Here is a 72,089-nt window from a genome sequence, read left to right on the forward strand (position 1 = left end):
ACCTGAGAAGAAAAAGATCAATAGAACTCTGGTGAATAAAGAGATCGAATTACTGCTCAGCAAAATCAAAACAAGCTTTTGAAGATATTCCCAATGAGCACAAACTGTTCAGTAAAACTGCAGTGTTGTTCACATCCATGTTCATGCCTAGAATTCAGACTGCTGTAAACGGCAGGTGGTTACAAATCATCTGATGGGAGCTGCTCCAGACAATCAATGCCAACATCAAGGGATTTAATGCGATAAAAGATGAATTGAGGACCATAAGGCTGATGACCCTCCAGAACAGGTGCGCCCTCGACATGATCACAGCTGCAGAAGAAGATGTTTACGCAAAGTTCTGGTATCCAAAGAATCATAAGAAATATGTGGGATGATGGGTCTACTGTGCCCCAAATGGACAATGTAACTACATGACGTGGAGGGTGGACGAAAACATCAAAACAGCAGGCACCCTGAGGGGGCTGACGAAGATATGGACACCGAAGAGACATTGCTTCCAGAGAAAATACAAGGACACCAAGAGAATTGAGGAGGTGGTTGAGGACTCAACCAGAGGGGGGAATGTAGAGGAGCAGCTGTGTGCATCTGCAGGAGCTCCCACCCCCTACCTTCTGTGTATTGGAGACATGAAATTGTGCCATGCCTAATGCCAGCCTTAATACCAATACCACAGTGTTCGAAAGAAGATACCCATTGCAACAACCCTACCGAATGTACCCTCGACGTGATGATAACCTGCAGGAGGAAAAACCTGAAGGAGTGTGAAAAGAAGCTAACAAATGAATTGATGATGTCATAAAGAGGTGTGCATGATGTCTCGAGATACTGGCTAAAGATGATGTATAGATCCTGAAGAGACTAATGACGAAGTAAAGAACTGAGTGAGTTTCCCAATATAAAAGGGGATGATTACACGTGCATGAAGTGCTGCATAGAAACAACAGTTCAATAAATGTACAGTTGCTGAAACGCAAGGTAGATTAAGTCATCATAGAAGCTGGCTACGTGTAGTGAATAGAATGCAGGCAAAGCCACCATTGTATAGAAACTGGACATTGGTATCATGAATTTAGTAAGCCAGTGCCCATGCAGCAAGAGTGGAAAACTGTGTCGCAGCAAGAATAGTAGGCTCGTGGAGCAGCTTGGCAAGGCATTCTGGCCTGAAGTCAAGACGGAAACAACCAAGGTCAGCTATCTATTCTGAAGAAGAACGAGTATGCAGAGGATGAACTTCTCACATTAAGGTGCAAGATAGAATTGAAGGATGCCAAACTTGAATTGATTTAGAGCATTTAAAAGCTGCCGAATGGACCCAATCGTGGTCTCCCGTCATGTGAGCCAAGGATGGAAATAGAGTTTGAACTTGGAGTTCCAGACACAATAGCGAGTGCCCTCACTCCTGTGCATTCTCAAAGACAAGGATGTTCTACAAGGCCAAAAACAAAGACAATTTCATGGCAGAAGGCATGGACGATGAGAGATGCTGGGCGAATTGGGTGGTGAGGTAGCTTCATGTCCCATCTACCTGCACCTGGGTCTAGGCTTACATGCTGCTAAATGAACCAAATGTTCCAGATGTGGCACAAGTGTGCCAACCAATTGTATTAGTTCATATAATGAAGGATCTTATACTTTGGAGACCAATGAGAAACTGTTTATCTAATGTTTCTGAAATGACATGTTTTTAGAGGTGGGCATAAGATTTCCACCTGATAATGGACAACCAATAACAATCCTATCTCCTATAGAAAAGTATGCTTAGATGTCTCCCTTAACCAATCCCAACCCTTGATAGATTTTTTCATTATTGCCACTTATTACGATGTCACTCTGACATACTTTTCATACAAAAACCATATTTTGTGTAGAGATCATTGAGAGACTGAGTGTTCTTCCATTGATGTTCATTGTAACCTCCCTGCTTTAGATCATTGTTAATAAAACAGTACTTTGCCATCTTCCTGAGTTGGTTCCGTTATTTGGACTCAGAATTACTCTGGTGTGATCCCATCCATTGCAATGCACGTTCCTAAAGGGTCATAAGCTCAAGATGTATACATCTGCAGGAAATCCCACTCCCTACCTCCTTTGTATTGGAGACATGAGACCGTGCCTTGTCTGACACAAACTATCGTGCCAATACCGCAGCGAGTATTTGGAAGGAGATATCCATTGAGACAACCCTATTGAATGTACCCTCGAGTTGATGACAGCCTACAGGAGGAACTCCCTGAAGGAATATGAGAAAGAGCTAAGAAAATGAACTGATGGCATCATAAGAAAGTGTGCACGACGTCCCGAGATACTGAATGAAGATAGTGTATGGATCCTAGAGGACAAATGAGGAAGTACAGAATTGAATTAACTATCAAGGTGGGAAAGAAGAAGATTCCACATTAACAAAGTGTTGCAGAAAACTGAAGTTCAATAATTGTACAGACGCTGAAACGCAAGGTAGATCAAGTCATCGTATAGACTAGCTATGAGTAGCGAATGGAATGCAATTGAAGCTGCCATTGTATAGAAACTAGACATTGGTATCATGAAATAGTAAGCCAAGGAAGCATTAAGATTGAACGAGAAGCTGTGTCATAGTAGAATAGCAGGTGCGTGTCCAGGCTCTCTGGCCTGAAGTCAAGATCCTAGAAATCGATGTCAGCTATCTACTCTCAAGAAGAACGAGTGTACAGAGGATGCAGACGATGAATCCTCTCACATTAAGGTGCAAGAAAGAACACAAAGGATGTCAAATTTAATTAGTTTAAAGCATTTAAAAGCTGCAGAATGGACCAAATCGTGGTCTCTAGTCACGTGAGCCAAGGATGGAAATAGAGTTCGAACTTGAGGTTCCAGACACAATATTTATTTATTTTAATTTATAAAGCGCCCAAAGCGGCCCTGGGGCATCGTGGTGCAGCTTCAGCAGTGCTTACTTAGTTACATAGATAGTGAGTGCCCTCACTCCAGTGCATTCCCAGGATAAGAATACTCTGCAAGGCCAAGTACAAAGACAATTTCATGGCAGAAGGCATGGGTGATGAGAGTTGTTGGGCTAATTGGGTGGTGAGGTAGCTTCATGTCCAATCTCCCTGAACCTGGGTATTGGCTTAAGTGCTGCTAAATGAACCAAATGTTCCAGACAGGGCAAATGCATGTCAACCAATTGTATTAGTCCATATAACGAAGGACCTTACAGCTTAGAAGACCAATGAAACAAGTATAACCATTTTTTATTAAATTACATGTTTGAAGAGGTTGGCATAAGTTGTCCACCTGATAAAGGATAGCCAATAACAGTCCTAGCTCCTATATGATCATATATCTAAATGTTTCCCTTAACCAATCCCAACCCTTGACAGGTTTTTCACTATTGCCACATAGTATGATGTTACTCTGATGCATAATGGAGTACGTGAAGTATATTTTTTGTGGAAATCATTGAGAGAATGAGCGTACGTCCATTGATGTTCATTGTAACCTTCCCATTTTAGATAATTGTTAATAAAACAGGAACTTCCCGTCTTCTTTAGTTTGTCCAGTTATTTGGACTCAGAATTATTCTGGAGTAATCCCATCCAACAATAGATGCATGTTTCAAGGGCCATAAAGGAGTACACAATGGCCCTCATTAGGACCCTGGCGTTAAGGGGTTAACGGCGCTGTAAAAGGTGTCAGTGTCGTTAAACCCTTAATGCCTTACTACGAGGTCCCTTTGTGGGACCCGACCTTAACGGCTGGTCTAGACCAGCCGTTAAAGTAGGGACCCGCAAAGGGACTCTCGAGGTAAGTACGGTACCGCAATTTGCGGTACCGTACTTACCGCCTTCCCCATTCCCATTATGCCCTATGGGGCAAAAATGGGAATGGGGAAGGGCCATGGTGGCATGGGGAATTACCACCCTGCCAACCTTGGAATGGGGTGGTAATTCCCCATTCCGCCATGGCAGATTCCGGCATCGACCATGGTGCTAATAGCACCATGGTTTTCCGCCGGAGTCCTAATGAGGGCCAATGTCATCATAGGAAGGGCAGGCCAACTTCCCCTGCCACCTGGTCTGACCAGGTGTTAAGGACGAGACCCGCTAAGGGACTTCAGAGCTAATAACAGTACCGCAAATTGCTGTACCGTTATTAGCTACTTCCCCATTCCCATTGAGTCCTATGGGGACTCGAATGGGGAATGGTTCTCAGAATGGGGATTTACCGGGTCCTCAAGGTTGGAATGACCCAGTAAGTACCCATTCCGAGAACCCGGACCCGGTATGCGGTAAGGGGGTAGCCATGGTGCTAATAGCACCATGGCTACCTCCTTCCTCGTAATGAGGCCCATGGGCCTCATTACGAAGTATGCCGTAAGCCATGCCGCTATTGGTGGCATGGCTGCCGGTAAAACCGCATCCGTGTCCGTGTCCTCAGAATGAGGACTTACCGGACCATTCCGAGTTCGGATGGCCCGGTAATTCCTCACTCGAGGACATGGACACGGTTCATCCCCATTCCCATTTCAGCCCCCATAGGGCTGAATGGGAATGGGAGAGGGAGTAAACAACGGGCCATTACGAGATGGCCCATTGTTTGCTCCCTCTTCCCCTCACGGGACCCGGTATGCACGCCTTGTTTTCCCAGGCATGCTTAACGTGTCCCGCGAGGGGACCTCGTAATGTGGCGGAACGGGTTGAACGGCGCTGCAGCCTTTTACGGCGCCGTTTAACCCGTTCCGCCAGGGTCGTAATGAGGCCCCATGTCTTTCAAAATGGTGCATAAAGATGTTTGGATAGTGTGGGGCAAATATTGGCCCATTGAGGTTCCTTGATCTTGTATAACAACTTAGTTCAGTTCAAATTTGGGGCATATTTTCTGCTCAAACAGCAACATTGCAGCATTCACTTCCCTGTTTGCTGGACATTTAATATAAAAGATCAGAGCCTCAACAGAGGGTGTAGATGGACAGCTGACTGTGCAGCGATATGCTTTTTTGCCAATGACACTATTGTGGCAAGAAGATATTGGGCCTCATTACGACCCAGGCGGTAAGTTACCGCCTGGGTCGTACCTTTACCACCATGGCGTAAACTACGTTTACGCCATGGTGGTTGGCGGACTTACCGCCCCATTCCGAGGTTGGCGGGGCGGTAAGTCCCCAATCCCCATTTACCCTTCCCCATTCCCATTTTTGCCCCATAGGGCATAATGTGAGTGGGGAAGGCGTTAATTACGCCACCGTAAATTACGGTGGCGTAATTAACATCAAGGTCCCTTAGCGCCATGGATTTTAACACCTGCTAAAAGCAGGTGTTAAAACCTCCATGGCGCTAAGGGACCTCGTACTCAGGCGGTAAGGGTCGGCGCTGTTTACGCCGCCGTAAAACCCTTACCGCCTGAGTCGTAATGAGGCCCATTGAAATTTAGGAAGTTATTAACACATTGGGCCTCATTACGAGGCTTGCGCTCCCGTAATGAAGGGTGCCGTTAGGGGACCGGCACTGTTCTTTGCGGGATGCGCAATTACGAGGTTCCCTTGCGGGACCCGGAACAGACGTCTGGTAAAACCAGACGTCCTTTCCGGGTCCTGCGAGGGGACCAAGGAGCTAATAACGGGCCCGTAATTAGCTCATCCCCATTGGGGGTTCAAATAGGAATGGGGATCGGGCCTTCAAGGAGGAATTACTGAGTCCTCCAATGTTGGAATGACCCGGTTATTCCTCATTGAAGGAACCCGGTGCTGGAACCCGGTATGGAGACAGCCATGCCCTTATTAAGGGCATGGCTACCTCCATACTCGTAATGAGGCCCATTGTCGTAATAACTTCAACAAGCTTCATTGAGGACTTTGTCGATTTTATTAAAACGTGCCCTAACACCAGGAGAGTCATTGCCATGTTCCACATACAGGATAGTGCTTGGAGAGCAGATGCTGCAACTTTACCACTACCCAACCCTAACTCAGTGAGGCAGGGCGTGCCAGTTCTCACGGGCCATTCATGTGGGTGACCTTGTGCCCCGCTGTGGGTCTCCACGGGCATCTGGATGGGTGGCTGGACTTCATGGTGCTGCAGAAGTTGCAGCAGGAGCTGATGGTGGTGGGGCACCCTGTGGGTGGCATGGGCAGGGCAGCCCGTGCAAGTTGCTGCGCGGCCGTGGATGCAGGGCGTTAATATAGATATGGCTCTGTACCAAGCCGCCTGAGGTATGTTTACTGAAGAGGGCCGAATAAAAGCTAAATATTACATATCTGCAAAGTGTAAGTTAGGAATCCTATCACGCCAAACACATGTGAAATGTTTCATTAAATTAGCTGCACATGCTTCATTTAGGAGCTGCCAGTATTGAGCTAGGGGTCAGGGGGGTACACATCGTATTACCGACATCGAGGTTTATAGGTCGTAGCAGACCCAGATCAAAATGCTGGAAATAAGCTGCATAGAAATAAATAATATTTATTCTCATATGTCTTTATTTTTTAAAAAAAGAACACAGTTGTGGAGGGGTTAGGTCCACATGCACAAAATATATTTTCCACAGTGCACTTCTTTATTTATAAGGAAATGGTCTTTGTGGATACTTGCATCGAATGCTTATCAAAAGAGTGAAAGGTTGAGTCCCACTAAATAGAAACACATGGCAATGAGGTGAAATTGATGGTGGAGGTCAAGGTGCTGGGCATAAACTGCAGCCAGGTGAAGGGTTTGCAGTAAGTGCAGCTAGAATCTCTTTCACTGCTTCCCAGACCTGAGTGGGTCACGCAGGGATCTCTGGCAGTGTGGCCAGGCGAACAGCTTCAACAAAGCCTTTTCCATTGACGGGAATGCAATCACCGTTACCAAAGAGGTAAAGACCTAGGGTGTATACTGAGACGCCACGTAATCACTAACTAGACAGGTAAACGCTATCGCATCAGCAGCAGCTCGCACTGCAAAACTGATTAATGCCTGCAGGCCATTCCTATATACGAACAGCTGCATCACACTTGCTCGAGACCTCATACTATCAAGGATCGACTATTGCAACTCCCTCTTCGCAGGTACCAATGTCATCAGCATAAAAAAAACTCCTGGTCATTCAAAATAACACTGTAAAAACAGCCCTAAACATCTCTATAAAAGACCACATTTCCACAGCCAGATGAAACATCCATTTGCTCCCAGTCCAAGAACACTTTGGGCCTCATTACGAGTTTGGAGGTAGCCATGCCCTTAATAAGGGCATGGCTACCCCCAAACTCGGGTCCGGGTTCCCTGAATAGGGAAATACCGGGCCATTCTGACCTTGGAGGGCCCGGTATTTCCCCATTCAGGGAACCCGGACCCGGTCCATCCATATTCTCATTTGAGCCCCCATAGGGGGCTTGTTAATGACAGGCCCGTTGTTAGCATGCTGGGCCGCTCGCGGGACCCGCTAAGGACATCTGGTAAAAACCAGGCGTCCTAATCGGGTCCCGCGAGCGGACCTCGTAATGGGGCGGTAAGGGGTTAATGGCTCCGGCACTAACCAAAGTTCCAGAGTTTGACCGCGATCACCGTGAAGCTGCTTCCACCTGCTTTCTGGCGTCTGTATCTAGGAATGTCAAGTAAATGTGAGTAGGCAGCTCGGGCAGGTCTGGTGGATGTTGGATTGTGCCTTGGAGATTTTCCTGGACAGGTAGGTGGGGGCAGTCTTTGAGATACATTTGTGGGTGAATACTAGCGTTTTAAACATGATGGGCCTCATTACGAGGAGAGCGGTAAGGGGTTAACGGCGCCGTTAAAGGTCCCCATTCAGGGAACCCGGACCCGGTCCATCCATATTCTCATTTGAGCCCCCATAGGGCTCAATGGGAATGGGGAGCATGCTAACAACGGGCTTGTTAATGACAGGCCCGTTGTTAGCATGCAGGGCCGCTCGCGGGACCCGCTAAGGACGTCTGGTAAAACCAGGCGTCCTAATCGGGTCCCGCGAGCGGACCTCGTAATGGGGCGGTAAGGGGTTAATGGCTCCGGCACCTTTACCGAGATACGAATGAGACGGCCTGGCTTATCAGCATCTTGGAGGCCTTGTGTTCGCAGACAGCAGAGACAGAGAAGGTGGGGGCCAGGCAGCAAGGTGTGCTTTTGCATAGAGAGGAGAGATGGTCTGTTCTCTGAGGAGAGAGGGATTTCATGGATAGTGAATGGAGAAATATGAATAGATGTTAGGATGCTTCGCAGACAGAAGGCCATGATTTAAGATAGGCTGAAATGTCACATTGACAAAGAACACACAGTGATTTACCAGAACATGGAGTGATTGCAAAGTAAAGTACATGCAACACAAACATTTAGGCACTGGCTCGGATATAGAACACTGACCGAGATAGAGATGCATCTTAGCTTAGAGAGAGACATGTAACCATGGAGAAAGTGTGACGTGAATTGACACTCTAACTGGAAGTCTGAAATTGAAGTAGGGAGTTTGAGTTTGATGAGAGAAAGATGTCTGGTTGGCATGAGATCGAGAGGCATTTGGTGTGGAATTGATGCAGCCTTGGCAGACCAGCTGGGGAGAGATCGATGAGCTTGGCAGAGGCTTGAGGCAGTTCGAGTGACCAGACCTGGCAAAGGGAGCTGGAGAGGGGAGAGATGGGACACATTCAGATGAGACCAAGGGAAGCTTGCACATGTAAATGGGAAGTATGGTTTATGGTCTAAACTGATTGATTAGGACAGACACTCACACAGAGCTTTTGTAAAAGCAAAAGGAAATATCAAGGCTGAGTACCCCAAAAGGAAATACACCAAACATGGGCTTATAAAGATTCACAGATCTTTATTCTATAACTGTACAGTTTACAAAGAAACAAAGTAACAGATAGCTTTCTGGCCCTCAGTACATCACAGTGAATACCAGCCCTTTCGGTGTGAGAAGTGAGAGGTACTGGACGTCTAAACATTTACACTTTTTATACATTTCTGATCATAATGTCCAGCCCCCCTACAGGTTAATGATACTCGGTCTAGGGTTCGTGCCGAGTTCACTTCTAGTTTGTCCAACTATATGCATGTGGATTATCTTCAGTTTGTACAACAACAAGTCACAATGGCAACAGTGTATTCTCAGATTTAACAGTAACTCTTAACACACGTCCTATACAATGTAGTTCAACAAGGGTCCACGTTCAGTATTTTGACAGCATTGTAGTTGATGTATGTCCGCGGATCGGACTTGTTGGCGCAGGTAATCCTCTGTCTACAAGTCAGGCATGGGACAAGGTCTCTTTACTGGACCCCAACATTCGGCCAACTGACAGTTTAAATATTAAATTATGTACAAAGGTCAGGATGGCTCAGTTACAAGCAGGAAAAACTGTCCACCATTTTAGAACGCAGAATTACTTTCAAGTGGAAATCAAAATGGCGGACAGACCTTAAACGGCAGCTAAGTCGATCTAAGATCGGAACTTTGCTACGCGGTTTTCTTCGCAGAGCGACTGGTCTTAGGCCAATATATACAGTAAAGGAGGCACGATATGATATCCTGTTTAACAAACCCTCATTTTGGCCTAAGCCCAGCGCTAAACTACTTCTAGTCACTTTACGTGTAACTCCACGTCTCAATGTCCATACATCCTGAATCACTATCAGAGATATCAATTGCCATGAGGTCAGATACTGAGATTTCATTCAGCACAAATTCATTGGATATTTTCTCTGGGGCGTATACCTTGTGTCCTAATGTACCCATCGCTTGTGCACAACATACTCCTAACTTCGAACACATACCAGGAAAACATTGTATACAACATCAAAGAAACAACAAAATACCTAAAATAATCAGCAAGACCGAAAGTAGCTTCCATCCCCAAAATCGCAAGAAGTCCCAGAACCAAGCGCTAAGATCCCAGTTTCCCTCGGGAACATGCACTTCTGAACTAAGGACGTGCAGATATTGTATTGCTCTGAAAATCGTTGGGGAGGAACCTGGCACGAAAACACAGCAAGCGGACCCCACTAATTTACATACCCCAACAAGCTCTGCCAGGGTGACATCTAATGCTATCCGGTTCTGAAGTGCCACTAACCTTATTGCTTTTTGTTCTAAAGTCATATTATAGAGTATGTCAGTGGTCCGGTTGATGGTCCTCTCCAGTACTCTCGCTAGTCTCCTGATATCTTCAGAGTTCAGCATTTGTCCCCAAAATGGCACAACGGATTTAGCTACATCGCCCAAAATGTGTGCTGAAGTATCCCCATTCTCGTCCCGCCGTGGACAAGCCTTTGAAACTTCTATAGTGCTAGCATTGAATACCCCAGGTAACAGAATCCCTAAATAACAGGTTCCCTGCCAATCCCTGGGCAACCTTGGAAATGCTACATTACCGCAAACAAAGTAAACAGGTTCGCCTACATACAAAGGTCTGTCCTCACTAGTCAAATTCGCAACGTTAGCGCAACCTTTGAAATCACCCATTGACTGAGTACCATTCCTCTGTATGCAGAAAGAAAGTGAATCGGGGCTTTGGTTAACAGTGTAAGACAGTGGTGTGGCATCCCTATTGCCTATAGGAGCCATCTTGAAAGAGATCAAAGATTGAAAAGGACGGGACAGTCTGTCAGAAGGCCTAATAGAAGCAGCATTAGGCTTGCTCCTATTCGCAAATAGTAACCATCCCAGGGCGTTAGAACACGTTTTTCAAAATCATTCAAGTTAGTCCCATCAAAGTTCCCTGAGACGCTATCGTTCCATCGGCCAAAGAATAGTGCTCGTAGAGAAGCATAGCAGGCAGTTGTCAAAGGTAAGGGATGAATATACCAACCCAGCCCCTTATCCCCGTGTTGTGGTAAATGCGAACAGACCCAACAATTGGACTTGTTAAAGATGGCATGTATAGCATTCATAATGAGTAATAGAGTGTTGTTGTGGTAACTCTGTCTGTGCTGAGAGTCTCTAGGAGATAGAGTGTGCAGATGAACGAAAGGAGTAGAAAAAGTGGGTACATTTTCAGTGGGTAACACATTTTCAAGCGGATGTACTTCTTCTAGATACCAGAAACCTAAGGCAGCGACTATTGTAAAACCAGTTAACATTATCACGATACAACAATACGTTTTCGGGGCCCACACATTCACTTGTTCATTTACGCGGCTGGTCAAACAGACTCTTATCAGTTCTGTACTAGTGGGAGCAGTTGCAGACATTGTTCTTCAAACGATTTGCACCAAAGTTATTTGCTGGCGATCTCCAGACCGCGCGTCTTCTTAGTCCTTTCACAAACCCTAGCCAACAGATTCCCCTTATGCACAAATGATCAGGCCAAAAAGGCAAGCCCTTTGCTGATTCTTGTTTGATAGCACAGCCGAACCGTGCAGTAAGTCTACTTCCTCGGACACAGATCATACCTTGTGATCCCTGGTACTGAATGATCTGTGAACAATGTGTCGTCACTCCCTGATGAAAGCGACGAGTGCAAAGCGAGATCGGGCACAAGATTCAGAGCAATTTTTGAAAATGGAACTGTTGGAGAGTGGGGAGATGAAGTGGCTGTTTCCCCTGGCCCCACAGGCTCAGGGAGAGTCTCTGACGCACTCTTGATGCTGGTTGCTGCTTTGTGATCGTTGGTTACAGCATTAACGAGGGGTTCTGTATCTTCTGTAGCATGTGGCAATGGGTGAGGAATCCTCTTGATGTGAGACGCGTGGATCCAATGCCGCCTTCCCTCCTCTCTCACGGCGGTCTGTGTGACTAGAAGGACCTGATAGGGGCCCCGCCAATGAGGTGCGAGGCAAGAAGATCGCTCAAACGACTTTGTGAGGACCCAGTCTCCCAGCCTTATTCTGTGACCGGGGCCCACGTACTTAACAGGTAAAGCCTCCCGCACCTGGTGATAAATCAAATACAGATTTTTAGTTAACTGGCCACAGTAATCGGAAAGAAGTACATTTTTGACTTCACGTAAAGAACGGGGCTTTGGTATGTTCCAAATGTTAGCTGGCCTACCCATGACCACCTCAAAGGGAGAGAGCCCAGTCTTAGTTTGAGGGGTCGTCCTCATGGATAATAACATGATCTGTAAGGCGTCCAGCCATTTCAACTTGGTGGGGGCACACGTTTTAGCGAGCTTGTTCTTGATGCCGTTGTGTCTTTCTACTAATCCAGAACTCTGTGCGTGTCTGGCCGAATGGAACCGTTTATCGATCTGTGATACCGCGCATATCTGCAGAATTACAGCAGCGATAAAATGTGGACCATTGTCCGACCAGATGACTCTCGGCAGACCAAATCTATGAAAATATTCCTTCTGCATGGTCTTCACCGTGGTCATAGCGGTGGCATCTTTGACGGGAAAAGCTTCGACCCATTTGCTAAAGGCACAGATAACAACTAGTACATATTTGAAGTTATTACAATGCGCCATTTCAATGAAGTTGAAATGGATTACTTCAAAGGGGACAGAAGGTGGACCAAAACTACCCATAGGAGTCGATGTGCCCTTTCCCACATTATGTTGCAGACAAATCATACACCCTTGAATGAAGCTCTCAGCTACTTTAGGGATTTCATCATTTACCCACACATTTTGCAACATTTAGGTGACTTTACGTGCAAAAAAAAGGGTAGGACCATGAGCCATAACAACCATCATCATAATATACGCGTCAGGCGGTAACCATTTCCCTTCAACTTTGTCCACCCAACACCCGTCATCATCCAATTTCGCCAAACTCTCAGCCCATTTCTTAGATTCCTTTAACGTGGCATCGGCTTGAATATTCCTTACAGATTCAATACCCTCATCCAAAGTACAGGCATTTGTGGCTTCCCTTGAAGTATACATTTCTGAAGGGAGATCAGTGGCAGTATGTTTGGCTATTTGGCTCAGGGAAAGCGTTCCCTTTTCCTACATTATCTACAATCTTCTGATGTGCTGCGCATTTTATAATTGCTAGCTGAATAGGGAGTGCAAGCGCTGAGAGTAACCGTACTATCAAGTAGCCATGCTGGATTTTAGTGGCATGTGAGGTCAAGAACCCTCTCTCTGCCCAAAGTCTGCCGAAATTGTGAACCACCCTAAAGGCATACTGACTGTCAGTATATATGTTTACGGTAAGCCCTTCGGAAAGTTCACAAGCTCGGGTCAATGCTATAATCTCTGCGGCCTGCGCGGAGTTATGCACGATTCTTTTGGTCTCCACGACCGTGCTCAATGTGGTGATTGCATAAGCAGCTGTGGATGTACCATCCGGGAGTTTGAAACAGGAGCCATCGTAAAACAGGTCTCCTTGTGGATTGTTCAAAGGAATGTCTCTTAGATCGATTCTGCCTTTGGGCTCTTGCTCTGTAGTGTGAAGGCAGTCATGTGACTCTTCGTCACTGCAAGCAGTACCTTGCGGGAAAGGTAAAAGTTCAGCCAGATTAAGGACACAACACCTCTTTATTTGGATGTGCAGTGCAAACAAGATCAATTTGTATCTCGTTAATCGTTAATCGTGCAGAGGTGAGGTGTTGCGTTTGTGTTCTGTTTGATAGAACATCTACAGAGTGAGGTACCATCAGGGTTAAAGCATGGCCTAGGACCATTCCTCGCTCTGTTTTACGGACGCAGCAGCAGCAGCGACAGCTCTCAAACATCTTGGCAAAGCGCATGCTACAGGATCAAGGGCGGAAGAAAAGTAGCTGCATAGCCTATTCTTCCCTCCATGTTCCTGCGTTAATACAGCCAAAGCACATCCATCACATTCATGCACATACAACACGAAGGCCTTTTCATAGTTTGGTGTGCACAAAACTGGTGCCGAGCACAATGCAGTCTTGAGTAAATCAAATGCTTGCTGGTGTTCCTAGTTCCACGGCAATGGTGAAGAAATGCCCATTTCGTCAAAGCCAACATTGGTTTAATCACTAAGGAGAAGTTCTGGATCCACTGCCTACAGTAAGAAGCCATTCCTACCAAGGCTCTAACTTCCTTCTGTGTATTTGGGACAGACATGCTAGAAATTATTTTTATCCGTTCAGGCGTCAACCTTCTTCCCTCCTTTGACAGGAGATAGCCTAAATAGGCGACCTTCTGTCGACAATATTGACATTTATTAAGCAAAGCTTTGTGTCCATGCTGTGCAAGGTGGATAAGCAACAACACGGTACCCTGCTTACAAACGCTCTCTGAGTCAGCGGCTAAGAGTAGGTCGTCGACATATTGAAGCAGTGGACAAGTAGTGGGCAACTCAAGTGTGTCAAGCTGCTCTTTCAAAGCCCTACTGTAAATGCTAGGACTCTCTGTGTAACCTTGCCGTGCATGGGTGAAAGTAAACGAGCGTCCCCCTAAGGTGAACGCGAACAAGTATCTACTGTCTTTATGTATAGGGATACTAAAGAAGGCGTTCTTTAGATCCACCACACTAAAGTGAGTAGCTGAAGCCGGAATCACGGTTAATATTGTCACATCAGGCACAATGGGAAATTGTGGAGCAACAATCTTATTGATGGCACGTAGATCAATAATGAAACGGAAGGGATTTGCATTATCGCCTTTTTTGTATATGGGCAAAATCGGACTACTGCACAAACTACCTGCAATTTCCTCAATCACCCCACGGTGCACAAAATTGGAGACGATGCATTTCAAAGCTTGCTCACCATCAACGAGATCTTATACTGGGGAATACGTGGCAACTTCACTCCATGTTTCAAAATAATCTTAACGGGCTCAATTTGCAAAACACCGACATCATTGTCGTCAATTGCCCACAAACACTCCGGAACATCATTGAATTCCGGCGGCAAAGGTCTGGTCAAGAACTGAGAGACAGAAAGTTGCTGTGGTGAAATCGTCAAACGCACTCCATCAGAAGAACAATGAATTACCGCATTTAATTCCTTCAACAGATTCAACCCCAATAAATTCTCTCCGCAATTCGTAGTCAAAAGGAATGGACAGTGGTCCGTAAAGGGACCCAAAGTAATAAGTACCATTGAAGAAACCGGACAGGCAACTGGTGTGCCAGAAAACCCTACAGAAACCTTGGTTTTCCCTGACAGTGGAATGTTTGGAGCCCATGAATGGTCAATGGAACATTTCTGTGCCCCTGTATCTATCAAGAATAGATGCTTCCTATTTCCCACTATCATCTCAACCTAGGGACCTTTCTGATTAACGGGAATAGGTGTTGGATCCAAACCCTGCTTTGGGCAATCCGACTGAGACTTTGCTTGCCAAGTGCTCTCGGAGGACATAATCTGTGACTGGATGTCAGGCAGCAATCCACGCACAAATTTGTCCACGAATAGTTGTTTCCCAGACTCTGTGCTTAAGTCTTTCCCACTGAAATCTGAAAATACTTGTTCGAACCGATTAAAGAACTCAGTAGCACCCTCAGACTTTCCTTGGACACAGGCAGTAAGCTTGTCCCAAATAATCCTTCTTTCAGGAATTATAGCTTTCAATTTTGTGACTATTCTATCAGGCAAAGTTAGTATTACCTGTGGTGGTCTCTCACCAGCTGGCCTTTCTCTATTGAGTCTAACCATGTTATCCCATGGATCTCCTAACCCTGGTACATCATCTACAGTCCTAATCTGTTTCCACAAGTCAATAGGCAGGAGTACGGGAAATAACACATCAATATCCCTTAAGGTAAATACTGATGATTGCAAAACAGACTCTATTTCTTTATAGAACCCTGTCTGATTCTTCCTAATATCGGGAATAGATTGTTTTATGGTGTTCACTTCCCATCTCGAAAACGGGAGGTGAACGTACTGCGACACATAGTGTGCAGGAATGTCTTGAGCAGCTGCACCCGTTGCAAGATTAGCGGGAATCACAACTTTTGGGACAAATGTCGGAGGAACCTCTCTCATAGGCAACTGAGAAATAGGCAACTCCAAACGTTTATTAAGCAACAGAGCTAGATCGAGTGCTAAAGTAGTCGAAGAAGTGTCAAACAAAAAAGCCCTCTTATAAATACTCAATAATTCTGCGGGACAACAAATCTTTCTTTTTACGCATTCATCCTGTAGGTACTCTACCATTACCTGTATCACTTTCCTCTGCATTTCTGGCGTATACTGACTATACGTGTCATATACTTCAACGGGGGTTATCGACGTGTCTGAGATCCACCTAATCGCATCTTTTGTACAAATTTGTGTGTTTCCTCATTTATCGACTTACGACAAGGAAAGAACCATTTCTGTACAAATATAGCGTCCAAACTGTCACCATCTACATCTTCATTCCTTAACCTTTCCAACTCCCTTCTATACCCAAAAACCCTCTCGACATGTTCTTGTACTGTCTCCACAGTATCGCTAGAAAATGTGGGAGATCTATATCATTTAGCCTGTTCCACATTACACATGAATTCCTAATCCTTCAATAAAAACGTTTTTCTCAGGAAAATTGTCTAAGTTCGAAAGTGTGGCAAAAACATCAGCTTGTTCACCCCTCTCCATACAATGTCTGGCACATGCAGTTAATTCATGCTTTCTCTCTGAAGACACAGTATTACGAGTTACAACCCTCGATCCCACTCCCCGATCTACTACAAGCGATGTAGAACCACTTGGAAGAGGGAGAGTAGGCAAATTCTGTACATTCGGAAACAGAGGTGCGATCATTGGTGCAGCAGGCAAACCCACCGGACCCGTAACAGCAGGCACAGGTAGAGGAGCAGGTAGAGGAGTAACGACAAGAGGAGGAACAACAACCGGAGGAAGAGGAGCATTAAGATCAGCAATAGGAGGAGCAGGAGGAGCTACAGGAGGAGGAATAACAGCAGGAAGACGAACATACGGAGGTGGCGCAGTGGCCCCAGGCATTCATTCATGCTTTTTTCTAATCTTAAGCTGCTGCATAGCTTATTTCTTCCAATTCTGTAATACATCGAATGCTGCAGGTCTAGACTTTTTCTTTAATAATATGGATTCTAAGTATTCAATACGAGGAATTTCAAAACTACCATTGATTGGCCACTGAATTTCGGAAGCATGTCTAGTTTGTCTGTGCCAAATATCATTAAAAACTATACTACCAATGCTGTGCTTACAGTACATAGTACACGCCGGCGACCCCTCCATTGGCGTCGGTCGGCCAAATTCCAAAGATTGTCTATTACTGCGGAATAATGCCCTGAAGCAGGCTGACAATTTCCCAGGCATATCAGAATACTGGTGTTACCTGGTCAATAATTGTACTCGCGAGTGCAATGCGCCAAAACAAATTATCAGGATTCTTAAGAATTGGGTCACAACTCACCTGATCAAATCCTAAGGAGGTCCGATTGTATTTCAAAGTTCTAACTAAGGTCCCACGTGGTTGGTGATTTCGGCAAATCTGCCCGCCTCGATATATGGACCCTCGTCAAGATGCCGACTCGGACCGTGGGCTCACTGTCCATGGATCAGGTTGTGCAGTGCTGCTGAGGTGTCGCTTCTCATCCAAGAAAGGGGCCCCCTTTGTCACCGTCCGATCCCGGTCCGATAGCCGCGTCAACCTTCATGATGGCATCAATCTAGGGGGTCCCTATTCGGGTGCCATCTGTAAAAGCAAAAAGCAAATATTGAGGCTGAGTACTCCAAAAGAAAATACACCAAACACGGGCTTATAAATATTCACAGATCATTATTCTATAACTGTACAGTTTACAAAGAAACAAAGTATCAGATAGCTATCTGGCCCTCAGTACATCACAGCGAATACCAGCCCTTTTGGTGTGAGAAGTGAAAGGTACCGGACATCTAAACATTTACACTTTTTATACATTTCTGATCATAATGTCCATCCCCCTACAGGTCAATGATACTCGGTCTAGAGTTCATGTTGAGTTCACTTCTAGTTTGTCCAACTATATGCATGTGGATTATCTTTAGTTTGTACAACAACAAGTCACAATGGCAACAGTGTATTCTCGGATTTAACAGTAAGTCTTAACACACGTCCTATACAATGTAGTTCAACAAGTGTCCACGTTCAGTATTTAGACAGCATAGTAGTTGATGTATGTCCGTGGATCGGACTTGTTGGCGCAGGTAATCCTCTGTCTACAGGTCAGGCATGGGACAAGGTCTCTTTACTTGACCCCAACATTCGGCCAACGGACAGTTTAGATATTAACTTATGTACAAAGGTCAGGACGGCTCAGTTACAAGCGGGAAACAATGTCCACCATTTTAGAACACAGAATTACTTTGGAGTTGAAATCAAAATGGCGGACCGACCTTAAATGGCGGCTAAGTCGATCTAAGATCGGAACTTTGCTACGCGGTTTTCTTCACAGAGCGACTTGGCTTAGGCCAATATATACAATAAAGGAGGCACGATATGATATCCCGTTTAACACTTTGGGTTTGGGGAAAGGGAAATAGACAGGGATTGTCTTGGAGAGAGAGAGTGAGGAATGGTGTGGATTGGAGAGGAATGCTGAATGCTGACACTTGCCATATGTGTATTGCATAAGACATGATAGATCCAGCTAATTACAGGCTTGCATTAGTAGCTTGTAAGGCTTACAGTCATTACACTGCATGGTAGATTTGCACCAAAAGTATAAAAGGTGCAAATTCGAGATTTGCATTTGCATTATAGTATTGTTTGCATCATGCCTTGCTGTGCATAAATAAATGTATTCCATTGTATTATAATTGGTAACTGACTTGTGTGTTTTCATTTGAGTATTTCTTGTGCCATTTCTTAGTGTTTGGTGTGCATGTAATTTTGTTTTGTGTCTATTCTTATGGTTATGGTAATAGGTTATGTTTGTGTGTCAATAGCATAGTAATCTAGGAGTAATACAGTGCACAAAGGCCCTGAGATATAAAAGCAGCGGGGGCATAGTGATCCACACACCCTAGGACTTTGTCTAAGATTGATACATGGTCGCCCACTAGGGGTAGGCCAATGGTACATAGGCAGATTTGCAGCACAGTCTCACAAATGGCGCCTGAATAGGAACTTCATTAATGCTGACTGATAACATGGAACAGAGGGTTTAGTCTGCAGAGTTTTGCAGCTGGCTTTGATCCACTTATCGATTTGCTGAAGTAGAAGTTTGAACATCGTGTGCAGCTGTGTTTTTTGTTAGTTTGTGAGAATAGATATTTTATGTTTCAGGTTTTGTCTGTTTTGGGGATGTTATGAATTAGAGCATGCTTCGTCCACAATGTTGTTCACCGTAGGAAGGGGAATGCAATTGTCTGACTGACTTTGAATCCAGAATTGACTGGCAATTTCTTTGGAGGAATGAATGTACATTTATTTGGCCGAGCTAGAGAAACAGTTTTTTCTTGAAGACGCTTGTGGTATTTTGTTTGTTTGGAACTCCGCGGAGACTGGGAGGCTGAGGAGACTGGGAGATTGACACTTTTTGTGGAAATCTGACGTTTGTTTTTGATTGACATTTTTGGCAAGTCGACGACTGTATCTGCATGTTAAGAGAAGAACTTGTTTTTTGAAACTCACTTGAGTGTCGTGAGGTTTGTTTGGAGAGAAATCCCGAGGGTGAATAATTAAAACTGCAGAATGAGCTCATTTTTTAATGATTTGAAAGCAATGAGAAATTGGCTTAGAAATATGCTTGATGCCTGGGTAGTATCACCGGCACCAACCATATTGAAAGTGAAGAGTGAAGTAGCAAGAACAGATATGACACCATATATTAGTGACTTGCGGGCAATAATATATCGTCTCAAACATATAATTGAAGACTGGGAAGATGTGCAGGCAGCTTTGAATTTGAATTATCCATTGAAATCTTTGCCAACAGCAGTGATGGGTGGGAACAGAGTTCCTAGAGAAATTAATATTGTTCGTGGGGAGAAAGAGTTACCTCAGAATAATGACAGAAATAATGTGACCCAGATGGATAGAGGGTTTGCCTATGAAGATTTGCATTATGAAACTGTATCATTGGAGACACCTTTGCATGGAGGCAGTTATGTGAAGCATTTGCAAACTATGTTTGTGAAAAGGACAGAGATGGTCAAAATCTTTGATTTGAATAGAAATGGCATTTGTAATGGCATTTTTGGCAGGAGTCATAACAACTGTATTTTGCCTATGTTATCGAGTGAAAAAAATATTTTGTCTATTGACATGGAAACCTGGATAGCATTGAAGGAGAACGTGAATAGAGTGAATCATGTGAAAGTTGGATGTTCTGAGATAAAGGATTCCTTGAATTTTTTGAGTTTGAATGAGTGCATGGAGAGAAGGATAGTTGACATTAGACAGAAACATTGCGTGGGACTAGCAGACTGTTTATTTGAAGAATGAGTAAGCAGTGGAAATAAGGAATGTTGTTTGAATCTGAATTGCATTGCACATTTGGGAGGCAGTGTCTATTTTAATGAAATCGATTTGTTTTATCAACATGAAGTGATTCAGCTTTGTAATAAAATCATGTTGTAAGGGGCGTGTGTGGCTAGAAGACATGGAAATGACACAGAAAGCAATGCAGGTCATGGAGTGCAATTGAATGAGAGGAATGCAGTTGCGAAATTTTTGGATGTGCAATTTTTGAAGTTGCAATTTTTGGACTATGTGAAATGGGCTGTCCTGGCCTGTTTTGAAAAAGACAGGAATAGAGAAATGCATCATGAGGCATGGTTAGACAGATGCACTGATAGACAGATGACACTAGAACTGAGACACTGAGAGAAACTAGCATTGATGTCTTTTGAGAGACATGGGGAGTTTAGAACTAGCTATGTGCAGCAGTACATAGAGAGAATGCTGTGTTGTGTTTGGCTTTGAATACATCTGAATCTGATGGAAGACTGATACTTGCACTTTTGTTTTCTTTGCATGACATCTGGAGAGACACCTTGACCAGACCGAGATTTGCAGACCGTGATACACCTTGCAGATCACCTTGATGACTGACCAGATTGCATCGCATGAATTGACCAGACCATGATTGGCAGCAGCATGATGACTGAAAGCAGCATGGCCAGAATGAAAGACTGACCAAACCAGATTGACCAGACCTTGATGGATGAAACTATGTGACTTTGCATGGCTGTTTTGAAGCAGCTCCGAAAAGAGACTGGCTTTTGTCACCTTGTGATGTGACACCATCTGACTTTTGCTATGCTTTACAGCAGCACTTCTGGGGAATGCCGACTGACTGATTTGAGGCCTTAGGGTGTGGCTTTGTCTATGGTTGTGCTCTGAGAAGGTACCCAGAAAACCTGCTTGCTACCTGAATTCCTGGCATGACAACTAAGCCATGAAAAGTGAAGATCGTGACTGACTTGAAACCGACACCTTGCAGCATTCTGTGCCAAGAGAGAGAAAGAGCAGTGAAAGATGTTCAGCAAAAGAAAGAAATTTGTTTGTGAGCTGTTTTGTAACCTGCAGCGAGAAGAGAATCCGTTTGGAATGCCTTACCTTGTGAACCAGAACCAGACACAAGTTTGGGCCTGAGGAGAAAGAAAGAAATGTGAATGAGCAGGAAGACGCGCTCTGAAAGCATTTGAATTCCTGGTGCTAACCATGTTTGAAAAGCAGTGAAGCTTTGTCTCTTGAGTGAAAGAGAGAGAGCATTGATCTGACACCATGGTGCTTTGAAATCTGCACTTGCATCCAACGTTGGCTGGTCCCTTATTTGAAGAGCAGGGGCTGGCATGGCATGAACTGGAATACTGGCATGGCATGGCAACAGCATGACCTGTCAAGGAAGAAGAGAATTTGAAGCTGGAGTTTGGCTTATGTGAATGGCCACTGTGCATGGAATTGCCACTGGAGAATTGCCATCTGCATTGTTTTGCAACACTCTGAATGATTGCCACGTGAATGATACATCTTTTATTAATTTTTTTATTGGTTTAATTAAACCTTTAAAAGATTTTTGATTACATATTATACATTGAATTAAAAGAAAGAAGAAAATAAAAAAAGAGAAATTTGACGCATTTAGCAATGTAGAAAACATCAAACAAGTTAAGAACAGTTTATACATTTTAAGATGATCAGAGGAAAGTTCAGATAAACCTTGAATTCAGCACGACAGTCTCTAATTGCGAGTCCATATTTTAGATCCATAAATCTTACGATTTAGTTAGCTCTTCCTCGATGTTCTTAAGGAGAAATGTGAGAGCATATGTTAGTTTATTGATTGCATCTACAAAGCATTCTTCCCACCATTCCTCCATGGTATGATGAGATGTGTTTACCACGATTGACTCAAACAATGTCATCCTTATCGTGGAGAAGGCTTTACAATTGAGGATCAGATGTTTGATGTTTTCTTCCAAGTAATTACAGAATCTACATTTAGGATTCAGATTCTGATATTTGGTCCATATCATTATGACTTCTTTGATCTTGAATTGATTTAGCCTAAATTTCATTAGCAAGATTCTTTTATGTTTGTCCAGACATTTTTCAAGATACTTGTAGGTTGAATTATAGGTTTTTCCCTCAAATGGAACATTCTTTAAGAGTGAGTATTTCCTTCTGTTTGAGCAAGTACTGATCCAGTCGGTTTCCCACAGCTTCTTCTTTACAGCATCAGGGTTTTCCTTAAGAGTGATTACATCACTATTTAAATCTATTAAGATTTGGTGACATTGGTCTATCCAAGCTGAAAAGACCGAGTTTGATTGTTTATCAGTCAGATCATGTAGAATTTTCAGCTGTGGTGCACCATTTGGCAGAATTATCTTGCGAAAGATTGATAGTGTTCCATGTAACCTTTGCATTTATAGAGATTAACCCTAATTCGTACTTTATTGCTACTGCTGGTATACCTCTCGCAACTTTCAAAATTCTGCCCCAAAAGATGTTTTCTAGGCTATCCCACAGGCTAGCGGTGCAGCCGAAGGCAGTTTCTGCGCCATAAATTAAAGCCGGAACCGCTTTTTGTTTATAGAATTTTAAAGTCGGAACCAATGAAAATTTGCCATATTTTTTGTCTAATGCTGCAGCTTGAGCGCTTAGTTGACGACATTTAGTTTTTGTTTTCTCCATCCAGACATGATCATTTTTGTTGTACTTCAGCCACATACCCAGATATTTAATCTGGATCACTTGTTGCAGTGGTTTACCATCGAGATACCAATTAAATTTCTTGGATGTACTTTTGGTGAGATTCTGTAATGTTAAGGCAACAGACTTACTGACATTTATATATAGTCCGTTGGTTTGAACATATTGTTCCAACATGTGAAGTTTTCGTTGTAATCCAACGGGTGTAAGATCCATCAATACTAGATCATCTGCATATAGAATCCCATTTAATGCAGAGTCTATTATTTTAGGATCAAAGCCTCTTGCTTTCCTAAGTGTCTCACCGATGTCGGAGATGAAGGTGTTAAAAATTATTGCTGCAAGAGGAAACCCTTGTTTAACCCCGCAGTGAGTGTAGATGGGTTCAGACAAAGTACCACTGGCATCTAAACAAATGCAGATTGTCGTATCAGTGTGCAGCTCCTTGATAGCATATAGAAGGCTATCTGGACAATTCCAGGTCTTTAGTTTTGTCCAGAAAATTTCCCTGTCTATGCTATCAAAAGCATGAGACTGGTCGGCAAATGCTAGGTACACTTTAGATTTGTTCATGACCGTATCCATTTTCATTAAATTAAGTAGTATGAGATTTAGACAGCAGCCAACACCCTTTACGAACCCACTTTGCCTAACATCAATAAGTTTGGTTAGAATTAACCATTCCATCAGTTTGTGTTGTAGTTGTGTAGTATAAATCTTACTTATAACATCCAACAGGGCAATAGGCCTATAGTCCATCGGATTAGATCGATTGCCCTTTTTAAAGATAGGAACAACAATGGCTTTTTTCCACGACGGCGGAGTTGCAACTTCGGTGGAAATTTTGTCGAACAAGACTTTACAAAACTCAGCCCATGTTTCAGGATCAGATTTTAACATGGCATTAGTTATGCCGTCTGGACCAGGGGCGCGAGAGTTCGAGAGTTTCTTTGTGTCTGCCAGAATATCATCCTGATCGAACTGTATATCCCATTGTAAAAGGGCCGGCAACGATGGATCTGAGATGTTGCCCTTTTTAGAATACAGGGTCGAAAAATGTTCAATCCATTTCTTTTCAGTGACCATATTTTTGTTAGAAGCCAACTGTGTGCCGGATTAATTGTTTATGATTGACCAAAAATCTGAAGAATTTTTTTTCTTCAAGCAACTCAGTATTTTTTCTGCATCATGTTGTTCGGTTATTGTGCGATGTGCAATCAGCCAGTTCTTATAGTTTTGCTTGATATTTTTTTAATCTTAATGTGATCCACTTTATTATCAGATTTTAATAAGCGCAGGGCGCTACGCATTTCTCTTTTTCTTGTTGCAATTTCCGGATTATAGATATGCGGATGCTTGTACGCCATAATGTCATTTTGATTTTTCGTGATCTTATATTGTTCTAATAAAGGGGTGTAATCTACACCCAAAAAGTCGATGTATTGCTCATATTCATTTTTCAGAATATTAACTTGTTGAGAGTTAAGTTTTACTCTTTTACCACTAACATTAGATATTATAATCCACTTCCATGTTGTTGTATGCAAGCGCTTCGGTAATTCAAAATGTGCTATTACCATATTATGGTCGCTAACTTGTGCTTATTGAACTTCCATTTTTACAATCCCCAATGCTAAATTTTCAGAAACAAAGATGTAGTCCAATATGGATTTTTGTTTGTTCCTTTGCCAGGTCGATTTGGCAGGTATATCACCTTCGATATTTCCATTCAGCCTGAAAATTCTTCTTAACGTTAGTTCTTCAGACCATTTTTGCTTCAAATTTTGTTTCCTTAAAGGTTCGTTCTTACTTTCCTCTATAAGATCTAGGTTCAAATCTCTGCATAAAAACAGATGGGCACTACTGTCTTCAATCAGCAGATCATCGATGATGTCCATTATTTGGTCAACAAAAGACAGAGTACCCGCCTTACTATGGTGCCAATACAAGTTTATGATAAAAAGAAATGCAAAAGCATTATCTTCAGTGTCATTTCTTGTAATGGTAACAACTTGGATATATGGGGAAATATTATGAAACTCCTTTATTATACAACCAGATGTTTTTTTTACAAGAGTGAGAAGACCTGCATTTGGTCGACCTTTAATCCCTTTAATAGCAGGATTAAACGCTATTTCATAGTTCACTGCAATCAGGCAGATGTCAAGCCAAGTTTCTTGCAGACATATCAGGTCTATCTCACTAATCCATTTTTATTTTAGATTAAAGAGATGAGAAAAACCTCTTGTATTCCATGATCCAATAGTTAAGCAGTCATTTTTTAGGTTGGTTAGACATTAGCTTCGGTTATTATTTGCTAAGGTTGCTGCCAGCCAATTCCATTCACTATTAGGAGCCTATCTTTCTTCTTTTCCATTTGTTTGTGAGATTTGGCGAGTGTTCTTTACAGTAATTCTAATTTGATCAGATTGTTTTGTTTTTTGGTAGCCAGATTGTTCCTGTCGAAGTATATTGAGTTGTTTATAGTCTGATTTCCAGGCCTCATTGGCCATCATTTGTGAGTTTGATTGAGTTTCGTTCATACACTCTGTTAATTGGCAGACATTCGAAGAAGCCATATTGTTTGCCTTTTTGGTCGTAATAGCGGTGTCGACTTCAACAATGTCAAAACCACAAGGTAGTAAAGCTGCGGCACCTTGTAATAAGGTTTTGCACACTAATCTGGAATTTACATATAGGAACACTTTATCTAATGCAGTATCATCCTTGAATTCAACAGCTTGAATATCACTGGACTCAATGGTACGTAGCACAGGAACATGATGAAACAAACCTAGCACATTCTTCCTGTTCATTATGAGTCTATCATGGATATTTAGAATTCTTTCAAGACTTAGGCAATATTTTCCCTTTATTTTATTGGCATTACTTTTCTCACCATTTGTGTTGTTACTCTTCTCTTGTATTCTAGAGAGCTCTTTTTTCTCTTTATGGAAGTTATGGTCAGAAGGCATGTTATTGGTCGTGGATGATTTTGTACTTGACAGTTTAGCATCTTCTAATGTTTTTTTTAATACATCAATAGGTTTCCAATTAGAAGCCATATTGCCTATTGTATTTGGTTCGGCTTGGTTTTGTATCATTAGTATTATTTTTTTTCCTTTTTTCATGTAGCGTTTTGAAAGGACTCTCTATTGAATCATGTGAGACAGAGATGGAATTGTTTGGTTCGGTCACGCATTCACAAAGACGTTCAGTTGAATGTTCATCGTTTTTCTTTTTAAGGTCAATGGGCCCGATAATATTCTTACTCTCTGCCAAATTAGATTCCACCTTTCTCGTATCGCCTCCTGTTTGGTTGAGTTCTTGAGGATCTTCATAAGTAGAGAGGTTCATTAATGTCTCAATATCACTAGCATCGGGCTCCGTTACCGAGTCTTGATCAGCCAGCAGGACAGCACGTAAGTGCTTTGTCTTGATTTTCTGAAACCTTTGGTGAAGTTTTAGTTTGTTTTTCTTTGTTTGAACATCCGTTGGAATTATTTTGCAATGTGCCGCAATTATTTGCTGATTCATTCACAGTAACTGATTTCAGATTTCTCAGAAATGGCCGTGCGCCATTTGTTATTTTTCCATTCCGTTGGTTTTTTGGTTTCTTTTTTTGCTGCACTCCTTTAGACACAGGTTTTGAGCTATTTTTTGCGAATATATCAAACAGACCTTTCTGTGCTTCAACAGGTTTTTTCTGCATATCCACAATCTTAGTTGTAATGTCCTTTGCCATTTTATTTGCTCCTTCATTTGACTTTTTTTTTGTACTGGGGGTTTGATTTGGATTTTCATTTGCACTATTTTTGATCTGATCTTCACAGTCTTTTTGAGTATCTTTTAATTCAATTATTTCAATTACTTCCTCATCATGAAGCATCTCCGCACTTTCAGGAACTCTGTTTTCAGTAGTTTTTGGTTTTGCAGAACAGATACCCTCATTAGATAAGTCTATCTTATCATTTTCAGTTATGTCCAAACCTTTCTCTTGTAAGCCATCTAATAGGATCTCACGCTCAGCCCTAGGTGCAGAGAAAGATTCCTCTGAAAGTGGCAGACATCTCTGCCAAGTTGTATTCTTGTCTTTCTGTGTAAGTGCAGTTGCGGTCTCCTTGGTTTTACTCAAGGGCAAATAATCTATCATAATCCGTTCTTTTCCGATAGTTCCATGTCCAATATTTTGATCAATAATCGGCAAAATGTTTTTCCTCAAAGTAGAAGTACTACGACAACAATCTAAGTTGTCGCTGATCTTGGCAACATCTTTTGTAGCAGGCGAAGGAGGTTTGTTAAATAATTTTAGAGCTTCACAAGCAACTTCAACTATTAGTTGTTTATCCTCACGTGAGTTTTGATTGGAGTCTAATATTAGTTTCAAATAGTTAGCATTTTGAGCTTTTTCCTGTCTCAAATTACCATGATTACTTTGCTGCTCCAGTTCCATATTTGAGACTTTAGTGTTTAGTAATGCTATTAGCGTTGTTAGCTCTTTGATATTGCCATCCATTTGTTCATATAATTTGAGGTAGGGAGAGAGAGCTATGTTCAAGGTGGACATGAGTATTGTTTGTAAATCCGGAGTGTCTAGTTTTGATGTTTTAGCTTTTTTTTGTAGATAGGATCTCTTTTTATTCCAGCGCGCACGTCTTATTTTTGGAAACGGTCTTTCCATTAAGGATGAGTCATCACTGTCAGGGGTGGAGGAGGACGATGTTGAGAGTGAGGTATTTTTTTCGTCCTTAGTAGATGTGGAAATTTCACTTCCGTTTTGACTGTGCAGTTGACTTTTGCTTTCACGCACAGTGAATCTTATTGGTTAATGCAGTATATATTGTTACTTAGAATTTCTTATCTGTGAGCAGGCGATTTCGCCAGAAATACTGGATTCACTTCTTTTCCTTTTACGTGCGGGGCTGTTTATTATTTTATTTGTTTGTTGTTTGTCAGAGCTAATATCTGCTGAGACATCTCTCCCATATCCAAAGTTGTTTGTGTATCCATCATCATGAGATAACAGTCGTATCCAGGAGCTCCCTTTATTCAAAATAGAGGAGTTCCTTGATTTGCTATCATTCCGTTTATTGAAGTCGAAATTCATTTTTAGTAGATCTTTTAGCAGTTTATCTGCTACACTAATTGAGTCTCTTCTTTCAATGTTAGGTTGACCTTTGTCACATGTAGGTAATTGCAGATCCGTTATATTAGAGCCACCAGATTGGGGCTGTTTATTGTCACTCGTTTCCATCACAGGTTTCCCAGGTGTGTAATCTAATCTAGGATCTGTTTCAATTTGATTCACACATGTCAACTCGCCAAGATGCATTAAGGTAAGCAATTTTTCTCCTCCATTTATCAGTTGCACAGTTTTTGCTGCAAGGTCGCGTAATTTGGGCAAGGTGGTAGGCGGTACTAGCTGGTCAGCACCTATGTGACCGTCAATTGGAAAATCTGAGCATGAATAGTATTTGTATTTTTGAATTCTTGGAATCAAGCAATTTTGTTCTCAGTCAATAATACCGGCACCTGTTTCAGATGCAGTACTATTAATATTTAGCGATGTGTTTTTTTCAGTTGTGTTAATTTCTAAATTGGTTTCAGCAATGAAGCAATCATTGTCACTTTCATTGGTTATCCTGTTAGGCACATCCTTGCCGAACTCATTTTGGTCACGCTCATGCTCACCATGCTTGCTACATTCATCACGCTCAATGATCTCACAAGGCCCATCATTTTTGCCGCACTCCTGCAAGCAATCCTGTCTGCAACTCACGGAATCACTGCTAGGTAACAAATGTGTTTTTGAGGCAATTTGTGTGTCGCCAATAGTTCTATCCGTTGAAACAGTGGAGGCGATTTGATTCATTAAGTTAATTACATCCTCACTTATTAAAGGTGTAGAGGTTTTCCTCCTTACCGCAGGTTTGATGAAAGTGCCTTCCCCGCGTCGCAGGCCAGACCGGGTCTGCGGCGGTTCCAAAGCATTACTCACTCCCATCCAGCTAAGCGGAAGGTCCGCGCTTGCTCAGTATGCAGGCGGAGAGATGGAAAAGCAAAGCAAAAGTAAAAAGTGATGACGCACCTTCAGAATTCACACAGCGAAGGGCCGGGACACCAAAGGCCCCAAAGACACACAAGACTCTGTGCCGACTCTGCGCCGCTCCGTGGGTGTACTGAGTTTTTAAAACGTTGTAGCTCTGCCTCCTGGCAGCAAGCTAGAGGTAGGACTCGGAACCAGAAACAAAAAGCACAGTGTCTCCTTCCAAGGCACACAAGACTCTGTGCCGACTCTGCACCGCTCTGCGGGTGTACTGAGTTTTTAAAACATTGTAGCTCCGCCTCCTGGCAGCAAGCTAGAGGTAGGACTCCGGAACCAGAAACGAAAAACACAGTGTCTCCTTCCAAGACACACAAGACTCTGTGCCGACTACATCTTTATCAAAAGAGGATAGACTAGGGAACGCTTTGGAGAAAGTGAAAGAGAGGAAAATGCTTGAGAATCTGAACTGATTGGCATCAATGAAGGAAGAGCTTGCAGCAGTGAGGCTCTTGAATCTGCCACTGAAATTGTCAGTTTGCAGGACACACACTTTGTTCATTTGCAGCTGGAAAACTACTTTTTTCTTTGGGCTATGCTTTGATGCACATACACATGTTTGTTGAACGTTCATATGCTCGTTGTGACACATTTGTGACCCATTTGTGAACACTTGCTTCGTTGACATGCTTTGTTGACATTCCTTGGCTGAGATTTGCATTAGAACTGGATTTGTACTGACTTGGAATACTGATTGGAATACAACTGATTTGATCACAGACTGAGATGCAGTGAGAACCTGGAAATAACTTGGACTGGAATGTAACTGAATCGGCCTGTATGACCAATACACTGACATGTATAGACTGGAAATGTATACATCTGAAACGAGCTTTGACACCTGTGAAAGTGATATTGCCATTTTGTGCTTGACACATTGAAATTGAAAACACCTGAATCCACAGTACATTTGCATTGATTCTATGATTTGCATTTTTTCGGTTTTTGAATAATCTGCTTGTAGACACTTTCACACTTTTGACTTTTAACTTTTTGCTAATAGAAAATTGAATATGCTATTCTGAATTTTGACATTTTGCAGCTATGCATTTGAATTTTTAGCTCGGCACTGATAGAGTGAAATGCTTGCATTGTTTAAGGGTTTGTTGCATTATGAAATAGAATGTTTTTTTCCCTTTGCAATTTTGCCTGATTTAGCATGCATATAGAGACATATTTTTGACAAATAGTTACTAATGATTATATAATGATAATAGGAGAGATTGTAGAACCTGAAAGTATGGAGAAGCGTGGGCTGTTATCATCATTATGGAATCATTACTCATTGTTATGGAATCATTACCCATTATTACCTATTTAGGGATTAGTTATCCATTAGTTATCCATCATTCATTCTGATTAGTACATGAAGTAGCATTATTAGACTATCCACCTTATTTTGCCACTTTGTATGCATTTGCAAATTGAAATAGAATGAGGCCTGTTATATTTGAAGTGCCATTCCTAGCACATGTTATATTTGTAGAGACACATGTAGAGATATGTTATGTATTGAGTGTGCACTTAGAATATGCAATGAGTTTGCATTATGTAATGCTTGGGTTTGTGTGAATGAGAGAGTAAGCACTGTAGGAAGAATGAGGCCTATGGCATTATAAAGCCAGTCTGAATGAGATGAGCACAGAAGCGCCGCAGAGTGCGAAGTTGTTATGAGTTAGTATGAAGAAAGGAATGTAAACAGTTTCTTGGCAGGAAGGTCGTAACTTTATCCGAGAAACGAATGAGACGGCCTGGCTTATCAGCATCTTGGAGGCCTTGTGTTCGCAGACAGCAGAGACAGAGAAGGTGGGGGCCAGGCAGCAGGGAGTGCTTTTGCATGGAGAGGAGAGATGGTCTGTTCTCTGAGGAGAGAGGGATTTTATGGATAGTGAATGGAGAAATATGAATAGATAGTAGGATGCTTCTCAGACAGAAGGCCATGATATAAAATAGGCCGAAAAGTCACATTGACAAAGAACACACAGTGATTGACCAGAACACGTTGTGATTGCAAAGTAAAGTACATGCAACACAGACATTTAGGCACTGGCTCAGATATAGAACGCTGACAGAGACAGAGAGGCATCTTAGCTCAGAGAGAGACATGTAACTATGGAGAAAGTGTGACATGAATTGACAATATAACTGGAAGCCTGAAATTGAAGTAGGGAGTTCGATGAGAGAGAGACATCTGGTTGGCATGAGATCAAGAGGCGTTTGGTGTGGAATTGATGCCGCTTTGGCAGACCAACTTGGGAGAGATCGATGAGCTTGGCAGAGGCTTCAGGCAGTTCGAGTGACCAGACTTGGCAAAGGGAGCGGGAGAGGGGAGAGATGGGATACATTCCAGATGAGACCAAGGGAAGCTTGCACATGCAAATGGGAAGTATGGTTTATGGCCTAAACTGATTGATTAGGGCAGACACTCACACAGAGCTTTGGGTTTGGGGAAGGGGAAATCAGAGAGGGATTGTCTTAGAGAGAGAGAGTGAGGAATAGTGTGGTTTGGAGAGGAATGCTGACACTTGCCATATGTATATTGCATTAGACATTATAGATCCAGCTAATCACAGGCTTGCATTAGAAGCGTGTAAGGCTTACAGTCATTACACTGCATGGTAGATTTGCACCAAAAGTATAAAAGGTGCAAATTCGAGATTTTCATTTGCATTATAGTATTGTTTGCATCATGCCTTGCTGTGCATAAATACATGTATTTCATTGTATTATAATTGCTAACTGACTTGTGTGTTTTCATTTGAGTATTTCTTGTGTCATTTCTTAGTGTTTGGTGTGCATGTTATTTCGTTTTGTGTCTATTCTTATGGTTATGGTAATAGGTTATGTTTGTGTGTCCATAGCATAGTAATCTAGGAGTAACACAGTGCACAAAGGCCCTGAGATACAAAAGCAGGGGGGGGCATAGTGATCCACACACCCTAGGAATTTGTCTAAGATTGATGCATGGTCACCCACTAGGGGTAGGCCAATGGTAGATAGGCAGATTTGCAGCACGGTCTCACAGGTGCCGCGAGTTGGACATGACTTTGCTTTCCCACCCAATTAGCCCAACATCTCTCATTGACCATGCCTACTGCCATGAAGACTTTCCTTTGATTTTGGCCTTGCAATGTATTCTCACCTCTGGGAATATATACAGGCACACGCTTATCACAGTTCTGGTCTGCATGGCCAACTCCTATTTCCATCCCTGGACAGGACACTGCAATTCAGTTCATTTTGCAGCATTTAATTGTCTTGAATTAATAAACTTGGCACTCATAATGTTTGTTCTTTGCACCTTAGCACAGGATGATTCAGTGTATCATAGTTTCTGTTCTTCAAGGATAGATAACCGGCCTTTGCTTGCTCCAAATTTGATACCAGGCCAAAGAGCTTCACCCTTCAAGTCTGCGATCTCCAGAAAATGATTTGCTGTGACACACAGCTCTCGATCGTTCTTTCTGCGTGGGTTTGAACTTACTAAAATGCGTGACACTGATGTCCAGACACTATACAATGGCGGCTTTGCCTGCAATCTTTTCACTACGTATAGATAGCTTCTATGATCACTTAGTCTACTTATGTTGCTCTGTCTGTACATTCATTGAACGGCTTGCATTTTCTTCAGTGCATCATGCACACATGCAATCTTCTTTTCTGCATAGGAACGGTCACTTGATTCCTTGTTTCATCATCAGTTTCTATATCGTCCATACATCTTCTTCTTATCTTGTTAGTGCATCACTCTCACTTCTTGTGACGTCACCAGATTCTCTTTCTCTCATTTCCATATTCCGTTGGTAACCTATTTCAAGAGATTGTCATCTCTTCGGCATTCATCTGGTATGGCTTTCTTAACAGATACCTTTTTTCGAACACTTGTTGCAGTATGGTCACAACTGCTGGTGTCAGGCATGGTGCAGTTTCAGTCTTCCAACATACGGGCAGTAGGGGGGCGGGACTTCCTGCAGAGGCCTTCAGCTGCTCCTCTACATATACATCGCTATAAATACAGTGAAATGTTTGTATTGGAATATCAATGAAAAAAACGCACTTAATATACTGGTAACAGACATGTTACTGTATAGTATGGGTCATTAGTGAAGAAACTCTGTCAAGGCGGCGCCAGCCATAAAAATCCTTCATTTGGAGTTGGACAAATAAGCGCCATTTTGAAATGAATCACAAAGTGCTATAGGTGAACATGGAAGGGGAGATTGTAAAGGTCCCGAATAATAATGAGTGATATAACCAAATAGAATGAAACAGTAAATACCAAAACGGTATGTAAGTGCAATGAATGAACCTAGGAGTGTATGATCTCATTCAACCCTTTGACATGCGATTTTGTCAAATAGATCTGTCTCTGTTACAATTTAAAAAGACGATGTTCTACATGTTTGCCTTTGAGGTTAGGCACTAGAACTGTCCATGTGCAATCTGTCTCTTTGCGATTCTCTTCCAAAAAATGTGAAGCCAACTTAGCGGCAATGTTTTTATTCTTAATGCAGCCTATATGTTCACACATCCTCGTTTTGACCTTGCGAATAGACATGCCTATGCATAATAAATTGCACGGGCACACTATTGCATAGATTATTTTACTTGTGTTGCAATATGTAAGATGTTTTTGTTGCCAAGGTTTTCTTAGACCTAAAAGAAATCTAGTGCTAGATTTAGTTTGTGGGCACATGGAGCAGCTACCGCATGTGACATGCCCAGACGGAGTGGCTAATCCCCACATTCGGGTCAAATTTAGGGTGGAATGTGTTGGTTGTCTAAAGACAGATTGCACCAATTTGTCTTTCAAGTTTTTACTGCGTTTAAACACAAACAATGCCCGTACTCATTTAAAAGGACCATGTACTACCAATTTCCAATGTTTGAGAAATATTCCCTTAATTTAATAGGACTTATCACTATAGGTGTTGACTCAGACTAGACTGTCCTCTTTTGATTTAATCTCATTTGAATGTGGTTCTAAAATAGCTTCTCTGTTGTTGTTAGAGGCACGCTTCATACTTTGTCGTATAAGCTTCTTGGGGTAATTCCACTGTGACAATGTGTTGGCTAAAGTCATGGCATGTCCTTGATATCCTGCTCTCTCTTTACTGTTGCGGTGTAGCTGCAAACATTGGCCATACGGAAGGTTATCCCTAAGGCTACGAGGATGAAAACTATCATAACTGAGTAGTGAATTTCTTGTAGTAGGTTTTGTGTGGGGAGATATTTTTAAGACATGCTCTTCTGAATAAATATTAACATCAAGAAAGGTCACTGATGTAGGGTTCATTGCGCAAGTTAATGTGAGTGTACCTTCCCACATGATAAGCACATCATCAATGTATCTCTTCCATAACAACAGATGTTCTTTAATTGGATTGATTCATCATAGATACATTTCTGTTCAAAATCTTCCACATAGAGGTTGGCTATGCTGGGGGCTACAGAAGACCCCATAGCTGTCTCTCTCATTCGTTCGTATCGATTGTTATCAAACGCAAAGTAATTTTTAGCGAGGAAAATCTCTGTACACCGGGTGATAAAGGCCCTAATGTCTTCATCTAGTTCTGAATGGTATCTCTCTAGATGTCGGGTAACTAGAACTATAGATTCATTCTGCCGGATTGAAGTGTACAGTGATTCAATATCACATGTTATTAGAAGTTGAGACGGTTAATCGGACATTGAACCCTCTACAAGATTGATCACATGGGGGGCATCTCCGATGTACGAGGCAGCTGTGAAATATGTTCACTGAGAAAAAAGTCTAGAAACTGGGAGAGGGGTTCAAGGACCAACCCTATCCCTGAGACTATAGGTCTCCCCGGTGGATAAGGGCCTTGTTAATGAAACTTGGGCACAGTGTAAAATACTGCTGTGCGTACTGGTGGTTGTGTAAAATAGCTAGATTCTTGTTCTGAGAGTCTTCCTTCATCTACTCCCAACTGCACAAAATGTTTAATCTCTGTGAGAATTGCACATATAGGGTCATATGTAAGGGGTAAACAACTTAATCTGTCACTGAGTTGCCTTCGATACTCTTCCTGATATTTGATGCGATCTTGCAAGACAATAGCTCTCCCTTTCTCTGCTTGTTTAATGATAAGTTCTTGATTGCAGGGTAATTTTGTAATCGCTTTTTGTTCATCAGAAGTTAAAATGTACTAAATGTTGTTGTGAGAGGACAGTTCTAAAGCCTCAAGGTCTTTAAGAATTCTGCTCTCAAATACTAGGGCTTCATGGCTTCAGGGCCTTGGGGCTTCAGGGCCTCAGGGCTTCACGGCATCAGGGCTTCATGGTCTCAGGGCTTCAGGGACTCAGGGCCTCAGGGCTTCAGGGCCTCAGGGCCTCAGGGCTTCAGGGCCTCAGGATTCAGGGCCTCAGGATTCAGGTCTTCAGGGCTTCATAGCCTCAGAGCTTCAGGGCTTCACGGCCTCAGGGCTTCAGGGCTTCATGGTCTCAGGGCTTCAGGGACTCAGGGCCTCAGGGCTTCAGGGCCTCGGGGCCTGAGGGCTTCAGGGCCACAGGGCTTCAGGGCCACAGGGCTTCAGGGCTTCATGGCCTCAGGGCTTCAAGGACTCAGGGCTTCAGGGCCTCACCACCTTAGAGCTTCAGGGCCTCAGGGCTTCAGAGCTTCAGGGCTTCAGGGCCTCAGGGCCTCACCGCCTTAAAGCTTCAGGGCTTCAGGGCTTCACAGCCACAGGGCTTCAGGGCTTCATGACCTCAGGGCTTCAAGGACTCAGGGCTTCAGGGCTTCAGGGCTGCAGAGTTTCAGGGCTTCATGGCTTCAGAGTTTCAGGGCTTCATGGCTCCAGAGCTTCAGGGCTTCAGGGCTGCAGAGCGTCAGGGCTTCAGCGTTTCAGGGCCTCAGGGCCTCAGGGGTTCAGGGCTTCAGGGCCTCAGGGCTTCAGGGCTTCAGGGCTTCAGGGCTTTATGGCTTCAGAGTTTCAGGGCTTCAGGGCTACAGGGCTTCAGGGCTTCAGAGCCACGGGGCTTCAGGGCCACAGGGCTTGAGGGCTTCAGGGCCGCAGGGCTTCAGGGCTCCAGGGCTGCAGAGCTTCAGGGCTGCAAGGCTTCAGGGCTGCAAGGCTTCAGGGCTGCAGAGCTTCAGGGCTGCAGAGCTTCAGGGCTGCAAGGCTTCAGGGCTGCAAGGCTTCAGGGCTGCAGAGCTTCAGGGCTGCAAGGCTTCAGGGCTGCAGAGCTTCAGGGCTGCAAGGCTTCAGGGCTGCAGAGCTTCAGGGCTGCAGAGCTTCAGGGCTGCAAGGCATCAGGGCTGCAGAGCTTCAGGGCTGCAAGGCTTCAGGGCATCAGGGCCTCAGGGCTTCAGGGCTTCAGGGCCTCAGGGCCCCAGGGCTTCAGGGCTTCAGGGCCTCAGGGCCTCAGGGCCTCAGGGCCTCAGGGCTTCAGGGCTTCAGGGCCTCAGGGCTTCAGGGCCTCAGGGCCTCAGGGCTTCAGGGCTGCAAGGCTTCAGGGCTGCAGAGCTTCAGGGCTGCAAGGCTTCAGGGCCTCAGGGCCTCAGGGCTTCAGGGCTTCGGGCCTCAGGGTCTCAGAGCTTCAGGGTCTCAGGGCTTCAGGGCTTCAGGGCTTCAGTGCTTCAGGGCTTCAGGGCCTCAGGGCTTCAGGGCTTCGGGGCCTCAGGGCCTCAGGGCTTCAGGGCTTCAGGGCCTCAGGGCTTCATGGTCTCAGGGCTTCAGGGCTTCAGGGTTGCAGAGCTTCAGGCCTTCAGGGCTTCTAGCTGTTACAGAAACTTGAAAAGTAGAAGGAATTTTCAGATTAGTAAGAATTGTTTCCTCAACAAAGTCAGAGGCAGCAAAAAATTCTTTCAAATCAATCTTCCTCATAAAATGTTTGAATTCTGCTCTAAAAGTGAATGGGCCTCATTACGACCCAGGCGGTAGAGGGTTAACAGCGCCGGTAGAGCTGCCGACGCCGTTAACCCTCTACCACCTCATCACGAGGTCTGCTCGCGGGTCCCGCTAAGGACGTCTGGTAAAACCAGGCATCCTTAGCGAGACCCGCGAGCAGACCAGGATGTTAACAACGGGCCCGTCATTAACGGGCCTGTTGGTTGCATCCTCCCCATTCCCATTGAGCCCTATGGGGGCTGAAATGGGAATGGGGATGTAGCGGGTCCGGGTCCCAGGAAAGGGAATTTCCGGGCCCTCCAAGGTCGGAATGGCCCGGTAATTCCTCATTCCTGGAACCCAGACCCAGTACCCGGTATGGGGGTAGCCATGCCGCTAAAAGCAGCATGGCTACCTCCATACTCAGAATGAGGCCCAATGTGTCATACAGATGTGTTGAGACAAAGCCCAAACTTTGTTCTGAAACCTGTAATTCCATTTCTAATCGCTCACAGATTGGGGCAATGCCGCCACAGGGTCTGTGGAAAATGGAAGCCCCTTCACAGTCCTGGCAGAGCACCCCGAACACCAGCACATGCGCTGCCCACCAAGACACGCACTCTCGGTGCCCAGGCAGTCTCACTCTGGCCGCAGGCTGTGCGATGTTGTAATCCTGGGGGATCCCCGCCAGTGTCGTCCACGTACACGACGGCAGGCAGTGCATGGCACGTGCACTCTTGGGAAAACAAAGCAAAGACTGCTCAGTCTGGGTGCGATGCATGCCGGGTAGCAGATGACTCCATGGCATGCCGCGCCTCCTCCAATTAAGGTAACGCAAAACTGATGCTAAAAAAACAATGATGTGGTAAGTGAAAGTGCACGAGTGGGGAGCAGGCGTCTCTAGCATTGGGTCCTCTGGTTACCCTAAAGACTTACCCAGTGCAGTTTCCAGCTTTGAAATGATGCACTGAAAACCTTGAAGAGCTCAGAACAGTTTAAAAGCATCCGTACGAGCCAGGGAAGAAAGATTGAGAACCAAGATGGTGGACAGGTCAATTACAGGCTTGGTCCAGCCCCTTGAGCCCAAAGCAACATCAGGTGCACTTAGAGGGGACAGCTAATCCCAGCACTCATCAAATTACATCATTAAATTACAATACACTGCTGAAGAACACACAGAGGGGGAGGTGGGAATACAGTATAAAAGCACCCCTCCTCAGTTGCTTAGTGTAGGCTGCAGCAGGAAGATGCTTATGTTGGGAAAAGACTTGGGACCGGAGACCAGCGTAAGAAGCAGAGACTGGTGAGATGGAGGAGAATGGAGAGGTGGCAGCAGTGAAGAGCAGGAAGAGGTATGAAAGATAACAAGGTCAAAGAGCAGGTGGTGACATTAGAGAGTGAGAGTGGACAGGAGGGAGTGGTAGCATAGGAGGAGGTGGTATCAGCAAATGTTAAGAGAGAGCCGGAGAAGGTGGTGGGAGCTAAGTGGGAAATAGAGGAGGTGATAACATTAGAAGGAGGACAGTTACAGGTGGAGGGATAACCTCAGGACACGGCAGTGGAAGTCAGCAGGTGGAGGGGTGACCTCAGGACACGGAAGTGGAAGTCAGCAGGTGGAGGGATAACCTGCTGAAATGGCAATGGAAGTCAGCAGGTGGAGGGATAACCTCAGGACACGGCAGTGGAAGTCAGCAGGTGGAGGGATATCCTCAGGAAACGGAAGTGGAAGTCAGCAGGTGGAGGGACAACCATAGGATACGGCAGTGGAAGTCAGCAGGTGGAGGGATAACCTCAGGACACGGCAGTGGAAGTCAGCAGGTGGAGGGACAACCATAGGATACAGCAGTGGAAGTCAGCAGGTGGAGGGACAACCATAGGATGCGGCAGTGGAAGTCAGCAGGTGGAGGGACAACCATAGGATACAGAAGTGGAAGTCAGCAGGTGGAGGGACAACCATAGGATACGGCAGTGGAAGTCAGCAGGTGGAGGGACAACCATAGGATACGGCAGTGGAAGTCAGCAGGTGGAGGGACAACCATAGGATACGGCAGTGGAAGTCAGCAGGTGGAGGGACAACCATAGGATACGGTAGTGGAAGTCAGCAGGTGGAGGGATAACCTCAGGACACGGCAGTGGAAGTCAGCAGGTGGAGGGACAACCATAGGATACAGAAGTGGAAGTCAGCAGGTGGAGGGACAACCATAGGATACGGCAGTGGAAGTCAGCAGGTGGAGGGATAACCTCAGGACACGCCAGTGGAAGTCAGCAGGTGGAGGGACAACCAAAGGATACAGCAGTGGAAGTCAGCAGGTGGAGGGACAACCATAGGATGCGGCAGTGGAAGTCAGCAGGTGGAGGGATAACCTCAGGACATGGCAGTGGAAGTCAGCAGGTGGAGGGATAACCTCAGGACACGGCAGTGGAAGTCAGCAGGTGGAGGGGTGACCTCAGGACACGGCAGTGGAAGTCAGCAGGTTGTGGGATAACCTCAGGACACGGCAGTGGAAGTCAGCAGGTGGAGGGATATCCTCAGGAAACGGAAGTGGAAGTCAGCAGGTGGGGGGATAACCTCAGGACACGGCAGTGGAAGTCAGCAGGTGGAGGGATATCCTCAGGAAACGGCAGTGGAAGTCAGCAGGTGGAGGGATAACCATAGGACAAGGCAGTGGAAGTCAGCAGGTGGAGGGACAACCATAGGATACGGCAGTGGAAGTCAGCAGGTGGAGGGACAACCATAGGATACGGCAGTGGAAGTCAGCAGGTGGAGGGATAACCTCAGGACACGGCAGTGGAAGTCAGCAGGTGGAGGGACAACCATAGGATACGGCAGTGGAAGTCAGCAGGTGGAGGGACAACCATAGGATACGGCAGTGGAAGTCAGCAGGTGGAGGGATAACCTCAGGACACGGCAGTGGAAGTCAGCAGGTGGAGGGATAACCTCAGGAAGCGGCAGTGGAAGTCAGCAGGTGGAGGGATAACCTCAGGAAGCGGCAGTGGAAGTCAGCAGGTGGAGGGATAACCTGCTGAAATGGCAGTGGAAATGAGCAGGTGGAGGGATAACCCCAGGACACGGCAGTAGAATTCAGCAGGTGGAGGGATAACCTCAGGAAGCGGCAGCTGAAGTCAGCAGGTGGAGGGATAACCTCAGGACACGGCAGTGGAAGTCAGCAGGTGGAGGGATAACCTGCTGAAATGGCAGTGGAAATGAGCAGGTGGAGGGATAACCTCAGGACACGGCAGTGGAAGTCAGCAGGTGGAGGGATAACCTCAGGAAGCGGCAGCTGAAGTCAGCAGGTGGAGGGATAACCTCAGGACACGGCAGTGGAAGTCAGCAGGTGGAGGGATAACCTGCTGAAATGGCAGTAGAAATGAGCAGGTGGAGGGATAACCATAGGATACAGCAGTGGAAGTCAGCAGGTGGAGGAACAACCTCAGGACATGGCAGTGGAAGTCATCAGGTGGAGGGATATCCTCAGGAAACAGAAGTGGAAGTCAGCAGGTGGGGGGATAACCATAGGATACAGCAGTGGAAGTCAGCAGGTGGAGGGATAACCTCCGGACACGGCAGTGGAAGTCAGCAGGTGGAGGGATAACCTCAGGACCCAGCAGTGGAAGTCAGCAGGTGGAGGGATAACCTCAGGACACGGCAGTGGAAGTCAGCAGGTGGAGGGATGACCTGACACCGCAGTGGAAGTCAGCAGGTGTTGGGATAACTTTAGGACACGGCAGAGGAAGCAGGCAGGTGGGGGGATAACCTCAGAAAACGGCAGTGGAAGTCAGCAGGTGGAGGGATAACCTGACATCGCAGTGGAAGTCAGCAGGTGGAAGGATAACCTCAGGACACGGCAGTGGAAGTCAGCAGGTGGTGCGATAACTTCAGGACACCGCAGTGGAAGTCAGCAGGTGGAGGGGTAACCTGCGGACATGGCAGTGGAAGTCAGCAGGTGGAAGGATAACCTCAGGACACGGCAGTGGAAGCCAGCAGGTGGAGGGATAACTTGCTGACATGGCAGTGGAAGTCATGAGGTGGAGGGATAACCTGCTGACATGGCAGTGGAGGCCAGCAGGTGGAAGGATAACATGCTGACATGGCAGTGGAAGTCAGCAGGTGGAGGGATAACATCAGGACATGGCAATGGAAGTCAGCAGGTGGAGGGATAACATCAGGGCATGGCAGTGGAAGTCAGCAGGTGGAGGAATAACCTCATAGCACGACAGTGGAAGCTAGCAGGTGGAGGCATGACCTCAGGACAAGGCAGTGGAGGTCAGCAGGTGGAGGGATATCCTCAGGACAAGGAAGTGGAGGTCAGCAGGTGGAGGGATAACCTCAGGACACGGCAGTGGAAGTCAGCAGGTGGAGGGACAACCATAGGATACAGAAGTGGAAGTCAGCAGGTGGAGGGACAACCATAGGATACAGCAGTGGAAGTCAGCAGGTGGAGGGGTGACCTCAGGACATGGCAGTGGAAGTCAGCAGGTGGAGGGGTGACCTCAGGACATGGCAGTGGAAGTCAGCAGGTGGAGGGATAACCTCAGGATACGGCAGTGGAAGTCAGCAGGTGGAGGGATAACCTTAGGACACGGCAGTGGAAGTCAGCAGGTGGAGGGACAACCATAGGATATGGCAGTGGAAGTCAGCAGGTGGAGGGACAACCATAGGATACGGCAGTGGAAGTCAGCAGGTGGAGGGACAACCATAGGATTCGGCAGTGGAAGTCAGCAGGTGGAGGGATAACCTCAGGACACGGCAGTGGAAGTCAGCAGGTGGAGGGACAACCATAGGATACGGAAGTGGAAGTCAGCAGGTGGAGGGACAATCATAGGATACGGCAGTGGAAGTCAGCAGGTGGAGGGATAACCTCAGGACACGGCAGTGGAAGTCAGCAGGTGGAGGGACAACCATAGGATACGGCAGTGGAAGTCAGCAGGTGGAGGGACAACCATAGGATACGGCAGTGGAAGTCAGCAGGTGGAGGGATAACCTCAGGACACGGCAGTGGAAGTCAGCAGGTGGAGGGATAACCTCAGGACACGGCAGTGGAAGTCAGCAGGTGGAGGGGTGACCTCAGGACACGGCAGTGGAAGTCAGCAGGTGGAGGGATAACCTCAGGACACGGCAGTGGAAGTCAGCAGGTGGAGGGATATCTTCAGGAAACGGAAGTGGAAGTCAGCAGGTGGGGGGATAACCTCAGGACACGGCAGTGGAAGTCAGCAGGTGGAGGGATATCCTCAGGAAACGGCAGTGGAAGTCAGCAGGTGGAGGGATAACCATAAGACAAGGCAGTGGAAGTCAGCAGGTGGAGGGACAACCATAGGATACGGCAGTGGAAGTCAGCAGGTGGAGGGACAACCATAGGATACGGCAGTGGAAGTCAGCAGGTGGAGGGATAACCTCAGGACATGGCAGTGGAAGTCAGCAGGTGGAGGGACAACCATAGGATACGGCAGTGGAAGTCAGCAGGTGGAGGGACAACCATAGGATACGGCAGTGGAAGTCAGCAGGTGGAGGGATAACCTCAGGACACGGCAGTGGAAGTCAGCAGGTGGAGGGATAACCTCAGGAAGCGGCAGTGGAAGTCAGCAGGTGGAGGGATAACCTGCTGAAATGGCAGTGGAAATGAGCAGGTGGAGGGATAACCTCTGGACACGGCAGTGGAAGTCAGCAGATGGAGGGATAACCTCAGGAAGCGGCAGCTGAAGTCAGCAGGTGGAGGGATAACCTCAGGACACGGCAGTGGAAGTCAGCAGGTGGAGGGATAACCTGCTGAAATGGCAGTGGAAATGAGCAGGTGGAGGGATAACCTCAGGACACGGCAGTGGAAGTCAGCAGGTGGAGGGATAACCTCAGGAAGCGGCAGCTGAAGTCAGCAGGTGGAGGGATAACCTCAGGACACGGCAGTGGAAGTCAGCAGGTGGAGGGATAACCTGCTGAAATGGCAGTAGAAATGAGCAGGTGAAGGGATAACCATAGGATACAGCAGTGGAAGTCAGCAGGTGGAGGGATATCCTCAGGAAACAGAAGTGGAAGTCAGCAGGTGGGGGGATAACCATAGGATACAGCAGTGGAAGTCAGCAGGTGGAGGGATAACCTCAGGATCCGGCAGTGGAAGTCAGCAGGTGGAGGGATAACCTCAGGACACGGCAGTGGAAGTCAGCAGGTGGAGGGATGACCTGACACCGCAGTGGAAGTCAACAGGTGGTGGGATAACTTTAGGACACGGCAGAGGAAGCAGACAGGTGGGGGGATAACCTCAGAAAACGGCAGTGGAAGTCTGCAGGTGGAGGGATAACCTCTGGACATGGCAGTGGAAGTCAGCAGGTGGAGGGATAACCTGACATCGCAGTGGAAGTCAGCAGGTGGTGCGATAACTTCAGGACACCGCAGTGGAAGTCAGCAGGTGGAGGGATAACCTCAGGACATGGCAGTGGAAGTCAGCAGGTGGAGGGGTAACCTGCGGACATGGCAGTGGAAGTCAGCAGGTGGAAGGATAACCTGAGGACACGGCAGTGGAAGCCAGCAGGTGGAGGGATAACTTGCTGACATGGCAGTGGAAGTCATGAGGTGGAGGGATAACCTGCTGACATGGCAGTGGAGGCCAGCAGGTGGAAGGATAACATGCTGACATAGCAGTGGAAGTCAGCAGGTGGAGGGATAACATCAGGACATGGCAGTGGAAGTCAGCAGGTGGAGGAATAACCTCATAGCACGACAGTGGAAGCTAGCAGGTGGAGGCATGACCTCAGGACAAGGCAGTGGAGGTCAGCAGGTGGAGGGATATCCTCAGGACAAGGCAGTGGAGGTCAGCAGGTGGAGGGATAACCTCAGGACATGGCAGTGGAAGCCAGCAGGTGGAGGAATATCCTCAGGACATGGCAGTGGAAGCCAGCAGGTGGAGGGATATCCTCAGGACATGGCAGTGGAAGTCAGCAGGTGGAGGGATAACCTCAGGACACAGCAGTGGAAGCCTCAGGACACGGCAGTGGAAGTCAACAAGATGTGGTAGGAGCCAGCGTGGAATGCAGGTGGTTACATCCATGGAGAAAGAAGAGCCCACAATAGAGCCCAGGGGGTGGAAGTGACACAGAGAAGGCAACATCCAGGGCAGAGAGTGATATGGAGCTGGATGAAGACATGCCATTGGGTTTACATGGCAGTGAAGGTGCCACAAAAGAGGTTAGTGGTGAAACCTCAGGGGGCAGGAGGATTCCCCCAGAGAAGGTCATGTCCACAATATGAGGTGGCTAAGCAGTTGCAGCAATGGGCAAAGAGACCAGAGCAGACCAGGGGGCCACATCCCAAGGGGTAGAAGCAGAGACAAGAGAACCAGAAGAAAGAGGAAACACATGCAGGTAACCAGAACAGGTACATTAGAGTGGGCCCGGCCAGTTCTAGGCAGGATCAGATGGTGGTTGGGAGAATGAGATGTGGTCATGGAGATTGTTGTGAGAGGTGGGGCAAGAGAACCCTAGTGGAAGCCCAAGCCAGGATAGGCCCCAGAGACCCATTTCTAGCTTCCCTGTGGCAGCACCCACTGACCTTGCTGCTCATGAAACTTTGCAGCAGAGGGTTTCGGGTGGCATGGGACCCCGGAGTGCCTTTGTCTCGATCAGATCACGATGAACGGTTCATGTCACCCGTAAGTCTGCAATGCCATGAGGGTTTAAGTGACCACTTTCTGAACTGTGTGACCTGGGGCATGTACCTTAGAGGGTGGGAAGGCCTAGGAACCAGCATCCCGGGACCGAATCATTGGGTAAGGGGTGGGTCATTGAAGAGAAAGTGACCCAATCATCTTTAAGGGTCACCTTCCTGACCTTTTTTTTGTTTGGGAAGATCCCATTTTTATTAGTGTTGACATTCATTGTCATAGTGAGCGACATCCATAGTGAGGGACATCCATTGCCATAGTGAGTGACATCCCTAGAGAGGGACATCCATAGTGAGGGACATCCATTGTCCTAGTGAGTGACATCCATAGTGAGTGACATCCATAGTGAGGGACATCCATTGTCATAGTGAGTGACATCCCTAGAGAGGGACATCCATAGTGAGGGACATCCATTGTCCTAGTGAGTGACATCCATATTGAGTGACATCCATAGTGAGGGACATCCATTGTCATAGTGAGTGACATCCCTAGAGAGGGACATCCATAGTGAGGGACATCCATTGTCATAGTGAGTGACACCCATAGTGAGGGACATCCATTGTCATAGTGAGTGACATCCCTAGAGAGGAACATCCATAGTGAGGGACATCCATTGTCCTAGTGAGTGAAATCCATAGTGAGTGACATCCATAGTGAGGGACATCCATTGTCATAGTGAGTGACATCCCTAGAGAGGGACATCCATAGTAAGGGACATCCATTGTCCTAGTGAGTGACATCCATAGTGAGTGACATCCATAGTGAGGGACATCCATTGTCATAGTGAGTGACATCCCTAGAGAGGGACATCCATAGTGAGTGACATCCATTGTCCTAGTGAGTGACATCCATAGTAAGTGACATCCATAGTGAGGGGCATCCATTGTCATAGTGGGTGACATACATAGTGAGTGACATCCTTAGAGAGGGACATCCATAGTGAGGGACATCCATTGTCCTAGTGAGTGACATCCATAGTGAGTGACATCCATAGTGAGGGACATCCATTGTCATAGTGGGTGACATCCATAGTGAGGGACATCCATTGTCCTAGTGAGTGACATCCATAGTGAGGGAATCCATTGCCCACCTGGCCTCCTGGGATCCAGCTCTTGGCATATGAGTGTTGCCCATTCTTGTAGCCAATTCCCTAATAAAGACAGTGAACTATAGGAGATGGTCTTGGCATCTTCCAGGGTCCGAGGTGGCCCCTTCTTTAGAGGGTCCTGTGCTGGTTTCTCTGTTGTGATCTAGTGGGTTTTTCAGGTTTTATGAGATTTTCTGACGAGTAGATGATCTTCTGTGGGGAGGTGGCTGGGTGTGACTTCCATTGACTGGTTGGCAGGTTGGCAGGAATAATAAGGAGGGTTCCGCTGGCGTTTCCAGTTCAAGGGCGGCACAAACTGAATGTCCAGACTGTCAGAGCTTTCAGAGCGAACATCCCAAAACTGGAAATTGTTACAAAGAGGGGACTTGCAGCCTGCAATGCAGCCAATCTGGCACCCCAACACTGATGCGCCTCCAACTCCCTCAGGGTCAGTCGCTTTTCCAAACAACGAGTTGGTGGTAGATCTCTTTCTTTGGCTGGGGCCTCCTTCTGGAACAGCCTCTCTGCCTCCCTGAAACTTGAGGAGAGCCACCTCCGGTTCCAGAAGGAAGCACCTCAAGACCTTCCTCTTTGCCTCTGCTTTCTCTCCTCCTCTCCCCTGCTGAACTTCTGGCTGTAACTGAGACTACACTGTCACCTGGCTACCCTCTGATCTCGGGCCCAGGTCCCATCCCGCGCCAGCCGCACACCTCCACTGCTTCCCCGGCAACCACCGCACTTGGGTACTGTTTTCTGTATCCCTGCAGTCCCCTACCAGCCCTTGCCACCTGATGTCTGCCCTTACCCTTGCCCTTGCCACCAGCTGGCCGCACCTTTTATTTATTGTCTTTATTTTTACCGTTGATCCCATGTAATGCACTGCCCCCTCCCCTTCCCCTCTGTACTTTTCCCCTTCCCCCTTCCCCTGCACGTGCGCGATCTCAATGTCACCAGGCCTAGTAGGATCATTGTCTGTCCTCCCCTCTGTTCCCCCCTCCCTTGCCTCGTCGCGCCTTGAAACACTTGTGTATCGGCGCGTTATAAATGCCATATCATATCATATCTGGGGAGACCACTTTCCCCGTCTTTGTAAATGGTGTCCCTTGTTTTGCAAACAGTCTGTTCGATGTGATGAAGGCCTCGTGCAGATGGAGGTGGAGAGCCCGCGGGCAGCACCCAAGACCCACTCAATCGCGTCTGATTGTAAGAACATGACACATGGGCATGTTCAGTGATAATTCCTCTTCATGTCGCGCGGAGGTGTATGTCAGAAGGAAGGTGGGGGGTGTGGTAAATGCTGGGTGCACCGCCCTGCAGGCCTGAGCCTCTGATGCGCTGGGCTGTGTTTATTTATTTATTTATACATACATTTATAGCAGCGCACAAAGCCCTCAGGCATCTAGGCGCTAGTTACATATGGTGCAGGTCAAAACTGGTTGGTTACAGACAATTTGGGTAGATCACCAGCGCAAGGCTATCAGTCCAAACCGGTAGTCGCGGGCGTTGATTGTGAAATGTGCCCGCCCAAACCCTGGCTGGGTTTTCATGCCAGAGGTGGAGGCTCACACACTCCACAAACCTGCCCTATCTCCAATCTCTTATCACATTTGAGAAACGGACCTATCCCCTCCCGCTCTCCCCAATTGATGGTCCTCTCTGATTCTATCGTCTCATTTCCTTCCCCAACAGCCACCACCCACTCCCCAAACCTCCCCTTCCTTTCCACAGAGTACGAGCGTGGGGCACCCGGGCAGGGCCGCAATATGCCACCTTTCATACACGGCGGTGCGCTGTCAGACCGCTATGTGGTGATAGCACAATTATCAAGTATTGGCGCCTAGAAGCTATTCAGTGTTACAGGGTGCAAATACAGCAGGTAAACATGATGGCATCTGGACTCAGTGCCCAGGGGGTGCCGGTGCGCTGGCGCCCCCCTGCGTGCTGCTGCTTTCTCTTACAGTCCCAGCGGCGACCTCAGTGGCAGGGGTGATCTGGTGCGCAGGTCATCACCTGAGTGTTATGTCATTTCAGATTCCTGGATCCTGACTGGAGGGGGGCAAACCTAGCGCTGGTGCGGTGAAGGGGGCGACATTGGACTCCCGTTTTGGGGAGAAATAACGTTGTGGCCTTTTTTTGGTTTGGTCGCACTGATGTTTTCCTCATTTAGGCGGTAGCAATCTTTCGGAGAACTGTACTTGGAGGACATTTTTCTGCCAAAAGAGAATGGGCTGAGGGCAAATGCCAACGTGGGCATTTTGGCCAGTGCCGCGGGAAGGGGCAGCAATGGAGCCCGATCAGGCACGGGGGATTAATCCTGAGGGTCAGGGCACTGCAACACACCAACACACAACTTTAGGCTGCAGAAATATCCAAACGGAGAAATGGGGGGGGGCAGCCTTGGCGCCCCTCCTTCACTGACAAGCAGCACACTAATGCTGACATCAGCAGGGTGTCAGCAGAGGCAGGGACATAAGCACGGGCAGGAAACATAGGGACAAAAGGGGAAAGAAGGCCACACCCTGGTGTGAACGCCTGAATGGCCATGGGCATCAGCTGGCCAGAGGGGCAGGAAGCCCCAGAGAAAATGCATAGCCTCATGGTAGGATAATGGGAATGAAAGGAAGGAGCTGGGAGGAAGCTCAAGTTCTCCTTGGTCCTCCGAACACAGCACCAACAGTCACCCCCTGCCAGGGTCGGACTGGGACAAGAAATAGGCCCGGACAACAAAAAAAAAGTGGCCCACCCCTCGCCTCAAAAAAGTGGCCCACCCCTCGAAAAAGTGGCCCACCCCTCGCCTCAAAAAAAGTTGCCCTCAAACCATCATCCGTGAATCACGTCAATTCATGACTTTTACAGAAAATGCTACATATTGAGGTCCACAGCTCCGAGGCACAGGAGTGGCATGAACCAACCACCCCCACTGCGGTTTTGGGACCTGCTGCAAGTCAATGCTTATACAGGGCTCCGCAACCCCAGCAGGGAAGGAGGGTGGGGGTGACGATGGTTGGATAGATGGGGAGGTGGGTAGGGAAACCGGAATGAGGTTTAGGGAGAGGTCAGAAAATGCTACGTATGGAGGCTTCATGTGTCTGTTACATTACAACACAACTCATAAAATAACATTACTTTGCATACAGTTCTGTGGGCTTGTATGAATTTGTTGCCCTGGTGTAATGGATGTGCCAGTGGTTTTTGCTCTTGGCACCCTATTTTAATTGTGTGCCCCAACAATTCACGTCCAATCACACTCTTCGAAGAACAACTACTGCATCTCACAGAGTAACATCAGACCCCTCCCTCCAGACAGCGCCTCTACAGCCAACTTACACATCACCGCCTATCCCTGGCCCCTTTCGGGATACCAATGCCCCTATGCCCTCGACAAAGACACTGTGGGGTGCTTCCGAACTGCCCACAGTCAGCAACAAAGGCTAGCTATCAACCGGGGTCAGACTGGGCCATGCAATTGTCTCAGGCACCAAAGAAAAAGTGGCCCGCACTTGCAAATGGCTTTTCATTCCTTTTGTGATACTGTTTGAATAGTACCCGGGGGGAGCTTTTTTGATAAAGTGACATGCAAATTGTATATTTTAAAGAATATTTATTCAGCAACACTGGTCAAAACTACTAGTCGCAGTGTGAATTAACTCATCAAACTGGCCCACATGGGCCAATAAGGGTCCCACTTTGGCCAAAAAAAGGTCCCACACCAGCATTTTGTGTTTTTGGTTGGCCCTGGGCCTATTGTCCTACAGGCCAGTCCGAGGCTGCTCCCAGCTCAACTGACTTTTCAGTACTGACACTTTTTCTCTCATCTTTTCCCCCAGTTGCAACCCCTCCCCACAGAAAAAAAGTCATGTTTTACCATGGGCAGGTGAAGTGACCAGTGTGTATGTACTCTCGGCTTTACTACACAATATGTTTTGAGAAAAGTTCACAAAAGACACGCACCACAGTAAATGATGACCAAAGAAAGTGTTAGTTATTAGCAGTAATTAGTGATTGCCAATGATTCCATGCATCTGTATTCATCGAAGCATTTTTCCGAGGCATCACATTAAATATTCTGAAACATGCTCTCAGAGCATGTTTCAGAATATTTAATCTGACGCCTCGGACTCTGCATGAAAGTTGCACAAAAAGTTAAATTTTAAAAACACATACCAGTTAAGATGCACACAAACCCGTTGCTCGCAAACATTGTCAGACAGTTAAGAATTTAAAGAGTGCAACAAGCGGAGAAAGGCTCATCTGTACAAACGCTGTGGGAAAAATAAAGTTGTCCTTTGGATTCTGGGCTTATTTTACGAACTTCAAAGGGAAGTGTTCCTTTTCCAGGTGGCAGGAAGCTTTTGGGCGGGCTGGTGAAAGGATTATAACACGATCTGTCAGGCTGCATGCAAAACTATTTTTTTCCAGTCAGTCTGAGATAAACTGTTCTGTTAAGCAGGAGCGGGCTGCTAGTCTTAAGCCGTAAAAAGGAAACAGGCCTATCAGTGCCTTTAACGTTCACTGATGCACGGGTGAAAGTGCACTCTAAAGTTATAAGCACGCTGATGGCAGGTCAATTGATTGTGACCTAGAATTGTGCTCTGCAGTTAATAATTGCATAGCAGCCCAGACATGTGCTTATCACCTATGTTTACTTTACACGTACGTGTTGCCACGAGAAAACACTTTGGAGCTGGTGGCCGCTTGCCGACGCTAAATGGTAAATGCTTTCCAGCATAGCCTGCAAACAGAGCCAGGTGCGAGATAGCGCCATTGCTCAAATGAGACCATACGTCGCCCGGTGTTACTGTCTAACGTCAAGGCAAGGTCATGTGAAACCGGAGACACTGCAGAAAAAGGCTTCTCTTACTCACGATCGACAAACTGCGTATTAATGTTATACACTTTCAGAATCCCCGCATTTGTATTTCAGATGAACCAAACATTGTAAAACTACAATTTCAATAGGAAACGTGCCCTGTAATACGTTCAATACCGTGTCTGCATTCCCAACTTTAGGATTTCATAATAAATGCAAGATAACATTAGGCCATCTGAAACATGTATTGTGATCATTTGAAGGATATTAATTTAACATTTACAAAACGGCACAGGAAGATTTTTCTATTCACGTATCACTGTAGGAGTATCTCAGTACAGCCTCTGTCCTTGTGAACTCGAAACAAAACACGCTAAGCAGTAGGCAGTGGTGGTACTCACAGAACTTCACAAGCAGGTACTTGTTTTCTTTCAGGGCCCTCGCAAAGTTTTCACTCGTCAACCCGAGGACACCGGCCTCCTCTTTGATTTTGGGCGCTTTGCTTTTCTTGACCCTTGCAGGCTTTGGTGCCTGCCATCAAAGACCCATCCTGCACTGTAAAAAAAAGAGCCACTGGGAGCAAGGCGGCACTCGCAGTTCACGCGGCCCACCCCCACCCACACCCACAACAATTTGTTTTGGAGAGAGAGAGCGCTCTGCCTGAGCTGGGCTCAGGCTGCCTCCTGACTGGCGCCACGCCGGCCTGCCGGGCCCGGCAGGTGGCTGGAGCACTGACAGCAGAGAGCCTCATTCATCACAGAAAGTTAACACTTAATTGTTAACTTTCTTTGATGAGTGCATTCTCTATCTCCGCAGCAAGCCGTGATTAAGGGCAGCTGCAGAGGGGAGTGCCGGTGCCGAAAAAACACTTCCGGTGTCGGGGACCGGCAACCACCGGCACAAATTAAGCACTGAGGCCGGGCCCGGGGGCCTGCCAATAAAAAAAAAAAAAAAATTTGAATTTTTTTTTTTTTTTTTTTACAAAAAAAAAACGGCCCAGAGGTGGCTGCCGGAAAACCGGCCCCAGGGGACCCCAAAGTCGTTCGGCCACGGGCCGAAAGACCGAAAGGGCCAGTCCGACCCTGCCCCCTGCACACAGGAGACTTTTTCCTTCCCCAATTCGACCCACCCAGAAAAGAAAAGAAGGGAGAAAATGGCAGAGCGACGAACGGGGCCCACAAAGTCGTGAAACATTGAAAACGCTAGCCAGGGCAAGAGGTCAGCCGGCACTGGCCTCCACGGATTATGAAACATTGAAAACGCTAGCCAGGGCAAGAGGGCGGCTGGGTCTGGCCTCCACGGATTATGAAACATTGAAAACGCTAGCCAGGGCAAATGGGCGGCTGGCTCTGGCCTCCACGGATTATGAAACATTGAAAACGCTAGCCAGGGCAAGAGGGCGGCCGGTTCTGGCCTCCACGGATTATGAAACATTGAAAACGCTAGCCAGGGCAAATGGGCGGCTGGCTCTGGCCTCCACGGATTATGAAACATTGAAAACGCTAGCCAGGGCAAGAGGGCGGCCGGCTCTGGCCTCCACGGATTATGAAACATTGAAAACGCTAGCCAAGGCAAGAGGACGGCTGGCTCTGGCCTCCACGGATTATGAAACATTGAAAACGCTAGCCAGGGCAAGAGGTCGGCTTGCTCTGGCCTCCACGGATTATGAAACATTGACAACGCATGGCCAGGGCAAGAAGTCAGTCGTCTCTGGCCTCTGGATTATGAAACATTGACAACGCTAGCCAGGGCAAGAGGGCAGCCGGCTCTGGCCTCCACAGATTATGAAACATTGACAACGCTAGCTAGGGCAAGAGGGCGGCCGGCTCTGGCCTCCACGGATTATGAAACATTGAAAACGCTAGCCAGGGCAAGAGGGCGGCCGGCTCTGGCCTCCACGGATTATGAAACATTGACAACGCTAGCCAGGGCAAGAGGTCGGCTGGCTCTGGCCTCCACGGATCATGTAATATTGCAAACGCTAGCCAGGACAAGAGCGCGGCCGGCTCTGGCCTCCACGGATTATGAAACATTGACAACGCTAGCCAGGGCAAGAGGTCGGCTGGCTCTGGCCTCCATGGATCATGTAATATTGCAAACGCTAGCCAGGACAAGAGCGCAGCCGGCTCTGGCCTCCACGGATTATGTAATATTTCAAACGCTAGCCAGGACAAGAGCGCGGCCGGCTCTGGCCTCCACGGATTATGAAACATTGACAACGCATGGCCAGGGCAAGAAGTCAGTCGCCTCTGGCCTCCGGATTATGAAACATTGACAACACTAGCCAGGGCAAGAGGTCGGCCGGCTCTGGCCTCCACGGATTATGAAACATTGACAACGCTAGCCAGGGCAAGAGGGCGGCCGGCTCTGGCCTCCACAGATTATGAAACATTGACAACGCTAGGTAGGGCAAGAGGGCGGCCGGCTTTTGCCTCCACAGATTATGAAACATTGAAAACGCTAGCCAGGGCAAGAGGGCAGTTGGCTCTGGCCTCCACGGATTATGAAACATTGAAAACGCTAGCCAGGGCAAGAGGGCAGCTGGCTCTGGCCTCCGTGGATTATGAAACATTGACAACGTTAGCCAGGGCAAGAGGGTGGCCGGGTCTGACCTCCATGGATTATGAAACATTGACAACGCTAGCCAGGGCAAGAGGGCAGCCGTCCCTGGCCTCCACAGATTATGAGACATTGACACGGATTATGTAACATTGACAACGCTAGCCAGGCCAAGAGGGCGGCCGGCTCTGGCCTCTGCGTATTATGAAATATTGACAACGCTAGCCAGGGCAAGAGGTCAGCCGGCTCTCGCCTCCACAGATTATGAAACATTGAAAACGCTAGCCAGGGAGAGAGGGCAGCTGGCTCTGACCTCCACTGATTATGAAACATTGACAACGCTAGACAGGGCAAGAGGGCAGCCGGGTCTGGCCTCCACGGATTATGAAACATTGAAAACGCCAGCCAGGGCAAGCGGCCAGCTCTGGCCTCCACAGATTATGAGACATTGACACGGATTATGTAACATTGACAACGCTAGCCAGGCCAAGAGGGCGGCCGGCTCTGGCCTCCGCGTATTATGAAATATTGACAACGCTAGCCAGGGCAAGAGGGCAGCTGGCTCTGGCCTCCACTGATTATGAAACATTGACAACGCTAGCCAGGGCAAGAGGGCAGCCGGGTCTGGCCTCCACGGATTATGAAACATTGACAACGCTAGCCAGGGCAAGAGGGCAGCCGGCTCTGACCTCCCCGGATTATGAAACATTGAAAACGCTAGCCTGGCCAAGAGGGCGGCCGGTTCTGACCCTCACGGATTATGAAACATTGAAAACGCAAACCAGGGCAAGAGGGCAGCCGGCTCTGGCCGCCACAGATTGTGAAACATTGAAAACGCTAGCCAGGGCAAGAGAGCAGCCGGCTCTGGCCTCCACAGATTATGAAACATTGACAACGCTAGCCAGGGCAAGAGGGCAGCCGGCTCTGGCCTCCACAGATTATGAAACATTGACAACGCTAGACAGGGCAAGAGGGCAGCCGTCTCTCGCCTCCACGGATTATCAAACATTGACAACACTAGCTGGGGCAAGAGGGCGGCCGGCTCTGACCTCCACGGATTATGAAACATTGAAAAAGCTAGCCTGGGCAAGAGGGCGGCCGGCTCTGGCCTCCACGGATTATGAAACATTGACAATTCTAGCCAGGGCTAGAGGGCAGCCGGGTCTGGCCCCCACTGATTATGAAACATTGACAATGCTAGCCGGGGCAAGAGGGCGGCCGGCTCTGGCCTCCACGGATTATGAAACATTGACAACGCTAGACAGGGCAAGAGGGCAGCCGGCTCTCGCCTCCACGGATTATCAAACATTGACAACACTAGCTGGGGCAAGAGGGCGGCCGGCTCTGACCTCCACGGATTATGAAACATTGAAAAAGCTAGCCTGGGCAAGAGGGCGGCCGGCTCTGGCCTCCACGGATTATGAAACATTGACAACGCTAGCCAGGGCAAGAGGGCAGCCGGCTCTGGCCTCCGGATTATGAAACATTGACAACGCTAGCCAGGGCAAGAGGGTGGCCAGATCTGGCCTCCACAGATTATGAAACATTGACACGGATTATGAAACATTGACAACGTAACTGTAAACAAATGTATTAAGTAGCTGCCCCAGTAACATGAGAGCCGGCCTTCCCATTGCATTTTCTGAGCTAAACACTTTTTAATCAACCCAATGTAATGAGAAAGCATTTTGAAAGGATCTAAGAAAGTATTCTTGCAATGCATCTAAATACGCTTGTAATGTAACTAAGTATTCTTGCAATGTAAATAAATACGCTTGTAAAGTCACTAAATATTCTTACAATGTAACTAAATACGCCTGTAATGCAACTAAGTATTCTCGCAATGTAACTAAGGAGATCCTGCTATGTAACTAACATAGCATCCTTGCAATCAATGTAACTGAGAAAGTATTCTTGTAACAGCGTCACGATGCCCGAGGGCTGCTGTGCGCTTTATAAATGCAAATAAATAAATAACGCTGGCCAATGCAAGAGTGCAGCCGGCTCTGGCCTCCACGGATTATGAAACATTGAAACATTGACACGGATCATGAAACATTGACAACGCTCGCCAGGGCAAGAGGGCAGTCGGCTCTGGCCTCCGCGTTATGAAACATTGAAACATTGACACGGATCATGAAACATTGACAACGCTAGCCAGGGCAAGAAGGCAGCCGGCTCTGGCCTCCACGGATTATGAAACATTGAAAACGCTAGCCAGGGCAAGAGGGCGGCCGACTCTGGCCTCCACGCATTGTGAAACATTTAAAACGCTAGCCAGGGCAAGAGGGCAGCCGGCTCTGGCCTCCACAGATTATGAAACATTGACAACCCTAGCCAGGGCAAGAGGGCGGCCGGCTCTGGCCTCCACAGATTATGAAACATTGACAATGCTAGCCACATTGACAACGCTAGCCAGGGCAAGAGATCAGCCAGCTCTGGCCACCACGGATTATGAAACATTGACAACGCTAGCCAGGGCAAGAGGGCAGCCGGCTCTGGCCTCTTGATTATGAAACATTGACAACGCTAGCCAGGGCAAGAGGGCAGCCGGCTCTGGCCTCTTGATTATGAAATATTGACAACGCTAGCCAGGGCAAGAGGGTGGCCAGCTCTGGCCTCCACAGATTATGAAACATTGACAACCCTAGCCGGGGCAAGAGGGCAGCATGCTCTGGCCTCCACGGATTATGAAACATTGACAACGGTGGCCAGGGCAAGAAGTCGGCCGGCTCTGGCCTCCACAGATTATGAAACATTGACAACGCTAGCCACATTGACAATGCTAGCCAGGGCAAGAGATCAGCCAGCTCTGGCCACCACGGATTATGAAACATTGACAACGCTAGCCAGGGCAAGAGGGCAGCCAGCTCTGGCCTCTTGATTATGAAACATTGACAACGCTAGCCAGGGCAAGAGGGCAGCCACCTCTGGCCTCCACGGATTTTGAAACATTGACAACGCTAGCCAGGGCAAGAGGGCAGTCGGCTCTGGCCTCTTGATTATGAAACATTGACAACGCTAGCCAGGGCAAGAGGGTGGCCAGCTCTGGCCTCCACAGATTATGAAACACTGAAACAGATTTTGAAACATTGACAACGCTAGCCAGGGCCAGAGGGCAGCCGCCTCTGGCCTCCATGGATTATGAAACATTGACAACGTAACTGTAAACAAATGTATTAAGTAGCCGCCCCAGTAACATGAGAGCCGGCTTTCCCATTGCATTTTTTGAGCTAAGCACTTTTCAATCTACCCAATGTAATGAGAAAGCATTTTTAAAGGAACTAAGAAACTATTCTTGCAATGTATCTAAATACGCCTGTAATGTAACTAAGCATTCTTGCAAGGTAACTAAGGAGATCCTGCTATGTAACTAACATAGCATCCTTGCAATCAATGTAACTGAGAAAGTATTCTTGTAACAGCGTCACAATGACCCTAGGGCTGCTGTGTGCTTTATAAATGCAAATAAATAAATAAAAAACACTGGCCAGGGCAAGAGGGCAGCCGGCTCTGGCCTCCACGGATTGTGAAACATTAAAACATTGACACGGATCATGAAACATTGACAACGCTAGCCAGGGCAAGAGGGCGTCGGCTCTGGCCTCCGTGTTATGAAACACTGACAACGCTAGCCAGGGCAAGAGGGCAGCTGGGTCTGGCCTCCACAGATTATGAAACATTGAAAACGCTAGCCAGGGCAAGAGGGAGGCCGGCTATGGCCTCCACGGATTGTGAAACATTGAAAACGGTAGCCAGGGCAAGAGGGCAGATTATGAAACATTGACAACACTAGCCAGGGCAAGAGGGTGGCCGGCTCTGGCCTCCACGGATTATGAAACTTTGACACGGATTATGAAACATTGACAACACTAGCCAGGGCAAGAGGCCGGCCCCTTCTGGCCCCCACAGATTATGAAAAATGGACAACGCTAGCCAGCGCTAGAGGTCAGCTGGCTCTGGCCTCCACGTATTATGAAAAATTGACCATGCTAGTCAGGGCAAGAGGTCAGCCGGCTCTGGCCTCCACGGATTATGAAAGATTCACAATGCTAGCCAGGTCAAGAGGGCAGCCGGCTCTGGCCTCCACGGATTATGAAACATTGACCACGCTAGCCAGGGCAAGAGGTCAACCGGCTCTGACCTCCACGGATTGTTAGGGAGAATTCTCCTTCTAGGGCTAATTCCCCTCACCTACTGAGTCCCCCAGCAGCTTTGCTGGATTTCTGGAGTTTATTTTTCCACCTGGTATGAGTGTACATCTTTTTTTTCACTCTTACATGTGTTTTGGCCTATGTGTTTTTACTCATTGTGTGATCTTGGGCACTGGAGCACACCACTCCAGGTGCCCCTGTTCTTGTATGGGTTACACAGCACCTTTAGTGTAGTAACCCAGGGTTGTCTTTTAGACTTCCCTCTGACTCCACTTCGCTGGGGCTGACTACTGTCCCCCAGAGAAAGGTAAAGTTGCCATTTACTTTACATAGTCATTTTTACCACAGACGCAGTACACCCCATCTTACATGGAGTACTGGAAAGGGCTAATCTGCACCCCTTTTCTGTCTGTACATCTCTGATCATTGTTTTGCTCTTTTAACATTTAGACTTGGCTGGTGGCAGTGGTATCTACCCTAACTTTTCTACGGCGATTATATTAGATGAACGTGATGTGTTCTTGGCTATTATATTAGCCTCGAACATAAACCCGCTTGACCAAATCGTCTTTCTTTTGGCTCCGGTTGGGTTTATTCGCCATTTCTTTTTGTTAAAGTCCTTCTTGTGTTTTACTTTGCGCGGCAAACTAGGTTCGCCTTCTTTGTTCACTGTGTTTTGGCAGGCTTCTGCGGAGAAGCCCTCCTCTTAGCGCCTGGGTGTCTAGGTGGGCTGAATGTGAGGGAGGGGTGCAGTCACCCCCTGCACAGGGTATCCTAGGAAACCCAAGTCGCACTTTGCCATGATTGGCTGAGGTAGTTGTCCCGGCTGGACAACCCCCCTGCTGCGTGATTGAGAGCCAGGCTGTGTGAATGGGAGTTTTGCGCATAAAAGGCAGGTCTCTTGGGCTAGAAGTCAGAGTCGCCTCTAGAACTACAAGGAACCGAAGAGAAGCGGAGAGAACGACGGCTGCTGCAACTATCCCGTCCCGGTGAAGCCCTGCTGCAGCCCTGAGCTATCTACCCTTCAACGACTAAGAGAAGATCCAGTCCGGAGTCTTCTTCCCTTGAGCCTGGTGGGGATAACCAGCTCATCTTCTTCAGTCAGTGATCTCCGCCGTGGTCGAAATCTCTGCACACTGCTGTAGTGGTCCGGATAGCCACCTGCCGAGCCTCTCCTGTTTTTAAGGAGCGCACCTTTTTCGTTGTCGCTGCTGCCGGCTTCATCCCTGTGTGGTGCAGACCCCCTTCAGACGTCCTCCTTCACAACGAAGCTCCAGGAATCGTGGATCTGCGGGAAACCAACAGGAACAACTGCCAGGGTTCCAGCTGCATTGTGAGAATAAGGTACTGTGCTCTGCTCGAGGAAACTGGGTGAATCCCTTTTTTTCATCCTCAAGGCACGCCCTTGTCTTCCCTCCTTCTTATAACGTTTGCTTCCGAACATTGACAATATCAAAGTACTCTTGGCTACACTGAATCTTGAACTGTCTAACGGTGTGATCTTCGGCAACAGGTCTTCGGTGTCACTTAACCCTGGCTCTGACCCTTTAACTTTTGAACTCCTGTTTCTGAGTGTTAGTCGTTGCTGTCTGCCTAACCTAAAAATTGCCTGTGATTTCTGCTCCAACTCCCTCTGGGTATCTCAGGTGCTAAGTGTGTTTTTGCCCCGGTAGCATTTCATGTCACAGATACGCGTTTATTGAGTAGACCGAACTGTCAAAAAGTGATCGCAACCGTATCCGCGGTATCTTGTTTTGTTCATAACACCGGTTCATTCAAACACAGGGTACTTACCTTGAGACTTACTGTAAAAAGTGAATTGGTTAGTTGTAGTATATTTAACGTGTGGTTTTGTTTAAAGTTTAATAGAGGTTTTCTGTTGATAACTGATGGTTTAAAAATAAATGTACTTATATTTTTTACCTGAAACCCTGAGTCAGTGTTTGCTTGAGCTTCAGTAATTGTGGTCCCTTTGTGTAATCTCTGCTACTGCTCATATACTCTTGAGATAAGCCTGGCTGCTCCGCTACTGCTACCACTATAACTTAGTAGTACGGGCTTGTACCAAAGGTAAAACGTGTATTGCCACCTGTGGTCTTAATTCTGTGTAGTGGTCCCTAAGGGCACTGCACAGGATTCTGCCTAACACTGGTGTACAGCGGTGGGATTTGGAAGTAGGGTGATTACACTTAGAATACTGCTGTTGCTTGGGTTCAACTAACCACAAGGCTAACACCACTAATTCTATTTAACTGAGAAATCATTTCAAATATGGAAAACTACACTGAAGTGAGTCTGTTACTCTATACTGCTGAGGTTCTTAGAACCATGTGTAGAGATAATAATCTCTCTGGTAAAGGAAACAAATCTGAACTGGTTGCAAAGTTAATGGGAAAATGTCTGGAGAGTGGGTCAGAAGGACCTACCACTCCAGCAAATGTGGATTTTAAAGTTTCTGATTCTGAGAGTGTTAAATTAGAAGAAGTAGAAGAGTCCTTGCTAGGAACCCCTACAACTCCTTTGCCTGCTCAGAATGCACAACCTCTGTCCACAGGGACCCCCACAGGTCCTACACTTACTCCTGAATTTATTGCACTTGAGAAAATGAGACTTGAATTAGAAGTGAAATGTATTGATGCACACACTGCCATGAAACATCAAGAGTTAAGGTTCAGAGAAATGGAGCTGAATCATGAACTAGAAATGAAGAAACTGTCTCTAGAAAATGCTTCTCTCCCAGAGTCTTCTAGGTCTTCCAGCCCTAAGAGACCCCGTATGCCAAAGGAAATGATTGGTATGTATGAGACTAAACTTGATGTTTTGGATTGGTTAGCACTGTTTGAGTACAATCATGGGATTCAAGGTATCTCAGGGAATCAGTTGATTCCTTGGCTTTTCTCAAAGGCTTCCCCCTGTTGCAAGTGATGCTGTAATGGAGTTGGGGGAGGAGGATAAGCAGGATTATGAGTGTGTGAAACTAGCATTAATAGCTAGGATTGGAAAGACCCCTTCCCAGTATCTTAAGAGGTTTAGACCCCCCAAAAAGCATGATGGTACCCCTTGGGCTACCTGGGTGTGTGAATGTTTGAAAAACTTAGATGGTTGGGTTAAGGGTTACAAAGTGAACACTTATGAAGGTTTGAGGAATCTTGTAATGTTGGAGTCTATTTTTGATGCCTGCTCTCCTGAGCTTAGACAGCACTTGGCTGATTCAAAGGAGATAGATCCTAAGAAGTTAGCTAAGGCTGCTGACTTGTGGGTTGCCAACAGGGCTACTCACAAGGATTCTGGGGCAACTAAGAAGAAGGAAGAGGGAAAGCAGTCCAAGAAAGACAACAAGGAGAATTCCAATAATTCCAATCCAAAAGAGGGCCCTAAACATAACAAGGGTAAGCCACAAGGTAAACCGAATCAGGCTAGTGTCCCACCTGGTTCCACACCAGTTGGTGGTCAGAGCAAGCCCCCATTCCAGAGAGCATTTGAGAAATGCTTTGTGGATTGCCTAGCCATGTGAAAGGAGATCCCAAGTGTAAGGGTAAACCTTCAGGGATCAACACTGTCTCCTTAGCCTTCTCCCAGGTGGATGAAGTACCTATGACCAGTGGAAACTTTCAGCTACTAGCTGATGAGCCCATGAGAGTCTCAGCTAGTGTTTCTTTAGTGTCCTTGGGTCTTTGGGAACAACAGACCTTAGATGTCTACAACTCAATCCCAGATAATACTAAAGAATATTACAAATATAGTGTTCTTGTGAATGGTCAGTAGACACCTGCCATCAGAGACACTGGAGCCAGCATAATTGTGGTTGATGAATGTTTTTTCAAGGTGGAGGATGCTGCTAAGGCACCCAAACACCTAACCAAGTTAGCTGGAGGCCCTGTGCAAAAGGTTCCCCAGTTACCAGCTCTCATCCAGTGTAATGACATGGCTGTCAGGATACCTTTAGGTGTGCAAAATAACGTACCTGGGAGGGTCCTGTTGGGTAATGACCTTAAAACTCTTGGAGTTGTGTCTAGTACCACAGGCCCCCCAGTAGGAGGAAGCAGGAGCTCACAGGGTCTGCAAGGGAGAGAACCTTAAGAGGCTCTCCTGGGGACATGATAGAGGACGCTATCACCCCAAATCCACAGGACTTACTTACTGCCATTGCAGGGCAAGAAAAGACAAAAGGAAAATCTAAGTCTGCCAGCAAGCAACCAGCAAGCACTCCTGTGCCCAGGAGGACATCTCAGAGACTGTCCAAAGTCACACCTGTGACTCCAAGACAAGCTGAGGCTGAGTGTGAGGTTCAACCCTGTATGTTCAAACTAGATACTGAGGAATCAGATCTAGAAGAGGATCTTACCTTGGTAGGAGATCTTGACCCTGTTGACCATCCTGAGCTGCAGTCTTTACTGGCAGAAGGTGGACCCAACAGGGAGGATTTCAGCAAGGGACAAAGAGAGTGTCCTACCTTGGAAGGTCTTTGCCAACAGGCCACTTCTCAGCTCAATGGGACTGAGCCTGGGAAGTATAGGTTGCACTGGGAAGATGGCCTCTTCTACAGTGAACCAACTGAGTCAACCCCTGGAGACTACAAAAGACTGGTAGTACCTCTAGTGAACCGACTCCAGTTTCTGCAGTTAGCCCATGAGGTACCTTTGGCTTGTCACTTAAGTTTTAAGAAGACCAAGGAAAGGTTATCTCTGCACTTCTACCGGCCTAAGATGGGTACAGAAGTAGACAAATTCTGAAAAAGCTGCCACACTTGCCAAACCTCTGGCAAGAGTGGATTCAAGAATGTGGCACCCTTAGTGCCTCTCCCAGTGGTGGGAGTTCCTTTTGAGAGGGTGGAGATTGACATTGTTGGTCCTCTTGACCCTCCCACATCTTCAGGCAACAGGTTTATCCTGTTTGTAGTGGACCATGCCACTAGATTACCTGAAGCCATACCTATGAGGACTGTTACGGCTCCGGTTGTGGCTAAGGCCCTACTTGGTATTTTTACCAGAGTAGGTTTTCTTAAGGAGGTGATATCTGACAGGGGATCAAATTTTATGTACCACTACATGCAAACCATGTGGAAAACCTGTGGAGTTACCTACAAGTTCTCAACTGCCTACCACCCCAAACCAATGGGCTGGTAGAGAGGTTTAACAGAACTATGAAGAGCATGATAGGTGCTTTAGAAGAACCCCTTAAGAGAAAGTGGGACCTTCTACTGCCATGCCTTCTCTTTGCTTATTGTTTGTTTGTTTATTTGTTTGTTTGTTTATTATTTATAGCGCGCACCAAACCCGAGGGTAACCGGGCGCGTTGTTCAAGGATACTTTAAACTTTACAGGTTACGCATGCTTACAAATGGTGGTTATACATAGTAGAAATTACATAATGCAGGACAATAGGGAGAGTATACATTGTGCATAATATAAACATATAACATAATATATACAGGAAATATAGTATATAGGAAATATAGTAGAAATTACATAATGCAGGACAATAGGGAGAGTATACATTGTGCATAATATAAACATATAACATAATATATACAGGAAATATGCAGTAGGAAGATAGAGAGTATTTAGTTATGTACATAGTACGACTGTAGGACAGTAGTTATATTAGTGTAGGGCGGGATTATCGGTCATTTTCTTTGATCCAGTTGATACAGTTGGATCTGAAGAGGGCGTAGGATTGGGTAGATCTCAGGCCGGGCGGGAGGGAGTTCCAAAGCTGGGCAGCTTTGACCGGGAAGCTATTTCCTCCGGCCGTACTTAGTTTGAATGGGGGGATCACTAACTGGTTAGAGTATGCTTCTCTAGTGGGTCTAGTGGAGATTTTTCTGTTGAATCTGGCGGCTAGGTATTTGGGTGCTAGATGGTTGATACTTTTGAAAGTTAGAGAAGCTGTCTTGAGTTTGATTTTGTCCACTGTGGAGAGCCAGTTGGATTGTCTTCTAGCTTCTGAAATATGCTCCCTTCTTGGAATTCCTAAGGCTGCTCTAAGAGCATTGTTCTGTAGTGTTTGAATTTTTTGCAACGTATGTTTATTGGCTCCTAAGTATAGTGCGTTGCAATAGTCCAATTTCGACAGCACTAATGCTCGAGCAAGGGTTAGGCAGTTGGCAGTGGATAGGTATGGTTTTGCGGCTCTAATCAGCTTGCAGGTATATGCGGTGCTGGATGCCATTGCGTTCACCTGTTTGGTTAGGGAGAGGTGGGAATCAAGGTAAAACCCTAATGTTTTTACTTCTTTTGCCACCTTGATAATATTGCCGTCTATGATGAAGGAGGAGTATTCTTCTTTTAATCTATTGATGTTTTGTTTGTTCCCCAGTATGATAAGTTCAGTTTTGTCATCATTCAGGCATAGCCCGTGGGTGGCCATCCATGCCTGAATGATGAGATAAATCTTGTTCACCAAGGCCAAATCTTGTTCATAATCCCCTGAAAGTGGTATGAGAATCTGAGTGTCATCCGCATAGTTAGTGTAGGTAACACCCAGATCATCTAGATCATCGAACAATGGCTTCGTGAAGATGTTGTACATAGTGGGGGAGACACAAGAACCTTGTGGGACTCCACATGTGATGGATACAGGGTCGGCAGCAGCAGAAGTAGAGAAGACTCTCATAGTTCTACCGGTTAGGAATGATTTGATCCATGCGATGGCATGTGTGGAGAAATGGGCAGCTGTTTCTAGGTGTGTGCAGAGCACATCATGATCCACCAGGTCGAAGGCTGCAGAGAGGTCCAGTAAGAGGAGTAGGGCCATCTTTCCAGAGTCTCTCAGCTCATCAACCTGAGTTTTAAGATCGATGAGCGCGGTTTCAGTTCCGTGCTGGGGTCTGAAGCCTGATTGTCTTGTGCCTAAAAGGTGGTGCAGCTCCAGATGTTTTTGGATCTGTAGGTAGGCTACCCTGTCTAGGATTTTTAATAGGAAGGGTACCGTTGTGATAGGCCTGTAGTTGGTCGGGATGGATGGGTCCAGTGTTTGTTTTTTTAGGAGGGGGAGGACCCAGGATTGCTTGAGGTTATCTGGTATTGTGCCTGAAGCAAAGGAGGCATTAATAAGCTTAGAAATGAATGGGGAGAGGTCTCTGGCCGCTTCCTTTATTAGTTGGGCTGGGCATAGGTCGCCTCGGCAATTGGATGGCTTGAGTGAGAGTATTATCTTTTCAGTCTCGAGTATAGTTACTTTCGAGAAGTTAAATTTATAGTCTAGTTTAGTGCTGGTTGGAGGTTTGCCTCTTGGGTTAGTTGAGGGTGGGATATTCTGTTTCTTTATCTCAATTTTTGTTTGGAGTGTGGCAATTTTGTCATTTAGCGCTTGTTGGATGTTCGAGCACCATATTTTATTTTTGTCGCAATTATCTTGGACAGGAATGGGGTTTTCTAATTCCTTTAGTATAAGGAATAGTTCTTTCGTTCCAGATTTGGCCTGCAGTATTCTGTTGTTGAAGTTTTCTCTTTTTGCTTTCTTTATTTCATTTTTGTAGATCTTAGAGGCATTGATGAGTGTAATTTTGTTTGTCTCTGTTGGGGTTAGTCGCCAAGCAGATTCGCATTTACGTTTTTCAAGTCTTAGAGATTTAAGGTGAGGAGTAAACCAGGTGTTTAGGTGAGCTCTAGGCTTGCTCTTTCTCAGTTTCAGTGGGGCAATAGTATCTAGAGCTGTAGCCATAGAAGAGTTGAATTCATTTACTAGTGATGAGGTGTCCAATGAGTCAGGTTGAGAGTTTAATCTAGGGAGGATGAGTGGTAGCAGTTTTTCTGTAGTTATAAGTTTTTTGTTTCTAGTTGGCAAGGGGGGAGCCAGAGCATTTTCAATAGGTAGGGCCAAGTTAACATTTAGGAGGAAAGTTATCAGTGCATGATCAGTCCAGATTTGTGGGGTGATGTCGACAATCGTTGTATTGCAGTTATAGTCAGCAACCCAGTCAAGTATACGGCCTTTTTCGTGTGTGGGTTGTAGGATTTTTTGGGAGAAGCCTAGTTCTGAGATGACATTAGTGATATTAGTTGCTTGCAGGTCTTTAGGGTCATTGTAGCCTAGGTTTAGGTCTCCCAGAAGGATAGCTTGGGATGAAGTTTTTAGGTTGTTTGAGAGGATTGTGGAAATGTCCTCCTCGAACGTGCCAATAGGGCCAGGTGGTCTATAGATAAGGTGAATAGTAATAGTTTGAGAGGGAGATGCGAGGAGTTTAGCAGTTAATGATTCGCAGGAGTTAGTTGTTGAACTTGAGTCAATTTTTAGGGTGAGATTATTTTTAGCAATAATAGCTAGGCCACCTCCTCGAGAGTTGACTCTGTCTTCTCTAAGTATGGTGTAATTATGGGGTAAGGCAAGCATTAGGGCAGGTCCTGCAGCTTTGTGCAGCCAAGTTTCTGTTATGGCGAAGATGTCATAGTCTCCTATTTGAATGAGATCCGCAATTTCAGTAGCGTGTGCTATTAGTGACCTGGCATTAATAAGGGCGCACTTCAGTTGGATGTTCGGCTTTACTGTGGCCTGGGTGGTATTGCTTTTCTTTTTTGGTATGCTATTGTTGGTGTTGGGCTGCTTATTTAGGCGGTTGTTGCGATGGAGGTCAATTTTTACAGGGGGAGTGTTTCGGATGTTAGCGTTACTTCTATTGCAAGAGGTATTGAGTCTGGCTAATGGTTCGTAAATTTTAGGTAGTCTCGAGCGTAGTTTTGCGTTTCTATTTGCGATGTCACAGGGAAGGTGTGTTAGTGATTGGTGGGTAATAAGTGAGTGTGAAAGTTGATGGCTGGGCTCTAGGGGGGGAGTTAAGAGTCCTTCATCTACAGGCGGTATGCCCTGTAGTGTGGGCCTCGGATAGTGGTTTACTTTAGGCATTGTGGTCCAAAGGGCTGACAGGTAAATAAAAGTTAGTATCATTGTGGCCTGGTTTTAGGCTGTTGGTTTGCAAGAGTCAGGTATCTCTAGGCTAGATGGAGCAATCATATGTAGGCTAAATACAGTCAGGGACAGGCAATGTAGTCTGGGGCGACCATAGGGCACAGCACAGTTCAAAAGTAGTCTGGGGCGACCATAAGGCACAACACAGATCAAATGTGGACTGGGGCGCCCATAAGGCACAACATAGTTCAATGTGGTCAGGGGCGACCATAGGGCACAACACAGTTCAAATGTGGTCAGGGGCGACCATAAGGCACAACACAGTTCAAATGTGGTCAGGGGCGACCATAAGGCACAACACAGTTCAAATGTGGTCAGGGGCGACCATAAGGCACAACACAGTTCAAATGTGGTCAGGGGCGACCATAAGGCACAACACAGTTCAAATGTGGTCTGGGGCGACCATAGGGCACAACACAGTTCAAATGTGGACTGGGGCGACCATAAGGCACAACACGGTTCAAATGTGGTCAGGGGCGACCATAAGGCACAACACAGTTCAAATGTGGTCAGGGGCGACCATAAGGCACAACACAGTTCAAATGTGGTCAGGGGCGACCATAAGGCACAACACAGTTCAAATGTGGTCAAGGGCGACCATAAGGCACAACACAGTTCAAATGTGGTCAGGGGCGACCATAAGGCACAACACAGTTCAAATGTGGTCAGGGGCGACCATAAGGCACAACACAGTTCAAATGTGGTCAGGGGCGACCATAAGGCACAACACAGTTCAAATGTGGTCAGGGGCGACCATAAGGCACAACACAGTTCAAATGTGGTCAGGGGCGACCATAAGGCACAACACAGTTCAAATGTGGTCAGGGGCGACCATGAGGCACAACACAGTTCAAATGTGGTCTGGGGCGACCATAAGGCACAACACACCTCATATACGATACGGTTGTGTGTTGGATGGAGTGCGTCAAAGTATTTGAGTACGTGGCTATATGTGGAGGGTAAGAGGGTGGCAAGGTGGGTGCAGAGTAAGGCAATAGGCATGAGAGTGATACAGAGGCTGAGGGGCATGCATGTGTACGTTGCCTAGGCCTTTATGGGGCAACTCGGAGCACTTGTGTGCCTTTATACCAAATGAAGCAAAATTGAGTCTGGCAGACCAACACAAAAACAGAGTTAGAAAGTAGCGCAATGTGGCCGCGCTTACCAGGTATTTGTTCCCGGAAGGTTTCCAGGCCAGGTCCGCTGCTTCTGCCGTGTCGTGAGCACCTACTTAGCCGCTGCGTTCCCCAGTGTAAGCCAATGTATTGACATGGGCATCAGAGGTTCGTGAGTGAATAGTAGGGGAACTCGCCACGCGCCGTTAGCGGCGAACAGGGGCAAACAGGGCCTTAGAGTGGCCTTTGAGTGTGGCCGGCTCTTCCGCCTGCCGGCGGATGTTCGGTGCTAAGAAGCACGGTTGCTTAGCAACCAGGATGCCGAGCCTCGCTCTGGCGCCGCATCGCGCCCGACATTTTGTTTTGATTTTTTTTTTCTTTTTTTTTTTTTTCAAATTTCGGCGTGTTGCTGGAGCGCACCCCGGGCCGCTTCTGGGTAAGTGGTGGCCAGTAGGGAGGTGAAAAGTTCCTCTGGGAGGGGGGGGCAGCACAAAGGTGCTGGTAGGGGCTCGTGGGGGCCTGGATGCACAGCTGTCCTCTACGTGCCTCGTAGCACGGTGCTGCAGCTCTGATGAGCTGATCCTGGCCAGTGGAAGGTGGGGGCTCCTGCCCGCGCCACCTGGCTGAAGAAGACTGGATGCAGAGGGGCAAACAGGGCCTTAGAGTGGCCTTTGAGTGTGGCCGGCTCTTCCGCCTGCCGGCGGATGTTCGGTGCTAAGAAGCACGGTTGCTTAGCAACCAGGATGCCGAGGCGCCGCATCGCGCCCGACATTTTGTTTTGATTTTTTTTTTTCTTTTTTTTTTTTTTCAAATTTCGGCGTGTTGCTGGAGCGCACCCCGGGCCGCTTCTGGGTAAGTGGTGGCCAGTAGGGAGGTGAAAAGTTCCTCTGGGAGGGGGGGGCAGCACAAAGGTGCTGGTAGGGGCTCGTGGGGGCCTGGATGCACAGCTGTCCTCTACGTGCCTCGTAGCACGGTGCTGCAGCTCTGATGAGCTGATCCTGGCCAGTGGAAGGTGGGGGCTCCTGCCCGCGCCACCTGGCTGAAGAAGACTGGATGCAGAGGGGCAAACAGGGCCTTAGAGTGGCCTTTGAGTGTGGCCGGCTCTTCCGCCTGCCGGCGGATGTTCGGTGCTAAGAAGCACGGTTGCTTAGCAACCAGGATGCCGAGCCTCGCTCTGGCGCCGCATCGAGAAGTCCCTCAGGAGGGAGTAGGATTTAGTCATTTCGAACTTCTCTATGGCCATCCAGTCAGAGGTCCATTGGCCCTGATTAAGGAGGGGTTGGAGAGTGCTCCTTCCCCCAAGCCAGTCCGAGTGACTGACTATGTGATAGGTCTCCGGAGGAGAATGTCACACATGATGCCAGAGGCAAGTGATAACTTGAGGGCTGGTCAAGCTCTGGTCAAGCATTGGCATGACCAGAAGGCTAACATGGTTGAGTTTACTCAAGACCAGCTTGTTCTTGTTATGGTCCCCACAAGGCAGAGGGCCTTGCAGGACAAATGGATAGGACCTTTCAAGGTTGTGGGTAAACCTGTAGAGGTGAACTATCTGGTGGATTTAGGCAACCCTAAGGAGGCTCCCAGAGTCTTTCACACCAACCGTTTAAAGGCTTATGTCTCTAGACCTGACATAGGAGCTCTGCTTCTAGCTTCAGCTCAAGAGGAGGAGGAGAGTGAACCTCTGCCTGACCTCCTCAGAGGCTTACCTTTAGATGAGCAAGTGGAAGGAGTCAATCTCTCTTCCAGTCTCACATCTGACCAGCAGGATGAGTGCAAGTTACTGTTAAATCAGTTTGCCTCCCTGTTCTCACTTTCACCCGGCTTGACCCCTTGGGGCCAGCATGACATACACACTGGTGACTGTTTACCTGTCAAAAGCAGGGGGTACAGAATGTCAGACAATATCAGATCCACATAAGGAATGAGATCAACAAGATGCTTGAACTCGGGGTTATAGAGCCCTCTACTAGCCCATGGTCTAGCCCAGTTGTGCTTGTACCAAAGGCAGGATTCAAGAAGTTGAGATTCTGTGTGGACTATAGAGCTCTAAACGCAGTCACCACGACTGATGTCCATCCTTTACCTAGGACAGATGAGCTGGTGGACAAACTTGGTGCAGCCAAGTACCTCAGCACATTTGACCTAACATCAGGCTATTGGCAAATAGCCCTGACAGACCATGCCAAGAAGAAAACTGCATTCTCCACTCCAGCTGGCCTTTACCACTTCAAGGTGATGCATTTTGGATTAAAGAATACACCTGCTACATTTCAGAGGATGGTCAATCATGTTCTGAACGGGATGGAGGACTTCTGCATGGCATACTTGGATGACATTGCAGTGTTCAGCCCTACATGGAAAGAACATGATGAACAACCAGGTTATGTATTGCAGGCCCTGGAACAGCCCATCTGACCATAAAGGCAAGCAAATGTCAAATTGGTCAGAGTTCAGTGGTCTACCTTGGACATGAGGTAGGAGGAGGTGAAATAAGGCCATTGCCTAGCAAAGTACAAGCTGTACAAAACTGGGCCACCCCTACTACTGAAACCCAAGTAAGAGCCTTCTTAGGTCTTACTGGGTACTATAGGAACTTCATAGAGAACTATGGGACCATAGCTTCTCCCTTGAATGTCATCTCCTCTCCAACATTTCCTAAAAAGGTCAGGTGGAATGAGGAGTGCAATCAAGACTTTGAAGGTCTGAAGAAAGCCTTTTGTCAAGTTCCAGTCCTAAGAGCTCCCGACTACCACCAACCCTTCATTGTACAAACTGATGCTTCTAATGTAGGTATAGGTGCAGTCCTTAGTCAACTGGATGAGAAAGGTAGGGAACAACCCATTTGTTTCATCAGCAGGAAGTTAAAGGATCCTGAGACAAGGTGGGCAACAATAGAAAGAGAATGCTTTGCTATTGTGTGGTCACTGAAGAGGTTTAGACCATACTTGTATGGATCTACCTTCATCATTCAGACTCACCACCAACCCTTGAGGTGGCTAATGCAAATGAAAGGGGAACGCCCAAAATTACTCAGATGGTCAATCTGCCTGCAAGGATTTGATTTTTCCATTAAGCACAGAGCAGGAAGTCACCACCAAAATGCTGATGGTCTCTCTAGGATGTTTGTAACCGACTAGAGGTATGAAATCCATCTAGGAGTGGATTCAATCCTCCTGTCCCTTATTCTGCGGGGGGCGATTGTTAGGGAGAATTCTCCTTCTAGGGCTAATTTCCCTCACCTAGTGAGTCCCCCAGCAGCTTTACTGGATTTCTGGAGTTTATATTTTCCACCTGGTAAGAGTGTACATCCCTTTTCCACTCTTACATGTGTTTTGGCCTACGTGTTTTTACTCACTGTGTGATCTTGTGCACTGGAGCACACCACTCCAGGTGCCCCTGTTCTTGTATGGGTTACACAGCACCTTTAGTGCAGTAACCCAGGGTTGTCTTTAAGACTACCCTCTGACTCCACTTCGCTGGGGCTGACTACTGTCCCCCAGAGAAAGGTAAAGTTGCCATTTACTTTACATAGTCATTTTTACCACAGACGCAGTACACCCCATCTTACATAGAGTACTGGAAAGGGCTAATCTGTACCCCTTTTCTGTCTGTACCTCACTGAGCATTGTTTCACTCTTTTAACATTTAGACTTGGCTGGTGGCAGTGGTATCTACCCTAACTTTTCTACCGCGATTATATTAGATGAACGTGGTACTGTTCTTGGCTATTATATTAGTCTCGAACATAAACCCACTTGACCAAATCGTCTTTCTTTTGGCTCCGGTTGGGTTTATTCGCCATTTCTTTTTGTTAAAGTCCTTCTTGTGTTTTACTTTACGCGGCAAACTAGGTTTGCCTTCTTTGTTCACCGTCTTTTGGCGGGCTTCTGCAGAGAAGTCCTCCTCTTGGCGCCTGGGTGTCTAGGTGGGCTGAATGTGAGCGAGGGGTGTAGTCACTCCCTGCACAGGGTATCCTAGGAAACCCAAGTCGCACTTTGCCATGATTGGCTAAGGTGGTTTTCCCGGCTGGACAACCCCCCTGCTGCGTGAGTGACAGCCAGGCTCTGTGAATGGGGGTTTTGCGCATAAAAGGCAGGTCTCTTGGGCTAGAAGTCAGAGTCGCCTCTGGAACTACAAGGAACCGAAGAGAAACGGAGAGAACGACAGCTGCTGCAACTACCCCGCCCCGGTGAAGCCCTACTGCAGTCCTGAGCTATCTACCCTTCGACGACTATGAGGAGATCCAGTCCGGAGTCTTCTTCCCTTGAGCCTGGTGGGGATAACCAGCTCATATTCTGCAGCCAGAGATCTCTGCAATGGTCAAAATCGCTGCACACAGCTGTAGTGGTCCGGATAGCCACCTGCCGAGCCTCTCCTGGTCTTTTTAAGGAGCACACCTTTTATTCGTTGTCGCTGCTGCGGCTTCATCCCTGTGCGGTGCAGACCCCCTTCAGACGTCCTCCTTCACAACGAAGCTCCAGGAATCGTGGGTCTGCGGGAAACCAACAGGAACAACTGCCAGGGCACCATCTGCATCGTTGGAATAAGGTACTGTGTTCTGCTCGAGGAAACTGGGTGAATCCCTTTTCTTCATCTTCAAGGCTCGCCCTTGTCTTCCCTCCTTCTTATAACTTTTGCTTCCGAACATTGACAATATCAAAGTACTCTTGGCTACACTGAATCTTGAACTGTGTGATCTTCGGCAACAGGTCTTCGGTGTCACTTAACCCTGGCTCCGACCCTTTGACTTTTGAACTCCTGTCTCTGAGTGTTTCTCGATGCTGTCTGCCTAACCTAAATATTGCCTGTGATTTTTGCCTCCAACTCCCTCTGGGTATATCAGGTGCTAAGTGTGTTTTTGCCCCGGTAGCATTTCATGTCATGGATACGAGTTTATTGAGTAGACCGAACTGTTA

The 72,089-nt window shown here is 46.7% G+C and overlaps 1 long non-coding RNA gene across 1 annotated transcript; it reads right to left on the reverse strand.

Moving 5' to 3' along the window:
* Positions 1-8,771: 8,771 nt before the first annotated feature.
* Positions 8,772-50,973, reverse strand: LOC138489570 (uncharacterized). The gene is made up of 3 exons (XR_011274813.1): positions 50,840-50,973; positions 17,210-17,491; positions 8,772-11,833 (listed from the first exon to the last, which is right to left on the reverse strand). It is a non-coding gene; the product is annotated as an uncharacterized lncRNA (long non-coding RNA).
* Positions 50,974-72,089: the final 21,116 nt, after the last annotated feature.

This window comes from Ambystoma mexicanum, chromosome 9 (genome assembly GCF_040938575.1).
Source record: "Ambystoma mexicanum isolate Mex_15411 chromosome 9, UKY_AmexF1_1, whole genome shotgun sequence".
Taxonomy (NCBI): domain Eukaryota; kingdom Metazoa; phylum Chordata; class Amphibia; order Caudata; family Ambystomatidae; genus Ambystoma; species Ambystoma mexicanum.